Source organism: Phallusia mammillata, chromosome 3 (assembly GCF_965637545.1).
Source record: "Phallusia mammillata chromosome 3, kaPhaMamm4.hap1.1, whole genome shotgun sequence".
Taxonomy (NCBI): Eukaryota; Metazoa; Chordata; class Ascidiacea; order Phlebobranchia; family Ascidiidae; genus Phallusia; species Phallusia mammillata.
In genome coordinates, this window is record NC_137254.1 from 5900066 (window position 1) to 5972154 (window position 72089).

General features: G+C 36.1%; 5 protein-coding genes, 1 long non-coding RNA gene and 2 pseudogenes across 6 annotated transcripts; 7 read left to right on the top strand and 1 right to left on the bottom strand.

The window, feature by feature from the left end:
* The first annotated feature begins 2942 nt into the window (after window positions 1–2942).
* On the top strand, window positions 2943–3790 carry LOC145217371 (uncharacterized). The gene has a single exon (XM_080084635.1). It carries the CDS (start codon window positions 3006–3008, stop codon window positions 3699–3701), a length of 696 nt encoding a protein of 231 aa, XP_079940761.1. The 5' UTR covers window positions 2943–3005; the 3' UTR covers window positions 3702–3790.
* Window positions 3791–8866: 5076 nt separating this feature from the next.
* LOC145219321 (uncharacterized) lies at window positions 8867–18878 on the top strand. Its single transcript, XM_080086698.1, has 4 exons — window positions 8867–9741; window positions 13338–13853; window positions 17533–17740; window positions 18090–18878. Exons 1-4 carry the CDS (start codon window positions 9051–9053, stop codon window positions 18850–18852), a joined length of 2178 nt encoding a protein of 725 aa, XP_079942824.1. The 5' UTR covers window positions 8867–9050; the 3' UTR covers window positions 18853–18878.
* Window positions 18879–23259: 4381 nt separating this feature from the next.
* On the top strand, window positions 23260–24804 carry LOC145217375 (uncharacterized). The gene is made up of 2 exons (XM_080084639.1): window positions 23260–23409; window positions 23796–24804. The coding sequence occupies exon 2, from the start codon at window positions 24046–24048 to the stop codon at window positions 24658–24660; it is 615 nt and encodes a 204-aa protein (XP_079940765.1). The 5' UTR covers window positions 23260–23409; window positions 23796–24045; the 3' UTR covers window positions 24661–24804.
* A 7272-nt stretch (window positions 24805–32076) lies between these two features.
* Window positions 32077–34102, bottom strand: LOC145217345 (uncharacterized; annotated as a pseudogene).
* Window positions 34103–34727: 625 nt separating this feature from the next.
* On the top strand, window positions 34728–35782 carry LOC145219322 (uncharacterized). The gene is made up of 4 exons (XR_013857910.1): window positions 34728–34999; window positions 35327–35374; window positions 35450–35533; window positions 35663–35782. It is a non-coding gene; the product is annotated as an uncharacterized LOC145219322 (long non-coding RNA).
* An 85-nt stretch (window positions 35783–35867) lies between these two features.
* Window positions 35868–37904, top strand: LOC145219323 (uncharacterized). The gene is made up of 8 exons (XM_080086700.1): window positions 35868–35965; window positions 36152–36216; window positions 36277–36336; window positions 36417–36470; window positions 36649–36818; window positions 37142–37301; window positions 37539–37645; window positions 37790–37904. Exons 1-8 carry the CDS (start codon window positions 35868–35870, stop codon window positions 37859–37861), a joined length of 786 nt encoding a protein of 261 aa, XP_079942826.1. The 3' UTR covers window positions 37862–37904.
* A 734-nt stretch (window positions 37905–38638) lies between these two features.
* Window positions 38639–43759, top strand: LOC145219324 (uncharacterized). The gene is made up of 4 exons (XM_080086701.1): window positions 38639–38921; window positions 41629–41678; window positions 41954–42071; window positions 42204–43759. The coding sequence occupies exons 1-4, from the start codon at window positions 38639–38641 to the stop codon at window positions 43145–43147; spliced, it is 1395 nt and encodes a 464-aa protein (XP_079942827.1). The 3' UTR covers window positions 43148–43759.
* A 5444-nt stretch (window positions 43760–49203) lies between these two features.
* On the top strand, window positions 49204–56441 carry LOC145219325 (uncharacterized; annotated as a pseudogene).
* The last annotated feature ends 15648 nt before the right edge of the window (window positions 56442–72089 follow it).

The following is a 72089-nucleotide window of genomic DNA, read 5'->3' on the forward strand; positions in this document are numbered from 1 at the left end:
TATTAGATTGAATTGCGATAAAAGACACAACTCCTGGCCCGGATTTATTTCGTGAATTGGAAAGGTGTCTGAACGCGCCAATTTGGATTGGCAAAAGCTCGTATCAGTTGTCACAGACGGGGCACCTGCCATGCGATCTGAAAGAATAGGTTTGGTTGGGCTTCTCCGAAACAAGATACTGGAAAGGGTGTGTCGATTCACACCGTGCACTGTATCATTCATCAAGAGGCCCTGTGTGGTAAAGCGTTAGAAATGCACGATGTTATGGGGTTAGTTGTGAAAACTGTGAATTTTATCCGATCACGGGGCCTTAATCATAGGCAGTTCAAATCATTCCTAGAAACCATGGGAAGTGAGTATGGTGAAATACTTTACCCTACAGATGTACGCTGGCTCAGTCGCGGAAATGTGCTGAAACGTTTTTTTCGCCTTGAGGGATGAGATTGGTCTGTTCATGGCTTTAAAAGAAGCTGACATACCGGAGCTAGCTGAACCAAAATTTATTTCAGACCTAGCATTTCTATGTGATTTAACATCACATTTGAACAACTTGAATACATTTTACAAGGTCGTTCAAAGGTGGTCACAATCATGTTTGATGCCATAAAATCGTTTAAGTGCAAATTGTTGTTTTGGGCATATCAGTTAAAGGTCGGGAACTTCGTCCATTTTCCAACTCTGCCATCTCTTAATTAACGTTTAGAATAGCGCCATGAAGCAATATGCAGATAAAAACATGACACTGCATGGGGAATTTGACCGTCGATTTCAAGACTTTTTGGCGTTGGAAAAAGAATTCACGCTCTTTTCTACTCCAATGTCTGTGAATGTTCATTCGGTTTCAGACGAATTTCAGATGGAGTTGGTAGATCTGCAGTGCGACACCTTGTTAAAAGAAAAGTACCCTGAAGTGAATTTTCCCGATTTTTAAAAGTACGTGCCAGAAGAAAGATTTCCGAAGTTACTCTCGCACTCACGCCGTATTCTTGCGATGTTTGGCAGCACGTATGTTTGCGAGCAGTTTTTTTTTCCACAATGAAAATAAATAAATCAGCCCTCCGCACACGATTGACAGATGAACATTTGCATGCCGTTTTAAGAATAGCGAATCAACGAACAATAAGACCCAACATTGACTCTCTCGTCGCTGCAAAACATCGTCAAACATCCAGGGCAACCAAATGAATTTGCTTTTCATTTTGTGTATTGTTCCAGTTTATATTTCATTAAATACAACGAAGTTGCGTTGTTATTTTGGGTACTATTTTACTTAGGTAATAAGTACGTTAATGCTGTGACCCGCGGCTCCTTGTTTATTTGAAAAGTGACTCAGGACAGGTTTTGAGTTGGAGACCCCTGCTGTACGCATAATTATAATTATTTAATGAATTGCCAATATATTTCAATTTAATAAATGTTGATTAATTGTGCTTTGTTGTTGGTTAAATGATTTACAAAAATTAAACATTGGTGTTTTAATGAAAAATACTAAGACATATTGGCCATCATACACTATATACAAGCTTTAATTTAAGTGATTTGAGGGCTTTTTGGATTGATTGGTAAATAAATAAGTTTCGTATTGCGAATATTATGAACATTACCAGAATAAACTGTCTGGCAATATCGAACTCTTGTAAATAATTTCCGGTCTTCTTGCGTTTTTAGGACTTAACAAATGTAGACTGTTGCTTTCTAAAGCCGAAAGCCAAACTCGGTAATAAACCAACAAGCACTAACCTGCAACGTCGACCGCTTATGGTGCGAAAAAGTGACTTTGACACGTGTGTTCGAATTGTATTTGCTTGTTTGTCACATTGGCTACAACGAAAAAAATTGCTTCAGGTTAAAGTCACACGAATATCGCGCATAAATTAATACACGTATAAGTTGTTAGTAAAGCACATGAGAAAGCATTTTGATTTTACCAGCGCCAGTGGACTGTGTCCGTTTAGTGATTTTATAAATGACGCTTGTAATCGTACACGCTGGAAAAGGAAATTGTTGCACAGCTGACTGCCGCATTGCGAAGCCAGTTGAAGTCGGTTAGCTCAACAGACCAGTCGAGAATTAGACTATAGTTAATCGCATGAGCGTTTGGCATGTTTAAAAAGCTTATGTTTGGTTCTGTGAACGTTGTTATGTGCCAACGAGTTTGTTTTGCCTGAGCAGAATAGTCAACCAAACTTTTGATTGTATATTGGGATGCAACATAATTTATTTTATGTTAACGTTTAGACTTCGCAGTATTTTGAAAACTTTGGTCTACACACGGATGAAGGTTTTTCGGCAGGTGTTAACATAAAAACGCTTTCAGCCTGAACGTTTACTAAATTTGTTGTGGATGTGACAGTGGCTTATTTTGTCAAGATCACGTTTTGTTAACGTCGGTGACCCACCATCTCAACAACGTTGCAAGCTTTCTTTAGTTTTGGCTGATTAAAAATTGCAAACTTCATTTAGTGAATAGTTGAGACTGGCGTATTATTGAGTTCTAATCAAACCATTTGGATTTTGCCTCGGTTGGTTTGGCACAGTTTCGGCCCAGTATAAATGAGTGCAATCGGACACGCTGGAAAAGGAAATTGTTGCACTGCTGACTGCCACATTGCGAAGCAAGTTGATACAGGTTAGCTTATAACTTCACTTGAGAATTATGCTTTGAACATAGTTAATCGCAATAATGTTTGTTGTGTTTATTCGAATCTCATTACACCAGAGTAGTATTGTGCAGTATATTTTACTTTAGCACACATGTTGTTGGAAATTTGTAGTATGACGTGAATATAGGTTTGCTTCTACGTTCCGGTACGTAGTAAGTTTGTTCAATTAAATTTATATCAAACAATTTTAAACATAATATTCCTTTGTTTTAAACTTAGGAACAGTACTTAAAGCATCTACAACAATAGTAAATTACTAACATCTTGCTTCAGGTCATAACATAATACTCATGATTCAGATAAAACATTTTGTTATAATACCTGGACAACTAATTTGACGAGATGGAATCTCAGGATTTTAACTTCGAGCAAAATGATGTTTTTGATCAGAGGTTTATTGAACGTGAAAATGTAAAACGACATAAGCTGAAACCCAGCATTGAAAAACTTTATCGATGTGATGTTTGTGAAAAAACTTTTGTCCACAGTGGTAATTTGAAAAGACATATGTTAACTCACACTGGGGAAATACCGCATCGATGTAATGTTTGTGAAAAAACTTTTTTTCAAAGCCGAAATTTAAAAAGACATATGTTGACTCACACTGAAGAGAAACCACATCGATGTGATGTTTGTGAAAAAAGATTCAGTCATAGTTCAAATTTGAAAAGACACATGTTAACTCATACTAAAAGGAAGCCACATCGGTGTGTTATTTGTGACAAGAGATTTAATGACATTTCTAATTTGAAAACACACATGCTAATCCACACTAAAGAGAAACCTCATCGATGTGATGTTTGTGAAAAAAGATTCAATCATAGTTCAAATTTGAAAAGACACATGTTAACTCATACTAAAAGGAAGCCACATCGATGTGACATTTGTGATAAGAGATTTAATGACATTTCTGATTTGAACACACACATGTTGATTCACACTAAAAACAAGCCACATCGATGCGATGTATGTGATAAAACATTTACCCGGTATGGAAATTTGAAAAGACACATGTTGATTCACACTGTAAAGCAGTGATTCGCAAACCATGTGCCGCGAAAGTAAAAAAATAAAAAAAGCAGATGTAAAAATGTAAGAAAAAAAAAAAAAAAAAACAGTGAGCAGATGAAAACAGCTGATTGGGACAACAAAAAGGATTTATTTAGTTGATTAGCATACTCATTATGAAACATCGTGGTCCGTTATTTTTCAACAGATTAGCTAATTCAGTAGAAAACTTTGTATTTAAAGTTCTTCTTAACTTTAAACAGAACAAAGTAAAATTGGAAAAGCGTGTTTTTAAACTAGTCGGATCTAAGTGTGAATTATCGTGTGTTTCTGATGATGTATGGTCAAAACAGTAAATTTTAAATAATGTTTTTTGTAATTAACCAACTAGAAAAACAAAGAAGAACGCAACATTGTGAACTAATGTTTAGAAGAATATGACACAATGAGCTCCAAAGTTGGCACTGTGCAAGCTTTTGGTGAGATGTTTTCCTTGAACAAAATATTTAAACTTTTTGTTTTACACATTAGCCTGATATTGATGCGCTGCATCACTTAGGCTAAATTGTCAAAAAGGACCCACATCGAATCAAACTTTCTGTTTGTTTCCTGTTTTACTATAGATCGTGCAGTCTGGTTGAAGGTTGAAATTACGTTTATTTGGCAGAAATTGTTACCCAATCAAGTGACAAACAATCAGAAGAATCTTTGAAAAATCAAAACGTGTGGCATGTGAATATTATCTTGATGTGTGTTTTTGTAATCACGGCTGTTTTGGGACTAGATTTTGGAATACTATATTTTACAAAGGACCAGGTGGTTAATATTTGTTAAGAAAAAAAAACGTCAACTTATTTTTAATTTATTGTTTCAGAGTTTAAGTGAAGAAATTTATCAGAGTGAGTTTACACAGAAGAGTGACCGAAAAACTTCTCCATCAGTACCAGACATGGGGCCATTCGTATTCGTCATTCGTATTGGCACCTTCGTGCTGTATTCGAATGATTTTGGCTTTCGTTCGATAGTCCATGAATACAATTCGAATAGTTGAAGTTAACTTTTGAACCAACAATTCATGAATACAAAAACTTGAGTAAATTTATTCGAATACAATTCGAATTGTTGTAGGTTTTTGCCAACCTAAGGATTTGCAAATTAGAATACACGATATTTTTTACGAATACAATTCGAATTGTTGTCGGCCTTCGGCAAGGTAACAATTCGTAAAATCGAATACATGACTACATTTGTACGAATACCATTCGAATTGTTGTCAGCCTGTGGCTACGTAACAATTCGCAAAATCGAATACATGACTACATTTTTACGAATACAATTCGAATTGTTGTCAGTCTTTGGCAACGTAAGATACGTAAAATCGAATATATGACTACATTTTTACGAATACAATTCGAATTGTCGATTACCTCCAGACTAGAAGTAGTCGAGAATATTTTGCTACATTTTTGCCAAATAGATTCGAATACAATTCAAATTGGCAGTGAATGTGACCCGATTTGACAAGTTTTTGTTTATGTTACGAAACAATGACATATAGAAGTTAATTGTGACGTTACATCAATGGAATTGTGTTACAAAGCTTGCAACATTGGGTTGTTCTCAGCACATGACAGGTGTAGCGTGTTCATGAAGCAAACATTTCATGTAAATTTGGTGAAATTTTTATAACGGAGACTTAAATCAGTCAAGCTAATGTGGCAAAAAAGCTCGTTGGTTTACATTTTTACCAATGAAATTGCAATTCATAAACCCTTGTTACTTTTTGATCGAATACCTTTTAAGTTTCGGGGCATTTTATTTCTTTTGTTTTCCGCAACTTATTTCTTTTATTTTCCGCAACAAATTGAATGTCTCAAAAAGTACGAAGTAAAATGTCTCAAAAAGTACGAAGTAAAATGTCTCAAAAAGTACGAAGTATTCATGAATACGAATACACGCTTGGGGTTTATTCGAATAGTATTCGAATTACACGTTGTTGTTTTTTGGTCAACTATTCATGAATACTAATACTTGACACGCTTTATTCGAATTGCTGCCACCTTAACATTACGAAACAATTCGTGAATACGAATACCTGACTCGCATTATTCGAATACAATTCGAATTGCCAAACTTTAAAAAGTGCTTAGAATTCATGAATGTGAATACATGCCTTGGTTTATTTGAATAGTATTCGAATTACTTGTCGTTGTAGTTTGGTCAACAATTCATGAATACAAATACTTGATTCGTTTTATTCGAATACCATTCGAATTGCTGTCACTCAAAAATTGCCAAAGTATTCATGAATTCGAATACAGTCATGCATGTATTCGTAAAGTATTCGAATACAGAACGCGTGTATTCGACCCCATGTCTGATCAGTACTATTGCTTAAAATTACTTGTTTTGAAACACTGACTCAGGCAAATTGCGGATTCAACAACATTGGTACAAAAGAGCTCACAAATAAATTAACATCTTATCTATACTTGCTAATATTTAGATGTCTCAGACAACTCAAATGTTTTACCAAAACATTATGCACCATTTGTATCAAAGAATGCTTACTCAGTTACAGTTCAGGCAATATGCTTTAATACAGCTTTGACTTACTTACACATCTGTTTGTTTCGCGTGTCTATGCTAGCGCAAAGCAAGTAATAAGTAACAAATTGCCAACTAGAAAAGTATTTACTCGTTCGTTACATTGACTACAGCGAGATATATTGCTTCAGATGAAAGTTGCATGTGTTCCCGCATTACAAAAGCAGATAAATATTGAGCACTTGACAAACCTTGGCAACGTTGCCAGCGCTAATGAAAATCTGTCTTGGAGTTAGTTTGACCAATTTCATACCAATATGAATGACGCTTGTAATCGGACACAAAAATTGTTGCACAGCTGACTGTATTATTCCAAACCAAGATGGTGCCAGCAGATGTATATATTTTGATTTGCAGATTGTTGATTGCATTAATGTTTATACTGTTTGCAAGCCGGTGCATTGTTTAGAAAGCATTATAATGCCCCCAAGAAACTGTATGTTAAGCCTTAACGGTTAAGGTTTGCAAAATTGTTTAAATATAGTGAAATTTGAGTGTTGGGATTGAATATGAAAAAGTTGTTTTACATGTTATGTTAACCTAATGCGTCATACTTCGGTGTTTGTTACATCGGGGAAAGTAATGTGTAGTGTGAATAAACTGTTGCTGCCAGGAATATCAACAAATTTTCAGCTCTTCCAGCAGTTTTGATTGTAATATGCCGACGTTTCGATGTCTCATACGAGACAGCCCTTCATCACGGTAATGACATAGATTGAGAACACAAAGTTGCCATATAGCAACAAGGGGGTTGAAACACACACAAACGCGGTGGTTTAAAAGCACAGTACACCAATGGTCGAGTGATAACACATAGCTTAATGGTGCGAAAGCGACCGATGAGTTATCGGCATTAGAACGTACGGTTTAACGTTCATCGTGTTGGTGTGAAAACGTTTGTTCCGCGACTCTAGCAAACCTCGCTTGTGGAAGTCGGTTTCCCTCGCTAACACCATACACGCGTCCTGTATTCGAATACTTTACGAATACCTGCATGGCCCTATCCGAATGCAGGAATACTTTAGTAATTTTTGAGTAACAGCAATTCGAATGATATTTGAATAAAACAAGTCAAGTGTTTGTTTGACATGTAATTCGAATACTATTCGCATAAATCCAAGCATGTATTCGTATTCATGAATACTTACGCACTTTTCAAAATGTATCAATTCGAGTTGTATTCGAATAATGCCAGTCAAGTATTTGTATTCACGAATTGTTTCGTAATGTTTAAGTGGCAGCAATTCCAATAAAGCATGTCAAGTATTTGTATTGTCGAATAGTTGACCAAAAAACCACAACGTGTATTTCGAATAAACTCCAAGTGTGTATTCGTATTCATGAATACTTATGTACCTTTTAAAATGTATCAATTCGAATTAACAGTTTAGTTATTTGTGTTCACGAATTGTTTATTTGTTGTCAAAAACAAACAATTCGAATGTACCGATTCGGGTATCTGTAGTTGCTCTTAGAACTTAGAAGGTATCGAACAAAAAGTAGCATTTGGGTTTATTCATTGCTAACTTATCGGTAAAAATGTAAACCAACGAGTTTTGTTTTGCCACATTAGCTTGAATGATTTAAATCTCCGTTATGTAAATTTCCCCAAATTTACTGATATGTTTGCCTCACCTGTCATGTGTTGAGAACAAAGCTAATCTTGCCAGCTTTGTAACACAATTGCATGTATGTAACGTCACAATCTAAGCTTTATGTGTCATTGTTTCGCAACATAAACAAAAACTTGTCTAATCAGGTCACATTCACTGCCAAATCGAATTGAATTTGAATATATTTGGCAAAAATATGTTGCAACATATTCTCAACTACTCCCAGTCTGGAGGTAATCGGCAATTTGAAATGTATTCATAAAAATGTAGGCGACGCATTACATCCGTTAACTTAAGAATGTATGGCCAAGTGACAAAAGAACGCTGTTTGGACTAAATCTTTTTCCGTGCAACTTTGGTTTTTCGGTCAATCATAATTCAGTTCGGGTGGCCGTTTAACCGCAGGGTGCCCTTCGTAATTCCATTTTACTCTCCATAACATGCTAACTATCCATAACTACACCATCAAACTTTCTGCTGCCAAGGTGTTAGCGAGGGAAACTGATTATCGCAATCGAGGTTTCCTGGAGTCCTGGAACATACATTCTCACACCAACAACGGACGGTCTAATGCCGATAACTTATCGGTCGCTTTTGCACCATTGAGCTATGTGTTATCACTCGACCATTGGTGCACTGTGCTTTTTAACCACCGCGTATGTGTGTGTTTCAACCCCTTTTTGCTATATGACAACTTTGTGTTCTCAATCTATGTCATTGCCCAAGAATATTTTATTCCTGGATACAGAAATTTCAAAACCCTTGGAAGGTACACTTTTGTTAAGCGTGCATCACAAACCAACTAGTATTACAAGGTACCTACAGTTCAAAATTAACATAAAAACTGATGTTCCAATGCCGATTAGCTATCAGTCGCATTTGCAGCACTTAACTACGGTTTTTATCAACGTATTATCGTCGTTTTCGCGCCAGTGTCTTTTTCGTGTTCACTCTCTTGCGGTTATAAAAACCACTGGTTGGATAGCCGACATTACCCTAAAGGAGACGCCCAGTATAAGGCGTCAAAACGTCGAATCACTTGTTTACATTTTTTTACAGGAAAGCAAAGCCTATCTTGTTTCAGATCATAACATATATATCGTAAAACAGCTTATCCATTTTTTTGTTTATATTACCTGAATAACTAATTTGAAGAAATATGTCATTAACGGATTTGGGCGTGGATCAAGCTGATATTTGTGATCAAAGATTTTTGGAAGGTGGAAATAGAAAACGACATATGCTGATCAACAGCATTGAGAAACTTCAGCGATGTGATGTTTGTGAAAAAATTTTTGCCCAGAGTTCGATTTTAAAAAGACACATGTTGACTCACACCAAAGAAAAACCGTATCAGTGTACTGTTTGTAGAAAGACATTTGGTCGGCTTGCAATATTGAAACAACACATGGTGACACACACCAATAAGAAACCTCATCGATGTGACGTTTGTGAAAAAAGGTTTGCTCGTAAAGATGTTTTGAAAAAACCCATGTTGGTTCACATAGATGAGAAGCCTTATCGATGTGATGTTTGTGATACACGATTTACACAGAGTGGAAATTTGAAAAGACACTTGTTGACTCACACTAACGAAAAACCTTATCGATGTGATGTTTGTGAAAAGAGATTCAGGAATAATTCAAATTTGAAAACACACATGTTGACCCACACTAAAGAGAGACCATATCGATGTGATACTTGTGGTAAAAAAATCACTCAACGTGGAAATTTGAAAACACACATGTTGATTCACACTAAAAAGAAACCTCATCGATGCGATGTTTGTTACAAAACATTTACCCACTCTGGAAATTTGAAAAGACACATGTTGACTCACCAGAAAATGTAACTTTACCGGTGTGATGTTCATTAAAATGTTTACTTGGGCTATAACATTGCCTGTTTGTACGGATTTTGTTTCCTAACAGTTTGAAGAAACATGTATCTCACAGAGCAACAATAATAAAGGTGACCCTATGTACAGTTAACGTTGTTCACCAAACCATTCAAATCTTGCATAAATTATGTGGGAAATTTGGCAGCTGTCAATGGAATATCCGATTGCTTTAAATTAGGAATGCCTTTACAATATTACAAAAAAATTTCTCGTTTGGTGCTGTTTTGTATTTTCAGTGGTGGTATTTCAAAATGACTTTTTACTGGGATTGAACAACAATAAACACGTTGTACATAATGTACATTACTTTCAAAATTTGTAACACGTTGGATCAGCAGGCCGCAATCTTTAAAATTATATATATATATATACTCTTATATGACATATACGCTTTATATGTATACTCTTATATGACATATACGCTTACATGACACGATTAAGTAATTATTAAAATATTATAGGCGTTGAGTGTTTAACAGTTTAAACCAATTAACTCTAGTTTGACATTGGGTAAAAGAAAATTCTGGGATGAACAGTGAGAAGCTTTTAGGACATAGTCTTCAATGAAGTAAGTTCTTGTCGCTTCATACGCCTTCGGTTTATGGCAATTTAAAGAATCGGTATGAGGTGTTGACTACTTTCTGTTCAATTCTGAGCGTTTTTGTTGGTTTTGATGGTACCTGCCCAAGCTCGTAAAAAAACATTAAAATAATAAAATTATTATGTGAAATTAGTAATGGTCTGGACTATAGTACTGTAACGTAGTCAGACACGTACATAAATATTGAACAACATAACCTTTTACAAATGGTTATCACTAGTAACTGCTTGGGTTTGTATAATTAAGGACTGAAAGATATAAGTGTGTGCAATAAAAAAAAAACTGTTTAAACATGATGCTAAATTTTTTCCTCATGTTCGTTTTCGCAACAATATAAGTTTGATTAAATTAATATCTGATCGACAAAACGCATTGACACTATGCTTGGTGGTCTATCCTTACCTTGTTACCCCTTTATTTTGCACTGCGATTGTCGGCGAGCACCTTAGTTTTCTAAATGAAATGCTCGACGTCATTTTTAGCTCACATAACCGTTTATGGCTATACATCATCAAATCTGTATTGTTATATAATTTTAAACCAAAATAGCTTTACATTAATCTAAATTAAATAAATAATATTTTGTTAGTAAACATGATTTTGTATGTTGGTAATCATACAAAATTATACTGGATGTTAATGATCAGATTGGTGGAATGTTTATCATACATTCATGCTTCTATAGCAAATAGTCCCCAGTGCTGAGTAACATGCTGGAACACTGGCCGATTACACGCAGTTTACCTAATTGTCAAACACAACATGTAATTTAACCATAACAGTGTCACAAATAATTACATTTAAGGAAAATAGAGCATCATCATTTACTTTTGCCATCGAACCATGAACCACAGGTTCAAGCTACTTGACGCAGAAAAAGCACGGCCTGCGAACTCTCGCTTATTTTTGCGCGTTTTAAGCGACCGAAATCTGTTAAGCGCCAAAAAAGGCAGGAAAAATAAAGCAAACAATCGTTTTGTAGGTCTGAGTGCAACGCTTGTGCCCTTGAGGTCCCTTGCTTCATACTTCGGGCTTAATTACATCGGGGAAAGTAATGTGTAGTAGTAATCAATTGTTGCTCCCAGGCATAATGTATCAACAAATTTTTAAAAGCAGTGATGGTCGAGTGATAACACATAGCTCAACGGTGTAAAAGCCACCGATAAGTTATCGGCACTAGATCGTCCGTTATAACGTTCATCGTGTTGGTGCGAAAGTTTATGTTCCACGACTCCAGGAAACCTCACTTGTGAAAAACGGTTTCCCTCGCTCACACCTTGGCAGCAGGAAAGTTAACGGTGTGATTATGGACAGTAGCATGTTTTGCTAATGCCGATTTTGCTACTCAAACTTTTCCGGGTCGCGTACCACCTGACAACTTTTTGTATGGCTTCGTACCACCTAAAGTCCTAAACCCTGTTTGAATGGATAGACCAAGAAATAGGCCCATTTTCTAAACCTGGCTCGCTTATTTAGCAGTTTAAAAGAATGTCCAAAACACAACTTTGGCCCAAACCAGGGCTGATCGATTGGGCCAGTTTAGTTGCAATTTTAGATTGGAATTAAATTAGGTATCGCAGAAAGTACTCGCGTACCACTTGAAAAGTTCTGGCGTACCACAGTTTGAGAACCACTGCTTTAGGCGCTCGTTCAGTGATCTGTCCGGCACTTTGGTATACAAAGGCTTTGGTTTAATGCGTGGTGGGACATCAACTGTACGTACATGGATGTGCTGCTGTGTAAATTTGTTTTCGAAGCAAATTTTCGAAACAAATTTGCCAAAAAAATCTGCCAAACAAAAATTTGTTTCCCTAAACTCGAAACGAATTTTTGCTCAGAAAATTTTGCTTTCGCTCGATGTCGATAAAGAGCTCAAAAATGGGAAATTTTGTGAAAATAATTTTTGAAACAAATTTGTTTCCACTTCGTAGAAAATTTGTTACTTACCAAGTCTTCTGGCAAATTGTCGGCATATTACAATAAAAACTGCTGGAAGAGCTAAAAATGTGTAAAACAATTGTGTATATCCCAACAACTTATTTCAGTGAATATAGTGTTGCTACCAGCACCAGGCATATTGCAAACACATTTCTTTGAACATCCGGCTTCACCAAGATAATGTCAGCTATCCAATGCAGTCTTTAGTAGTGATGTACCGAATGGGCTAAATTTTGATTCGGCCGAAACCGAATATTCGGCGGTTTTGCCGAATAAATTCGGCCGAATCAACCGAATCATTAATGACGTCACGCGAAATCGTACGCTACGCGTTTGACGTGAAAAAATGTTTATCTATCAGGCAGCCAGTGCAAAATAGTTGTGTTTCGTCCTTAAAGACACGTTTAACGCTTTAAATTTGTGTTCGTAAAAGATTCGGTTTCGGCCGAATCGCAACAAATTATTGGGCCGAAACCGAATCTTCGCAAAAATGATCGAATTCGGCAAACCGAATATTCGGTACACATCTAGTCTTTAGCACCCCGAGTGTAAACACCAGAAAGACGTTGGCGCAAAAACGTAGACAAAAACCTTTGTTCACCAGTTCCAAGCGAGCTAATTGACTTTGAAACATCCGTTTTTATGTTAATCTACGATTTTGACCCACGTTTTTGTCTTAGTTTTCGGGCCAGTGTCTTCCTCATGTTCACTTCCGGGGTGTTATAACAGCGACTGTGTTGGGTAGCTGACATTACCCTGATGTAGACAGCGCGTGTATGACGTTGAAACGTCGGATGACTTGTTTACATTTGTCAGATGAACAAAAATATCTATCTTGTTTCAGCTAATAACACATAAGTCGTAAAACAGGATAAACATTTTTTATTTATAAAACCTGAATAACTGATTTGAAGGGAGATGACATCAACAGATTTCGGCGTGGATCAAGCTGATATTTGTGATCAAAAGTTTTTGGAAGGTGGAAAAGTAAAACGACATCTGCTGAAACACAGCATTAAGAAATTTAAGCGATGTGATGTTTGTAAAAAAAACTTTTACCCACAGTGGAACTTTGAAAAGACACATGTTGATTCACACTAAAGAGAGACCATATCGATGTGATATTTGTGAAAAGGGGTTTTCTCAGATGGGAGTGTTAAAATCACACATGTTGACTCATACTAAAGAGAAACCTCATCGATGTAATGTTTGTGATAAAAGATTTACCCAAACTGGAAATTTAAAAACCTACATGTTGATTCACACTAAAGAGAGACCATATCGATGTGATACTTGTGATAAAAAATTTACCCAACGTGGAAGTTTGAAAACACACATGTTGACTCACACCAAAGAGAAACCTCATCGATGTGATGTTTGTGAAAAAGGGTTTGCTCGTATGGGATGTTTAAAAAGACACATGTTGACCCACACTAAAGAGAAACCTCATCGATGTGATGTTTGTGGAAAGAGTTTCAGTGACATTTCAATTTTGAAAAGACACATGTTGACTCATAACAAAAGCTAACTTTACTTATGTGAAGGTTAGCTGAAATTGCTTTTTTTGTGTGGACTTTGTTTCCAAACAGTTTTTAAAAAACATGTACGACACAAGTAACAATAAAAACGTTGATTCTATGTACATTTAACGTTGTTCACCAAACCATTCAAATCTACTGTAGTTTAAGTTCGGCGCCTGTCGATGGGATATTCGACTCCTTTACATTAGTAATTTCTTCAAACTATTACAAAAAAAACATTTTGATCTAATAACGCTATGTTTTACTTGATAAACTCGGCCAATAACGACGAAATATTACCTTGTTTATTTTTACCGACACAAATAAAACTCGGGTTTGTTTACACATGGGGGTAAGCTTCAGCATTGTGTATGTTTTCTTTTAATATTGATTTGAATTTCAATTGGGCGAAAAAGTGATATTTTACTTGTATTGAACAACAATAAACACGTTGATGTACGTTGCCCTTGGTTTAAAATTTGTAACACGTTGAGTCAGCAGGTCGCAGTCATTTAAAGTATTATATATATATATATGTTAAATTTTATATCGTTTGATAATGATTCAGTGGTTATGAAAATATTGAAAGTGTTGAGCATTTAATAGTTTAACCAAATCAACTCAATAAAATTTTTAACCAAATCAAGTTATTTACTGAACTTGGTAAACTTTTTAAACAGACAAACCTGTGAAGTACTGTAAATATGTTCCACTCTACTTAAAAACATTAAGATCAAACTGAAACACATTAGTAACTAAAAGTTTTGTAATGAGCAGTGAGAAACTTTTGGGACATATTCCTTTGTTTTGTCCAATGAACAATTGCTTACTCCGTTGCAGTTTGCAATAGGCAACATGCTTTAATTTGACTTACTCAGCAATAAGCAGCAACAGGCAATATAGAAAGGTGTTCGTTACGTTGGCTGCAGCGAGATATATTGCTTCAGATGAAAGTTGCAGGTGTTTGCTTATTACATATGCAGGTGAATATTGAACACTTGACAAACCTTGGGAATTTTGCCAGCGCTAATGAAAATCTGCTCTTGCGGTTAGTTTTGCCAATTTCATACCAATATGAATGACACTTGAAATCGGACACGATGGAAAAGAGAATTGTTGCACAGCTGACTGTAATATTGCGGACCCAGATGGTGCCGGCAGACTTATACATTTTGATTTGCAGATTGTTGATTGCATTAATATTGATTCTGTTTGCAAGCCGGTGCATTGTTCAGAAAACATTACAATGCCCCAAAGAATCTGTATGTTACGTTTGCAAACTTGTTTAAACATAGTAAAATTTGAGAGTTGAGATTGAAGAAATTTGTTGCTTACATGTTATGTTGACCGAATGCTTCATTATTCGGTCTTCATTACATGGGGGAAGTAATGTGTAGTATGAATAAACTGCTGCTGCCAGGCATAGTGCATCAACTAACATTTAGCTCTTCCACAATTTTTTGTTATATGCCAACGTTTCTATGTCCCATACGAGACACCTTCATCAGGGTAATGACATAAATTGAGAACATAAAGTTATTATAAAGCAATAAGTGTGGTAAAACACACACATAACGCACCAATGGTCGAGTAATAACACATAACTCAATGGTGCAAAAGCGATGGTTAATTTATGGGCATTAGAACGACGGTTTGAGCGTTCATCATGTTGGTGTGAAAATGTATGTTTCACGAATTTACGAAACCTCGCTTGTGAAATTCGGATTCCCTCGCTAACACCTTGGCAGTAGAAACGTTAATGGTGTGATTATGCACAGTAGCATGTTGTGCTAAGGCCACATCCCCTTTATGTTCTATTCGGCGCGTGTTTAAAGACCTCGCCGCTAAATCTCATTGCACTCTCCACAGGATATTGCGTACACCACGCCCCTTGTCGCGTTTGTATCTATGGTGCCTTTGCGCTGCGACAGCATCTGACGTAGGGTGGACTGGTTTAATCCCTACCTAGAGCCCCAAATCGGTCAACATGACTGATAATCCAGTTCGGGTAGCAAGTGACAAATGCACGCTCTTTGGACTGAATCTTTTTCCGTGCAACGTTGGTTTTTCGGTCACTGATAATCCAGTTCGGGTAGCCGTTTAACCGCAGGGCCTCGTGTACCCTTTGTAATTCAGTTTTACAGTCCATAATTACACCATTAACTTTTCTGCTGCTAAAGTGTTTGATTTTCACAAGCGAGGTTTCCTGGAGTCGTGGAACATACATTCTCACACCAACACGATAAACGTTAAAACGGACGTTTTAATGGCGATAACTTATCGGTTGCTTTTGCACCATTGAGCAAGGTGTTCACACGACCATTGATGCGCACTGCGTTTTTTTTCACCACCACGCATTTTGTGTTTGTTTTACCGCCCCTGTTGGTATATGACAACTTTTAGTTGATAACACTGGGCAACAAAAAAATATTTTTTTACTGGTGTCTGTAATGTTTTAACTGATTTTGACTAATTCTAGTGCCCTGATTTCAAAAATGCAATTGGTTTATCTGTATCACGTCTAGTTTTCCTGTTATGGTACATCCATGTTTGAAAAACAATCTATCTTATGTAGGCTATACACTATAGTGAAACTGGTTTTGAGTATTTTATTTGGAATTAACGTTGTTGCAAGAACATAATTTCGAATTTAATTTTAAATGTAACAGGTGGACACTCCTGACAAACAAAATTCAACACACAAAAAACAAAAAAATGTTTAAAATTTGTATGTTATCAGGTATAGGTCTACACATGTACTTTGGTAACTTTCGGAACTGACTGGCAGCAATATCGTCCCGTTTAATTGACCAACAGCAGTTAGCCAGAACCACATTATTCCCTCTTCCCGGACACGTTTTGTTTTACTGATATCCTGTTGGAACCTTTCAGCTTAATTTTTATCATTTATATCCCCTACGTTTTAAAGGAAGTGTAGCTTTATACTCATTTTCGTACCGAATTTTTCAGACCGCTTAATAACTTAGTTATGTACTCTTTCTAATAATTTCAGTCCCTCTCTACTGTTTTTGTTCTTTACTGCAATATTCCAGTCAACATTGGGTAAGTGGAGCCCATTGCTTGTCCTAAACCCCTAAAGCCACATCGAAGTGTGCAAGATGTGCACATTTGATACAGATCTTTTTTTTTCTTTTTAGTCGTGTTGTATGGGTATTCACCAGTAATGTAACATAAAACATCTTGGTAATTCATGCAACACCTTATATAAGACCTAGCCACTATTAATTTTAGTTTTACCACCTTGCTTTACTAGTCTGAAAATCACTCCATAAAACACGTATAGTTTAAAGTTACCATTTTTAGACAGAGCATAAGCATAGAACGCATATTCATGCTATGAAACTGACTGGACTGTAGGAAATTAATGTGTATAATGTCACCAAAAATTGTGTTGGCCAGTGTAATTTATGTCATTGCCCTGATGAAGGTGTCTCGTATGGGTCATCGGAACGACGGCATACTATTTGAAAAACTATTGAAGGAGCTAAAAAAATAATGTGTAGTATGTTTCACCTTAGCACGCATGTTGTTGGAAATTTTTATAATGATGAAAATATGGTTATGCTTCTACGTTCCGGAACGTAACAAATTTGATAAACTAAATTTGTGTCAAAGATTTCAACGAATTCCATTTTGCTACGTCTTTTTGGTGTTTCTTCAGGCGCCGGTTCAATGACCTGTCCGGCCGGCACTTTGATATACAAAGGCTTTGGTTTACCGGGTGATGGGTCATCAACTGTAGGTACCTGGATGTGCTGGTTTGTTTACAGACAAAAACAAGAATATTTTATTCCTGGATACAGAAATTCGACACCCCTGGATGGTACATTTTGTTTGGGCGTGCATCACACACCAACCAGTATTACAAGGTACCTGTAGTTCGAAATGAATATAAAAGCAAGAGAGTGAACACGAAAAAGACACTGCCGTGAATATGACGATAATACGTTGATAAACTACGATTTTTATCAACGTATTATCGTCATATTCACGGCAGTGTCTTTTTCGTGTTCACTCTCTTGCTGTTACAAGAACCCCTGGTTTGCTAGCTGACGTTTACCCTAAGGTAGACGCCCAGTATAAGACGTCGAAACGTCGAATGACCAGTTAACATTTTTTTAGAGGAAAGAAAAAGCCAATATTGTTTCAGCTCATAACATATTAATCGTAAATCAGCATAACTATTTTTTACTTATACACTGAAAAACTAATTTAAAGAGAAATGACATCAACGGATTTGGACTTGGATCAAAGTGATATTTGTAATCAAAGGTTTTTGGAAGAGGGAAATAGAAAACGACATATGATGAAACACAGCATTGAGAAACTTAAGCGATGTGATGTTTGTGAAAAAACTTTTATTCAGGGTTGGATTTTGAAAAGACACATGTTGACTCACACCAAAGAAAAGCCTCATCAGTGTACTGTTTGTGAAAAGACATTTGGTCGGCTTGGAATATTGAAAGAACACATGGTGACACACACCAATGAGAAACCTCATCGATGTGACGTTTGTGAAAAAAGGTTTGCTCGTGTAGGACGCTTAAAAAGGCACTTGTTGACTCACACTAAAGAGAAACCTTATCGATGTGATGTTTGTGAGAAACGATTTGCTCGTATGGGAATTTTAACAACACACATGTTGATTCACACTAAAGAGAAACCGTATCGATGTTTTGTTTGTGAAAAACGGTTTGCTTGTGGTAGTCATTTGAAAACACACATGTTGATTCACACTAAAGAGAAATCACATCGATATAATGTTTGTGAGAAACGGTTTGCTCAAGGTATAGATTTCAAAAGACATATGTTGACTCACACTAAAGAAAAACCTCATCAATGTGATGTTTGTGAGAAACGGTTTGCTCGTTGGAGTGCTTTGAAAAGACACATATTGATTCACACTAAAGAGAAACCTCATCGATGTGATGTTTGCGAAATAAGATTTAATGTCATTTCAAGTTTAAAAAGCACTTATTGAATCACAATAAACAGTAACTTTACCGATCTGATGTTCGTAAAAATATTTGCTTTGGCTGAAAAACCACCTATTTGTACAGCTTTGGTTGCCTAACAATGTAAAAAAATCATGTACCACACAGAGTCACAATGTAAACGCTGATGTTTTCCACATACATGATCATCTGTGTGAAAGCAATTAAATATTTAATTTCATTCTTGCTACTATCAGGCTTACCAAACTTTGAGCTAGTTGAAAACTGCAATTTGAGTAGTTTTATCTTACTTGCTTTAATAAGAGTTCATCGGTAAACCATATGACATGTTTTGTGGTGTATTCTATCGACCGGTGAAATGTTGTACGGTTAAAACAAAAATAAATTTACTGCATGCCGTGATTTGTGTTTTCATGCAACTCATGCAAACACACAACGTGATCAATCTACAGTGTATTAATTTTGAAAACATACTACTTGATTACATCAGGAATCGAAATCATGAACCATACTTTTATAATTTGAGACGTTTGGCCCAGTACGGCACCACAATCAAAACTTTGTAGGTTTGTGCGCGTTTTACGTATAGTGTAACCGCATCCACTATTTCCTGGCTGAATACAAGCAAAGTGCATCATTTGCAAAAAAGAGCTCACAAATAAATTTAAATCTTATCTACACTTGCTAATATCCAGATGCCTGAGATAACTTCAATGTATCACAAAAAACGTATGTACTTTTTTAATCAAACAATGTTCACTCACTTGTTTTTTTTTAAAAAAAACTTTACTTACTTTCCTCACTTATTTTGCAATAAGCCACAACAGGCAAACTTGAAAGGTGTTTACTTGTTTGTTACATTGGCTACAGCGAGACATATTGCTTCATATTCAAGTTGCAGGTGTTTTGCGTATTACACATGCAGATCTACATTAAATTACTGGACAAACTTTGGGATTTTCCCAGCGCTATTGGAGGTCTGTCCTACCAGTTGGTTTTGCCAGTTTCGAAACAATAGAAATGACAACGCGCCAAAGAGTTCTTTTCGGCTAAGCAAATGAGATGAAGTTAATATTATTATAAAATAACTTCGTCTCTTAATTCAAAGCTCTAATTAGTACATAAAACGTCATTGGTGAACTTGCGTAAAAGCTCATTATAATAACGTCATACACATTAACGTTTATACTTGAAATTAAGTGACGTTACATATGCTAGCTTTGACAGGTACTTCAGACTTGACGGGATAACTAGAAACGCTACAGTGTAGTGGGATGCAAAAAAACTAATTTTATGTTAACGTTCGCAGCATTACGAACATTTCGATCTACACGCGGAATTAATGGATTTAACGGCACGTGTTAACATAAAAACACTTTCCGCCTAAGACGAAACGAAAACCGCAAACGAAATTGACATGAATGTGATATATTTTTATTTTCCAAATAATGTTTTGTGATAGTTTATAATCGTATCAACAGCGTTGTAAGCTTTTTTTTGGTTTTAGCTGATAGCAAGTTGCATACTTTATTTTTAACTAATTTGTCGTTCACGTGGTGTAATGCTAAACAAAATACTAGTTGTTTTATTAAGAACTTGTATTTTTGCCAATGTTTCGCTCACCAGAACGGTCACTGTAGATAAATGAGTGTGTAAAATCACGCCGCGTAGTTGAAACCTAAATTGGAATTCAAAGCACAGGCTAAGTATACGCTGCTAAACGTTGATTGATTGACTGCATGCCCTGAGTCAAACTAGTCAATAGCTTACTGTAACACAAACTCGTACAAACGCCGGAGATCGCACCTACACAACTAATTTCTGTCTACATTATTTTGTGTACGCGCAACAACTGGTCATAGTAAGCCAGATTAAAACGTCAGCTAAGAATTTTCACTTGCAGATATAAGGCCGATGCCAGGTTTAGAAAACATTATAATGCGCCGCAAAGGTCTCTTATATCTGCGAATTTGTTCAAACAAAGTATAATTGAATCCCTGTCGTGGGATTCCATCGCATGTTAGATTTTTCTGGTCTGCTCCTTGTGCAAATTTAAGCGAGATTGGCAGATATTGCAATTAATGTGTAACAGTATTTCGTTTGATTATGTTTCTTGATGGTAATATTGCCTAAAATTCAATTGTTTCAAAGTTTGCCCTAATTTCTATGTGGAAAATTTCTGAATTTCTTTTCCTTTATGCTGAACAATGTCGCATAATCAGTGTTATAAAATATGTTATAGCTTCAAGCAGTTTTTCTTTGCGTTGTAAATATACTTAAGATTCGTGGTTTCGCTCGTAAGAACATATCCTAGAAGCCACACTTTTCAACACTTAAATTTTAAATAAACACTAACAACCCTTAAGTTTTGTGCATCAATAAAAGGCAAATGAACCCCGGCTGAGGATTCTCTGGTACTCCGATTTGTATACTTCTCTTCAGCAGTTTGGTAATGACGAGTAAATGACTTTTTCGTAGCACACCAAACAAAAACGTTTGAAAATTAATTTTGCATCATATAAAAACGAATAAATATAATCAAGTAGTTAACTTTTGGAGAAAACAACGTGTAAACTACTTGTTGGCTTGCATCACGCAATATGAGGTATTAACTAACACTTTGTGCAATTTTGTTTCCCGATTCAGAAAAACGCTTCGTTCCACTGTTGTGTACAACCACATGCAAAGTATTCACACGCGTCACTATAGCTGAATGAGTGTGTAACATCACGGATAGTTGACACCTAAATTGTCATTCAAAAAGCAGTCAAAGCATACGCTGCCAAACGTTCTATTGAAAAAACGCTACATGCACCATTCGTCCCTGACTGCATGCCCTGAGTCAAACTACTTAATTGCTTCCTGTAATACAAAAAACGTGCAAACGTCGTAGATCGCAGCTGCACAACCGATTACTGTTTGAGTTACTTCGTGTATGCGAAGCAACTAGAAACAGTAGCACAGTTGAGGGATTTTCAGTAGCGAGGTGAAGCAAGAGGAAAGATTAACTGGTTTGTTAGGACGATTCTTTATTGTTTGTAGTACACAGGTTTAATATTTGACCAGCGGTTTGCTGAGGTTAATTTGAGTGTGTAATATAACTGCAGTTGTAAATAAACGAAAGTTAGTATTACGTGTAATATTTTCCACAAAAGGTAATAAAATTGGCGCAAAAGTGCTTTCACCTGTGTGTTAGTACCTGACCAATTGAATTGATTTTTCACATATCTTAACTTACAGGTTAAACCGTTTTGACTAATCAGTTACCGGTCCCCAGGCCCAGTTTATGATCATTGTAAATGGCGCTTGTAATTGGACATGCTGGAAAAGGAAATTGTTGCACAGCTGACTGCCGCACTGCGCAGCCACTCGATCAGCTCAACACGTATGAGACGCAATGCGGTTAAGTTAAGTAAAGTTAAGTTAACATTCCAGTAAGCACACGCATAGTTATTACTTCATTCTTCCGCAAACGACATTTGTGACCGAAAGCGTGTGAATTGAGATTCCAGTGAACACGATATTACCTACTGCACAATAAAAAGGATAATTTGGAATGTATAGAGTGTAATTAGCAGTCTGTTACGTTTTGGTGTTGGCATTGCAAACAAATAGTCAGGAAGTTTTAAACAGCAACTTGTTTGTCAGTTGATATTAAGTATTACGTCAGCGTTTTGGGTCACATTAGATCAAACAAACAATTGTGTCGCAGTAAGTAAAAAAGTTTCGATGGTATATTAAAATAGAAATAAAAAAGACTTGTCATGTGTGATGGAAATATTTGGTTGTTTGTCACATTGGCTACAGCGAGTTGCTTTAGGTTAAAGTCATATGGATAGCGCGCAGAATTGAACACACGTTTTTTTAAAGCACTGAAAAAAAGCATTTTGATTTTACCAGCGCCAGTGGGCTGTATCCGATTAGTGGTTTCTCACAGTTCGGATCATTATAAATGACGCTTGCAATCGGACACGCTGGAAAAGGAAATTGTTGCACAGCTGGCTGCCGCATTGCGAAGCCAGTTGAAGTCGGTTAGTCACTTTAGTCGAGAATTAGACTATAGTTAATCGCAAGCGTTTGTCCATTTTGAAAGGCTTACTTTTAGTTCTGTAAACGTTGTAAAGTGCCGACGAGTTTGTTTTGGCCAAGCAGGTCCAGATAAGTTTCGATTGTTTATTGGTATACAATACAATTTATTTGATGTTAGCATTCAAACTTGGCAGCATTATAAGCACTTTGGCCTACACGGTATAGGAATGTTTTTTTCTGCATGTGTTAACAAAAAAAACGCTTTTACCCTAACCATTTACTAAATTTGATGTGAATGTGACAATTGCTTAATTTGACCAGATCATGTTTTGTGAAAGTTGGTGTCGCACAATCTCGACAATATTACAAGCTTTCTATAGTTTTAGCTTATTGGAAAGTTCACACTTCATTTTGTGACTATTTGAGTTCTAGTCACTCAAAACATTTTGATTTTGACTCTGTTGGTTTGGCCCAGTTTGTGACCAATATAAGTGAGGCGTAATCGGACACGCTGGAAAAGGAAATTGTTGCACTGCTGACTGCAACATCGCTACGTAAGTTGATACTAGCTAGTTTGAAATTCACTTGTGAATTATGCTTTGTAGATAGTTAATCGCATTAGTGTTTGTTCTGTTCATTTGAATCTCATTAGATCAAGGCAGTTTTGTGCAGTATATTTTACCTTGGCACACATGTTGTTGAAAATTTGTAGTATGACGTGAATATAGGTTTGCTTCCACATTCTGATACGTAGTAAGTTTGTTTAACTAAATTTGTTTCCAATAATTTCAAACGTAACATTCCGTTGTTTCAGTTTAATTTACAACAAAGCATCTAAAACAATAATTAAAACCCTAACATCATGTTTCAGCTCATAACAAAGCACTCGTAAGTCAAATAAAACATTTTTCTACAATATCTGAACAACTAAATTGATTAGATGATATCTGACGATTTTGACTTCGAGCCAAGTGATGATTTTGATCAGAGGTTTATTGAACGTGGAAATGTAAAACGACATATATTGACACCCAGCATCAAGAACCTTCATCGATGTAATGTTTGCGAAAAAACTTTCGTCCGAAGTGAAAATTTGAAAAGACATATGTTGACTCACACTAAGGAGAAACCCTATCGATGTGTTGTTTGTGAAAAAAACTTTTGTCCAAAGTGGAAATTTGAACAGACACATGTTGATTCACACCAAGGATAAACCTCATCAATGCGATGTTTGTGAAAAACGATTTAGCCTGAGGTCAAGTTTAAAAACCCACATGTTGTTTCACACCAATGAGAAACCTCATCAATGTGTTGTTTGTGAAACAAAATTTCGCCAGGGTGCACATTTGAAAACACACATGTTGATTCACTCCAATGAGAAACCACATCGATGTGATGTTTGTGAGAAAAAGTTTCGCCAAGGCGGAGAATTAAGACAACACATGTTGATTCACACCAAAGAGAAACCCTACCAATGTAATGTTTGCGAGAAAAAATTTCGCTACGGTGGATATTTGAAAACACACATGTTAATTCACACCCAAAAAAAAACCTATCAATGTAATGTTTGTGAGAAAAAATTTCGCTTCGGTGGATGCTTGAAAACACACATGTTGATTCACACTAAAGAGAAACCCCATCAATGTGATGTTTGTGAGAAAGGGTTTCGCCAAGCCGGAACATTGAAAAAACACATGTTGATCCACACTAAAAATAAACCTCATCGATGTGTTGTTTGTGAGAAAAGATTTTGCCGTGGTGAACACATGTTGATTCACAATAAAGATAAAAGTTCATTGCTGTGACTTGTGTACAAAGATTCGTGCATTACGATGACGCATACAGTACAAACATTCCATCGTTGTATGTTCGTAAAAAAATGTGTTGTAGTGTTGAACCTCTGAATTTACATTTAGGACATTTGTGTGCATTTCAGTCAAGAATAAAACTTTGCAGATATTTAATCGCGTTTGTCCTGTTTAGAAGGCTTTGGTTTTGCAAACGTTACAATGTTCCAACTAGTTTGATTTGGTTAAGCAGTAGGGTTGGCCCGATACCAATATTTTGAACCGATACCGATACCCGATATTTTACCCCAAAAGTACTGCGATCCGATACCGATACTTTGCAAACAAGCAACAACATTTTTAAACTGATGTATTTGTAATGTGTTTTCCCATCACAGTTAATATAACAACATACTGAGTCTAACACATTAACTGCTTTTTTACCATCACAGTTAATTTAACAACGCACACAGTATAATAAATCACTTAAACAAAACCCTTCACCATTTAAGTCTTAACACCAAGAAACAACACTAAACTACTGGCACTAAACATTTTTTTACAGTAATCAGAAATTGAAATGAGTAATCAGTTATCATTTCACACATTGTGCTTGATGACAATAAGTTTGTTTACGTTTTCTGGTGACAAACGGTTTCTTAAAGGAGACACAATATTACCAGCAACAGAAAATAATCGCTCACAAGCAACACTACTGGATGGCAGGCCTAAAAACATTTTAATGCAGGAAAATTTGCTTTGTTAAGCTTCCAATTTAGTCGTTATTAAATCGCTGTAGCGAATTAGGTCATATTATTTCATTAAATCCAAAACGAACGCGTTTTTTTAAATGTAGTCCTATAAATATTTCATCACAGCCGATGATTGTTGTTTTTTTGCCTCCTTTCATTTTCAATTTTACACAAGATAAAGTCTCAAAAAAAGTATCGGTACTTGTACCGATACCGCTAAAGTATCGGACGAGTACCGATACTGCTCGAAGCATCGGGTATCGGCGCCGATACAGTACTATCGGGCCATCCCTATTAAGCAGTCTAAGTTCCATTTGTTTATTGGAATTCAATACAGATGATTTTATGTTAACGTTCAGACAAACACGTTTGTCGCAGCATTACAAACACTTTGGTCTACACACGGAATGAATAATTTGTTTCGGCATGTGTTAACAAAAAAAAAACGCTTTTAGCCTGGCCGGTTACTAAACTTGACGTGAATGTGACGGTCGTTTATTTTGTCCAAGTAACGTTTTGTTACCCACCACTCAACAAGATTACAAGCTTTCTTCAGTATTGGTTTATTAAAAGTTGTATGATATTTCTAGTTACTAGTTTTTGTCAGGTAAGTGTGACAGTATATTGAGTTCTCAAACACAAACGATTCCCAATCTTCCTTGTTCAGTGGAATCTGTCCAAAAGTTGGCTTGGTACAGTGTTGGACTAATATAAGTAACGCTTGTAATCGGACATGCTGAAAAAGGAAATTGTTGCGCAGCTGAGTGCCACATCGCCGGTTTAGACTTATGATTAGCAGATTTTAATAAACAAAGTCGGTTAAAAAAATTCAACAATAGCAAAGATAGAAGGTACATCGTTTCGACTAACGTCAACTTGGCAAGAATTAGCTTGATTTGTTTAACAAGACGCCTTGTTATTTTCGTTGCATGTCGTGACGTACCTTGTTGTAGCTGTTCTTTAATCAGCTTTGTAACATTTTTTTAATCTTCGAAAGAACTTTAATATCTTCAAAACCAAAATGCATATAAGTCGTTCAAATATTAGATCACATCATCGTCGCCAATAAACTGTGTTTTGTTTCTTTGTATTGTTCGTTCGAATAGTAAAATAGATTGAATAACGAATAAATGAAACAAGCATTTATAGCTTGAATAATTGCCAATTTACATTTACATAGCATACATGAAAAGTCATCACTACAGACAAAACAGCAATGGAGGGGTTATGCGGTGAAGTCGAATATGCAACCATGTGTAAAACGGGTTTGTTTCGTTTCGTGCTGAAGTTTTACATCTACATTTGCTTTGTTGTAATAATTGGAGATTGGGACAGTTTGACTTAAACCTTGTACGAAACGACTCCAGTTGATTACGCTTATTCTAAGAGAGACTTGAATTCCACAATGATGTTTTTCTTCCGTGCAATCCCATTGAAATCCATGCACAGTTTACAATAATACAACGAAAAAATGAGCGGATTTTTTTTTTTTTTTCAAAGCTACTGTCCTGTGATAAATGAAATGCAGGGGCGGCTCGTGCTAGGGTGCTGCGGAGCTGCAGCACCCCCCAAATATTTTTACTTAATATTCCTACCACAACATTACAGATAACTTTCATGATACCTATTTTTTTATTCTTAAGTATAATTTCCGCCTTGATCGACATTTTTTTCTTAAAAAAAAAAATGGCATTAATATGTTATCTATGGTGGAACTGCAGCTCCAGTTTCATGACGAATCGTGACGTTTGATGACGTTTGGCACTTCTGCGCATCCGCACTTGGAAAAGCTACATGCCGGGCAAAATAGGCGACAGGTTGCTGCGGCTCGCGCAGCTCCACCAATCACGTAGCCTGTGAACTGGCCCGTAGTTCAGTGTTGTCTGTTCCGTGTTCACTGTGCTACAAAACCAAACCCGTTTGCCATATTCTTAAGTTCGACAGTGAGTGCAGTTAAATAATTATATTTCCATCTTTTAATTTATTTGTTTGAAGGTTAGTCGTGTTTTGTTGTAATTGGACTTCAGTTTTTGCAGTGATCATTGAATTAAAAAGTGTATCTACCACCTTGAAAAAGAAAAAATGTTATCTAACACTTTGAAAAGTCACGATTACCCTTTATAATAAAAACCTGAATAAAAAGTTCAGAAAACTGGGATAAAACATCTGCTATTCCAAATATGTCATGCAGGAATGAGCAACCACAAGAACTACTCAGTTTTAATTTTGAATGCTATCAAAGAAGCTTTGTGACTGTAAAGTTAAATGCCTTACTGAAATTCAGGCAATATTAAATGCAGAACAAACAATTCCACAAGCAACAGTAAATTTTTTAATACCTTAGTGATGACCATTTCAAGTTTTGGTTTCTTAACACACCATGTGGACAGTATTTGCAACCAAGTGCAATCTTGTGTATTGATATAATGGACATGTACTGTTTCTCTAAACAGTAGCTGCTAAATTGCTTCACGCGAAATGTTTCTCAAGAATGAACATTCTGCAGGGGAGATACTAGTGACCACCAAGCACATCCTATTGTTGACAAAGAAAAGCTAGTTACTGAAATGAAAATGTTTCTGCAGATCTGATGTTCATGATTACTTTGAAAATAATCTAGATCAGTGGTTCTCAACCGGGGAGGAATTCCTCCCTAGGGAGGAATTTTATGAGTTCAGGGGAGGAATTTAATAAAAAACTGTAAAAAAAATTACATTGGAAATGTTACAGAATATTTTTGAAAATACATTAGGGATGTCCATTATAATTTGGATCCGGTTCACATTTGGAACCGGTTGTAAAGGATTCCAAAATGGACATCCCTAATTATAAGGTCTATGAATACACTGTTGCTGCCAGGCATAACGTATCAACAAAATTTTCAGCTCTTCCGGCAGTTTTTTATTCTACACAAGTAACTTGTGTTTGCAATGTATGTCATTACCCTGATGAAGGTGTTTCGTATGGGACATCGAAACGTTGGCACAGTAGAATAAAAAACTGCCGGAAGAGCTGAAAATTTTGTTTATAAGGTCTATTTTAAATTGCTATAATTTTTTTGTGTTATATTTGTTTTCGTCTGATGGGGAGGAATGAATAGCTCGAAAATGGGCAAAGGGAGGAATGTAACAAAAAAGGTTGGGAACCACTGATCTAGATGATGTTTTGACAAGTGAGATTACTAGGATGAAAAATCCTTTTTGCTGTTTCCATGAGACTCTGATAAGGATGCAAACTTTTCTTAGGAACACCATTATTTCCAAAAGACTTGTACTTGCAGTGCTAGCACTAAATAGAAAAACAGTTTCCTAGTTGTCATTTGGAATCAAGGAAGAAGCTGTCAATTATCATGCCCAAACTATAACTTTATGATTCATTTTGGTTGTAGAAAGGAAGCACAAGGTTTAATCATATGGTTTAAATTTAAGTGAGAGTGTTGTAAATTTTAAAGCTGGAAGGAGTTTTGCACTTTAAAGAAGGAATTATCAGCTATTTGCCAGCAAATAAAGCAGCAAGTATAGCAATTAAGAAACTGAAAGACAATTAACAGTCAGTACACAAAAATTTAAAGAAAATATGTTTACATAAACAAGTTCTGATGCAAATGTAATGTGGTTGTTAAATTTGTCAGTTATAATACCAATAAAAAGCTGTATGGCTAGTTTTTTTTGTGGCAATAATCTGTGAAGTGTCATAGAATATGTTGAAACCGCTGACTGTGACTAAAGTTACTTAAATGAAACATGACAATTTTTTTAATGTTGTCTAACTGAAATACTTCGACCTTTTTCGACTCATTTATAACTATATGTTTCTATTACTTTTTATTCTTGTTTTTTTTTTCTATATTCTTATTGTGTTTTACCGTATTTACAACCACTTCGTTTCGAGTCTGTGTCACGTGTGTTTTTGTGCCACATTTTTACTGCATGTGAGTTTGGCCGTCGCTGTGCAAGTAAACAAAATACACAAATGATACCGTCTGCTGTTTACACTCGTGTTCATTATTGCGTAACAAAAATTACGTCACAATGGAGTTTCTAATTAAGATTTGTACTTGTTTTCCTACACAAAACAATGGCTAGAAATGTAGCTTTTCTATATTTTGCCAACTTATATATGTTCAATAAAGGCTAAAATTTGGAGCAGCACCCCCACAAATTTTAGGCACGAGCCGCCACTGATGAAATGTAAATATTTTAAGTTGTTTTAATTTGATACCTTTGTGGGAACGTTGATTATTTCATTCTCTAGTCATGCTTTGTTGCTGATTAACGGATTAATACAACTTAAACAACGACGTGTTAATAAAAATGCACAGACGTGTGGGCCATGATACATAGCATACATTCCTGGGAGCTATAATTTAAGTAATTTGACTTCTTTAAAACAATTAGCAAATAAATATGTTTTGTTTGATGAATATACGTTGATTGGATGAATTGCCTGCAAAAATCGAATGCTTGTAAATGATTTCGTGTCTTCGCACACTTTTAGGGCTTAACAAGTGTTTAATGTAACTTTCTATAGCCGGAAGCAAAACTCGGTATTAAACCAACAAGCACTACATTGTGACGTCGACCGCTTGTAGTTAGCGAAAAGCGACTTTTTCATGTTTGTTCGAAAGGTATTTTGTCACATTGCCTACAGCGAGATTTGTTGCTTCAAGTTACAGTCACACGAATATCGCGTATAAATGAATATACACTTATATGTTCATATTAATGCACTGGAGAAAGCATTTGACTTTACAAACGCCAGTGGAGACTGTGTCCGATTAGTTCATTTATAAATGACGCTTGTAATCGGACACGCTCGAAAAGGAAATTGTTGCACAGCTGACTGCCGCATTGCGAAGCCAGTTGAACTCGGTTAGCTCAACACTTCAGTCGAGAATTAGACTATAGTTAATCGCATAAGCGATTGTTCTGTTAAAAGACTTAAGTTTGGTTATGTAAGCGTTGCAAAGTGCCAACGAGTTTGTTTTGACAAAGCAAGTCAAGAAATGTCAACCGAAATTTCGATTGTTTATTGGTATACAATACAATTTTTTTATGTTAACATTCAGACTTATAGCAGTATTATAAATACTATGGTCTACATACAGAATGGACGTTTTTTCGGCATGTGTTTACATAAAAACGCTTTTAGTCTGACCATTTACTAAATTTATTATGGAAATGACAGTGGCTTAACTCCTCCAGATCACGTCTTGTAAACATTGGTGACCCACCATCTCAACAACATTACTAGCTTTTCTTATGTGTTAACTTATTGGAGAATGCATATTTTATTTTGCTACTGGTTGTGTCTGACATATTATTGAGTTCTAGTCAAACCATTTTGATTTTGCCTCAGTTGGTTTGGCCCAGTTTCGGACTAATATAAGTGAGGTGACGCTGGAAAAGGAAATTGTTGCACAGCTGCGAAGTTAACTGATGCTTGTTAGCTTGAAACTTCACTTGAAAAATATACTTTGCAGATAGTTAATCGCATTAATGTTTGTTTTGTTTATTTGATCTATTACCCCAGGGTGGTATTGTGCAGTATATTTTACCTTAGTAAACATGTTATGGGAAATTTGTAGCATGGCGTGAATAAACCTTTGCTTCTACGTTCTGGTACGTAAATGTTTGTGTAACTAATAACTAAAGTGTGTTAAAAACAATTTTAAACACAATATTTCGTTGTTTCCAACTGGCGATTAACCCAGGTAACACAAAACGTTATGGCAACTTTCACAACGTTGTTTACAGGTTGTCATATGGTTTGTAAGCGTTTTTTTTGTCAAAGTAAATGTTGCGTTATGGTTGCATGGTATAACGTTAGCATTGAACGTAACTCAAACGGTATTGTTACGGTTTAGCAACACGACTTTGAAAAAACGTTTTTCTGTGGTTGTTATGTAACGTGTCGGTAACGTCATCGCTCATCGTAACGTCATAAACGTTCTTGCAACTTTTATTGACGACCTAATAGAAACGTTTTGTATTGACGTTTTTAAGTTGTATCATTTATTTGTTTCAAAAACGTTTTTTCAGTTACGTATCAAACCGTACGTTTCTGTAACATAACTAAATAACAAGATAAAAACGTTTTGCATTGACGTTTTTAAGTAGTAGCATTTATCTGTTTTCAAAACGTTTTTTCAGTTACGTATCAAATCGTACGTTTCTGTAACATAACTAAATAACAAGATAAAAACGTTTTGCATTGACGTTTTTAAGTAGTAGCATTTATCTGTTTTCAAAACGTTTTTTCAGTTACGTATCAAATCGTACGTTTCTGTAACATAACTAAATAACAAGATAAAAACGTTTTGCATTGACGTTTTTAAGTAGTAGCATTTATTTGTTTTAAAAACGTTTTTTCAGTTACGTATCAAACCGTACGTTTCTGTAACATAACTAAATAACAAGATAAAAACGTTTTGCATTGACGTTTTTAAGTAGTAGCATTTATCTGTTTTCAAAACGTTTTTTCAGTTACGTATCAAACCGTACGTTTCTGTAACATAACTAAATAACAAGATAAAAACGTTTTGCATTGACGTTTGTAAGTAGTATCATTTTTTTGTTTTAAAAACGTTTTTTCAGTTACGTATCAAACCGTACGTTTCTGTAACATAACTAAATTACAAGATAAAAACGTTTTGCATTGACGTTTTTAAGTAGTAGCATTTATCTGTTTTCAAAACGTTTTGTTAGTTACGTATCAAACCGTACGTTTTTGTAACGTAACTAAATAACGAGATAAAAACGTTTCGTATTTACGTTTGCGCTTTTGTATGTTTTATGACATAAATCGTAACTTATATAAAACAATAATGTTTATTGGTTTGTTATTCCCATGAGTAATAAAATACACAATTAAGATAATTTGGCGCATGAACAGGGGATAGCTACAAAAATCATGAACCAGTGAAAAAGCTAACATTAAAAGCAAACAAAGTAAAATTAGTTCAAGGCAATGCTTGCTCACAGTACACACTGCAATAACATTTTGGTCCTCTTCACAGCTATATAAAGGTTGCATAAAAAGATAAATTATAAATCAAACAAAATGCATAATAGTCATGAAAACACTTTTTTTACTACCTTTTACAAATATTGCTTGTGTAAACATCATGTCTGACTTAATGATTTTCATTTTGGAATAATTTGAATTCACAGAATAGACACCAATTAATGTTGAGTCGCAAGGGTCATCAAACAAACCTTTTGGATTTTGATAAATGCGACACAGGTAGTCTTGTTTGGCACTATTACTAAGATTTTTATTGTTTACTTTGTCAATCACTTGGACACACATTACATCAGATGTTCCACAGTTTATAACATAGGAATTGTTGGGTTCTTTAGTTAAAATATCAGGTTTATTGTCCGACTTTGAAAAGACCATTTTCTGTTCAATCATGCGCTTCACAACCTGAACAATTGGTTGTTTTCCAGACCTCACCATTTTCTTTAACTGTTGCATGAAATTTTCAAATTTAAATCCACTGCAAAAATCAAGACTTTCAAAGTGTCTTGCTTGTGCTGACAAATGCAATAAACTATGAACATTGTAAACCAGAAACTCATTTCCATAAAGATCACCAATCTGTTCCACAAACTGTGTTAACAGCGTATGGGCAAAATTTGCTGTTGACTGGGTCAATGATGGGGAAACTAATATACAAATGCCAATATTGAGCAAAAGGAAATGCTTGTAGAGAGGATTAGGTAGTTTTTTCCAAAGAACAATTTTTCCTGTGTATAAAAGAAACTGTCGCAACTCAGTTGCTTTCCAGTGATCTATTTCCTTTAATGAACGTGGTTTTCTTGCAAACAGTGAAGGTATACAAAATCTTAACTGTAATAATTTGCCGGACACCAGTTCAACTTGTTGTGCACTGAGTCTAACATGTTTGGCACCACGAATCCAAGAAAGAAGTAGTTTTTTCATGACCCCTAGACAAACCTGATGCATATAATCAATTGGAAATTGCCTAACCATGTCCATTTTCAATTCACAAAAAGGTGATATAGTATGATGGTGTTCTTTATTAGCTTGGCATCTAAATGTCTCGTCAGTTCTTAAATTTAAATTTTTGATTTCAGGATATGTAACTCTACCAAGCCAAGTTCCACTTTGAGAACAGTGATCACATCCATAATATCCAGAAAATAACTTTGTAGCTTTAATCATTGCACGAGCTGGAGCATCACAAACAATGCTGTGCAAATTACATGTTATGGTTTCATCATTAACTATGACTCCATTTTCCAAGACATATTTGAGCTCTTTGATAAAATCAGACAAAAAAAAGTTAAAACAACAGGGAAAACAGGTTCAAAATTTACAATTGAACCGAGGACTGGCCAAAAACAGGACTTGGAACTTTTGAAAAGTGGCAGTCCATCAACATTAAAAGAAAGTGCAATAGCAAAATCAGGTCTGTCGAGTGGACTTAACAGCTTTAGAATCTGTTTCTGCAAACCAAAATAATAATATTGCATTCCAGACTTACAAATTGTTTCAACTTCTCTAGGTGTAGAAAGGAGGTTTCGGCAAGTCGTAGGGAGTTCTTCAACATTAAGATTTGGACCATAGATTTTCATTAGTTTTAAAATATGGTCAACAGCATTGTGTCGGACTTGAAACTTATTTACCCATTCAGCCATTTGGTCTCGAAAGGTTTCTTGGGATTGTGTTTCATCATCAGAATAAAGCCATTGACGATTTGCTCCACACAATTTGTTGATGGTGATTTTCGCATCAGATTTATTTTGCTGTCAGATGGTTGATCAGTAAACACATTATCTGACTGATGATGATGATTGTTTTCCACTACACTTGATTTGTAATTGGGGTTAGGCAGGAGTATTTCATCACTGCTTGTGTCAGAACTTTCACATAACAATTCATCGTAAGCGGTCTGTTGACGCTTGAGTTTTGCACGCTTGTTCTGCATCCATAATCTTTTGTACACTTTTCGTTTATCATTCATTTTGGAAAAAAATACAGAAACTATATAAAGTAGTTGTAAGCAAGAATACAGAGAGCACCCAACAACTTTCTTTTGCTGAAACAAGGCTAGCGACAGACTTATCCGCCTTCGAACGTATCAGCACAGATAGTATGTGTATTATTGCGTACTAATTCAAGTACTTAATTCAAGTTATCTATGGTACTACTGTACTTGAGCCTTGCAGTCACTGTAGCGTGACTAAGAGCCTTGCAGTCACTGTAGCGCAGCGACGTGACGTCACACAAAAATATTTTCAATAAGGTTGCTGAAATAAAACCGGACAGACATTGAAGAATCAAGCAGTTTATTTTTAATTATTTTTATGTGACTACCCAAACATGCCTGTGCAAAAATATACCTACTAAAAGCATAGGTAACAGTCTCATAGTGGTCCGTTACAACAGACAACACGATTTAAAATTTAAATCGGATCAAGAAGTATTGTAAAACGAATTATTGTCAGCAAACTAAAGTAGTGTGCCTAATAATCGTTAACCTTTTGAATTGCCAACCCTAAAAAAAATTTTTGGGGAAAACCACGTTTTGTAAATGATCACGTGACCAATTCGTCCTCTTTCAACAACGTCTTGTGGTAAGTGCGGGTGTGTAGTAATTTTAATCTTTTTAAATCGTCTGTTTATCTCAATTTATTTTGGAAATAACATGCGCAACTTTTTGTAGAACAATTTGAGATATGTTTTTGTAAGAATTACTGTATTTTTGGTAAATATCTTTTGCCTAGGCCTTTTAGAAATGAAAGTATGTGTTTGTAAAATATATAATGGTGTACATTGAAAGAAAGTGATGTAAGTTTGTTCAATGATTAGTAATTTATTTTTCTATGACCTACTGTACCTGGTGAAAATACCTTATTACAGTGCCATACACACACATGTTATATTACCTGTTTCTAATGTAGTACCAACTACCAAGCAGAATGACAAATTCTAAAGGAGATCAGGAACAGGTAACATGTAGTTAAATGGTATTATTTTATAAATGACAGAAAGACTTAATCAGGCAACAAATTGTTTTATTGTAGATGTCTTTTGCTGTTGTGGAGTTTCTAAATGAAAAAACCTGTGATATCATCCATTATTCATGGATTATTAAAAACGATACAAATGTATGTAGAACAAGTTGGTTTATCATTAAATTTTTGTACTGATTCACAAGTCTTGAGTGTAGCAATTGTGAACAAAGACATTGTGCAACTGTTATCAACTTTTGACATTGATTTTTTCTTTACCTGTAGCAACTTCAATGCTATTGGCCCAATCAAGGTGCCCGCTCACGTGCACGTAAAGGAGAACTTCCAAACAAACAAGCATGGAGTCTCCATGATATCAGAATATTTTCCTATTCTGGAATGTAGTTGCCAATATGTTTCATCCATTGTGACAATTGGCTATTTTTAATATGTTCTTAAAATTCAAGGTGATTTTGAAAAGGCAGTTAAGATGTGCAAGTTGGCTGAAGATACCTCAAATTTGGAAAGTTCTGACAATGCTGATGAAGTTCCACGATCACGGAAGAGACCAAACTGTTCGTGTAAATCGTAAGCTTAGTTGTTTATTTCTCCAAAATTTATCGCTCGCTATCTTTTTGCCACTGTCACCTTCTTGTGTAAGGGGTGGCTGACAGTATGACCACGTGGTCTTTCGCTGCCCCGCACGCATAATCTTTGTGTACATTCTACCTTCGTCGATTTAAGTGCAAATAAACTAAACTTAAACTTAAACAGGTTTATTTGTGAAGAAAGTTCCATACCACAAAAAAGGCCAAATATTTGTGATGCCACAGATAAAGGTGACTGATTGTAATTCAAAATATGTTTACATATTTTATATTTAAAGTGTTCTGTTGCAGACCATAATGATAAGGAATTAGTCGGCAGCCAGAACCTGTCCGATTCATTTGAATGCTCAAGTGTGTTAAAGAATGTTTCACACCTACTGTAAAAATGCTTAAATGTTGTGGTAGCGTATTTTAAGCAATATGCCATTTAGGGGTCACAATTGAAGAAATGGATGCTGACAGAGCTGTTGAAAAAAGAATTGAAGGTACTAATACTTGCACTATATTTTAGGTGTCGGGACTGCTTATTTTTTCCTGCAATTATGGCATGATAGCAATTTGGTTTAGCCCTAAAGCTCCAATAACATGGAAACATGAAATATTTTATGTTGAAACTGTAATCAGTACTACTCAATGACACTATTGTTTCGTGTATACTTGCAGAAAAAGTTGATACAGTGTTAGCTCAACAAAAAATCATAATAGACATGTTGAGAGTCGAGCACAACAACGACGAGGAGAGTGATGTTTTGTTTGAACATCAAATGAACACCCAGGAAGATTTCAATCATTTTGAAACTAAGCTTGAAGACAAACAATTCCGCAAAGCATCAGTATGTAGAAAATGTTTTGTAAACATATGCATAAAATTTACATATGTTTGTTAGGAAGTCCAGGTGTAAGGTTGATTCCACTAAATAGTGTCATTATACTGTAATGCTGTACCACTAAAATACACTCTGGTGACAATTATTTTGATCACTGTTTCAAACTTGTAGTTTTTTTTTAATCCACTTGAGATTTGTAATTTAAAATCACTGCACACAATATCATAGAAAAAAAAACTGTTTTCAAAAAATAGTGTTAACTTTAGATTGTCAAGTCTGTTTAGCGTCTTTAGTGTCCGGATGTTACCATTTCATTTGTGCATTTTAAGATTGGAAGTCTGCAACGATTACGAGGTCACACAGCAGGAGACACAGTGCGAAGAATTCTAAAAACTTTGGGGACCTACTCCCTCTGGTCAGAATATAGCTTAAAAGGCAGAAAGGGAAAGAAGCCCTTTTTGACTACTAGAACCTGCAAGTTGGTGGCAAGTAAGTTGTATGGATTTTAACTTGCTTTGTTTTTCGTTTGCCTTAGAACAGTAAGGGAGGGGTGGATGACAAGGTGACCTCAGGGTCTTTCGCCATTGAGCGTAAATAAACTGAAACTTGAAATTTGCTTATGACAGAAAAGTGCTGAAAAAAACTGTTTTTCTCTTTAAGATTTTTGTATTCTGAAAGTTGCAGTCCTACAAACATAGGTGTAAATGTGTCCATATTGTTTTTAAGGGGCCTGTATGAAGATACATTGCCACACCACAATGAAGGAAGTGCAGCATGAGATGTCGGAAGCACTGAAACATGCACCCAATAGGCCAGGAGGTTCCAAATTCAAGGTAATCAATGTTATCACATGCTATGCAATGTTTTATTATCGTTGGTTTCCGGTCTGTTCATTTTTGTTTCATTCTTATGTGGTAGTGTACAGGGTCTAACGAACTAGATATATGTATTTATTTGAATATGATTTTTTTCCACAGTCACGTCGATCTGCCTTCCACAACAGCTCAACAGATGACACCCTTATCCTATCTGACTCATCTGACGAGTAAAACAGCGAATTTCATTACTAAAATAAATATGTGTTGCAAATTGGTTATGTGTGAACGTTTTTGGGACATTAAGAGCCGATTAGGGACTACCAACAACGTTGCAGCCAGGTCGGAAGCAAACGTTTCTGGTGCATCTCAAACAAATGTTCGTAGATTTCGTTGTTGTCTGTGGTCATTTTTACGTCAGCAGGGTTGTCAAGTCTAACGTTATCGTTACACAGGCAATATCAGGTTTGCGTGGAATGTTTTAGAAAACGTAAAATCTAACGTCTTTGTTTAACGTTAGTGTTACATGAAAAACATTACGTTTGCGTGGAACGTTTAAAAACGTAAAATCAAATGTCTTTGTTTAACGTTAGCGTTACATGAAAAATATTACGTTTGCGTGGAACGTTTTGAAAACGTAAAATCTAACGTCTTTGTTTAACGTTAGCGTTACATGAAAAGTATTACGTTTGCGTGGAACGTTTTAAAAACGTAAAATCAAATGTCTTTGTTTAACGTTAGTGTTACATGAAAAATATTACGTTTGCGTGGAACGTTTTAAAAACGCGTTTGGGAGTCCACACATTTACGTTTGAGCGACGTTTTCCGATTGCGTTTTTGGAACATTGGTGGTTCCAGAATATAACGTTATTGAAACGTAATATTGTTTGCTGGGAACAAAGCATTTAAAACAATAGATAAATTAGTAACACCTCTTTTCAGCTCATAACATTGTATATGTAAGTCAGATAAAACATTTCTTTATAATATTTGAACAACTAAATTGACGAGATGAAATCTCAGGATTTTGACTTCGAGCAAAGTGATGTTTATGATCAGAGGTTTATTAAACGTGAAAATGATACACGACAAATGCTGAAACCCATCATTAAGAAACTTAATCGATGTGATGTTTGCGAAAAAATGTTTCGTCTTGGTGGAAATTTGAAAAGACACATGTGGACCCACACTAAAGAGAAACTTCATCGATGTGATGTCTGTGAAAAGAATTTCAGTGCCATTTCAAATTTGAAAAGACACATGTTGATTCATACCAACGAGAAACCTCACCAATGTAATACTTGTGATAAAAGATTTGCCTGAAAGTTTGAAAATGCACATGGTGACCCACACTAAAGATAGCCCTCATCGATGTGATGTTTGTGAAAAAGGGTTTGCTCGTATAGGAGATTTAAAAAAAAACATGTTGACTCGCACTCAATATAAACCACATCGATGTGTTGTTTGCGGAAAAATATTCACACAGAGTCACAATGTCATTCTTGCTAATATCAGGCTTGCTAAAATTTGAGCTAGTTGAAAACTACAATTTGAGCAGTTTTATCTTACTTGGTTTGATCAGAGTTCCTTGGTAACCCAAAGGTTATGTCTACCGGTGAAATGTTGCATGGTTTAAACAACAATAGATTTACTGTATGCCGTAATTTTGAATTTTCAAGCAACTCATACAAACACACAGCGTGTTCAAACAACGGTGTATTGATTTTGAAAACATACTACTTGCCTACATAAAGAATCGAAATCATATATACACTATACTTTTGAGAAGAAAATAACTTGAAACGTTTGGCCGAGTTCGGCACTACAATAAAAACTTTTGTAAGTTTGGGCGCGCTCTACGCATAGTGTAAAGGGGCCTGAAGCCCCACACCCACCTATTTCCTCGCTCAATACAAGCAAAATGCATCAGTTGTGAAAAAGCCTGAAATAAATTCAAATCTTATCTATACTTTCCAATATTCAGAAGTCTCAGACAGCTCCAATACACCACAAAAACGTTTGCAGCTTTTCTCAAACAATCATTATTTAGTTGCAGTTTAATACAGCTTTGACGTACTTACACATCTGTTAGTTGCGCTTGTCTGTGCCAGCACAAAGCAAGCAATAAGTGACGAAAGGCCAACTAAAAAAGTGTATACTCGTTCGTGACATTGACTACAGCGAGATATATTGCTTCAGATGAAAGTTTCAGGTGAATATGTTGCAGGTGAAATTTCTTAACTAACCTTGGGAATTTTACCAGCGCTGATGAAAACCTGTCCTTGCAGTTAGTTTGGCCAATTTTATACCAATACGAATGACGCTTGTAATCGGACACGCTGACAACAAAAATTGTTGCACAGCTGACTGTAATATTGCGAACCCAGATGGTGTCGGCAGACTTATACATTTTGATTTGCCGATTGTTGATGGCATTCATGTTTATTCTGTTTGCAAGCCTGTGCATTGTTCAGAAAACATTAAAATTCCGCAAAGAATCTTTATGTTAGAGTGTTGAGATTGAATATAAATTAGTTGCTTTACATGTTATGTTAACCTAATGCTTCATAATTTAGTCTTTATTACATCGGGTAAAGTAATGTCTAGTAGGTGTTACGTGCAGTGTTGCTTGTGTTCACAAACAGACCATTTCTTGCCGTTGGCGCGCTTGGATTCGTGCAAAAAGGGTGCGTGTAATCAGCGCGCCTTGTTTATGTGGCAGTTCTGTTGCGCTTTACACTGCGTGCGCCTTGCTTGGAGTTAAGTTGTGTGATGCGAATTCTGCAGTTGTGCGGAATCTGTATGTAGACGCTGTCATATCATTAACGTATTACTTTTTATTGATTCTATTTAAATAAAGGATTGAACGTCAATGGTCACATTTGTAAGGAAAGACACGTTAGGTAATTGCATCTTTGGATTCAAATTTGGATTCATGTAATGTGTGATAAAGAATAAAAGAATACAAAACGGATGTAAATTTCCATAGATCTAGCTGTCGTAGGTGGACCAATACAAGTTTGGAGGCTATAGTAGGAATAAACTGTTGCTACCAGGCATAATGTATCAAGACATTTTTAGCACTTCCAGCAGTTTTATTATAATATGCTGACGTTACGATGTCTCATACGAGACACCTTCATCAGGGTCATGACACAAAATAAGAACACAAAGTTTTGAAAGCAACAAGGGTGGTAAAACACACACAATACGCGGTGGTAAAAAAACGTAGAGCGCACCAATGATCAAGTGATAACACCTAGCTTAATGGTGCAAAGGCTACGGATATTTTTTCGTCCGTTTTGACGTTTATCGTGTTGGAGTGAGAATGTATGTTCAACAATTGCTAATGCCGATTTTCTGGCACCTTCTTTGGCCACATCCCTTTCATGATCTTTTCGGCGCGTATTCAAAGACCTCCCCGTTCAGTCGACGTAAATCTTATTGCACTCTCCACATGGTATTGCGTACACCACGCCCCTTGTCGCGTTTGTATCTGTGGTGCCTTTGGGGCGCGACAGCATCTCCCGTAGGGTTGACTTGTTTAATCCCTATCAAGACCCCAATATCGACAAACATGCGACGGATTATATCCGTTAACTTAGGAAGGTAAGGCAAAGTGACAAAAGCACGCTCTTTGGACCGAATATTTTTCCGTGCAACCTTGCTTTTTCGGTAACTGATAATCCAGTTCGGGTAGCCGTTTAACCGTAGGGCCTCGTGTACCCTTCGTAATTCAGTTTTACTGTCCATAATTACACCATTAACTTTTCTGCTGCCAAGGTGTTAACGAGGGAAACTGATTTTCACAAGCGAGGTTTCGTGGAGTCGTGGAACATTCTCAGACCAACACAATCAACGTTAAAACGGACGTTCTAATGCCGATAACTTATCGGTCGCTTTTGCACAATTGAGCTAGTGTTATCACTCGACCTCTGCGTTTTTTGCCACCGCATTTTGTGTTTGTTTTAGCGCCCTTGTTGATATACAACAACTTTTAGTTGATAATTTATGTCATTGCCCTGATGAAGGTGACTCGTATGGTACATCGGTACGTCGGCATACTATTATAAAAACTACTGGATAAGCTAAAAATTTGTTACTGTGCAGTATGTTTTACCTTAGTACGCATGTTGTTGGAAATTTTTAGTATGATGTAAATACATTTATGCTTATACGTTCCGAAAGGTGACAAAATTGTGTCAAAGATTTCAACGAAAGCCAATTTGCTACGTCTTTTTGGTGTTCCTTCAGGCGCCCGTTCTTTGATTTGTCCGGTTCTCTGATGAAAAGGCTTTGGTTTAACGGGTGGTGGGACAACTGTAGGTGCCTGGATGTGCTGGTTTGTTTCTAGACAAAAACGAGAATATTTTATTCCTGTATACAGAAATTTCGACACCCCTGGATGTCACAGCGCGCATCACAAACCAACCAGTATTACAAGGTACCTACAGTTCAAGACATATTTACATTTGCCAAATCAACAAAAAAAATTTATGTTGTTTCAGCACATAACATATTCATCGCAAATCAGTTCAACCATTTACTGTATAATATCCTGAATAACTAATTTTAGGAAAGATGACATCAAAGGATTTTGGCTGTGATCAAAGGTTTTTTGAAGGTGGAAATGTAAAACGACCTATGCTGAAACACAGCATTGAAAAACTATGTCGATGTGATATTTGTAAAAAAACATTTGCCCAAAGTTGGATTTTAAAAAGACACATGTTGACTCACACCAAAGAGAAACCTCATCGATGTGATGTTTGTGAAAAAACATTCGCCCAAAGTTGGATTTTGAAACAACACATGTTGACACACACCAAAGAAAAATCTTATCAGTGTACTGTTTGTGGAAAGACATTCACTCTGCTTGGAGTATTAAAAAAACATATGGTGACACACGCCAATGAAAAACCTCATCGATGTGACGTTTGTGAAAAAGAGTTTGCTCGTAAAGGTGATTTGAAAGAGCACATGCTGACTCATACCAATGAAAAACCTCACCGATGTGGTGTTTGTGAAAAACGATTCGCTCGTGGTGGAGATTTGAAAAAACACATGTTGGTTCGCACAGATGAGAAACCTTATCGATGTGATCTTTGTGATACACGATTTACACAGAGTGGAAATTTGAAAAGACACTTGTCGACTCACACTAAAGAGAAACCTTATCGATGTTTTGTTTGTAAGAAACGGTTTGCCCGTGGTAGTGATTTGAAGACACACATGCTGATTCACACTGAAGAGAAATCTCATCGATGTGATGTTTGTGAGAAACGGTTTTCTCGTGGTATAGATTTGAAAAGACATATGTTGACTCACACTAAAGAAAAACCTTATCAATGTGATGTTTGTAAGAAACGGTTTGCTCGTGGTAGTACTTTGAAATCACACATATTGATTCACACTAAAGAGAACCACCACTTGGTACTTTCCAGTGGCGGCTCGTGCCTAACATTTCTGGGGGTACTGCTCCAATTTTTAGACTTTATTGAACGAATTGGCAATATATAGAAAAGCCTTATTTCTAGTTTTCTAGTCATTGTTTTGAGTAGAAAAACAAGTAATACAAATCTTAATTAGCAACTCCATTGAGACGTAATGGTTGTTACGCAATAATGTAAACGAGTGTAATCAGCAGACGGTATCATTGGGTAATTTTGTTTACTTGCACAGCGACGGGCCAAACTCAATAACATGCAGGAATAATGTGGCACAAAAACACACGTGACACAGACTCGAAACAAAGCGGTTGTAAATACGGTAAAACACAACAACAATATATAGAAAAAATATTATTAAATGAGTCGAAAAATATCGAAGTATTTCAGTTGGACAACATTTAAGTAAAACTGGTTATAACAACGTCTACTAACTAACACACTTGCTATTCAGTCATTAATATGGTCATGTATCATATAAGTACCTTATAGCCACAGTCAGCATTTTCAACATATTCTATGACACGTCACAGATTATAATTGCCACACAAAAAATAGTCATAAAGTTTTTTATTTGTATCATAACTGACAAATTCAACAACCACATTACATTTGTGTTAGAACTTGTTTATTCAACATATTTTCTTAATTTTTGTGTACAACTATTAATTGTTTGTAAAAATTGAAAAATTAAAATAAAATTGTTTCTTAACTGCTAAACTTGATGCTTTATTTGGTGGCAAATAGCTTATAATTCATTTTTTTGAGTACAAAACTCTTCAAGCTTTGAAAATTACAACACTCACACTTAAATCGTATTATTAAACCTTGTGCTTTCTATTTTACAACCTAAATGAATCATAAAGCTATAGTTTAAGCAAAATAATTGATAACTTCTTCCTTGATTTCCAAGTGACAACCAAGAAACTGTTTTTTTCTATGCGATCACTGCAAGTGCAAGTCTTTCTGGAAATAATGGTGTTCCTTAGAAAAGTTTGCATCGTTTTTAGTGTTGACAAGAACCGTTTTGCCTTTGAGAGACTAATGAAAATTGCTGGCTAACTGGCTTTTCCTTTAAAAGTTTCAGTAACTTTTCTAACAACAGGATATGCTTGGTGGTCAGTACTATCTCCTCTGTAGAATGTATATTCTTAAGAAACATTTCCTGTGAAGCAATTTAGCAGCTACTGTTTACAAAAACACAACATGTCCATTATATCAATATACAAGATTCCACTTGGTTGCAAATACTGTCCACATGGTGTGTTAAGAAACCAAAACTTGAAATTGTCATCACTAATGTATTTCAAAATTCCTGTTGCTTGTGCAATTGTTTGTTCTGCATTTAGTATTGCCTGAATTTCAGTGAAGCATTTAACTTCACAGTCACAAAGCTATTGTTTCTTTGTTAGCATTCAAAACTAAAACTGAGTAGTTCTTGTGGTTGCTTATTCCTGCATGACATATTTGAGACAGCAGATGTTTTATTCCAGTTTTCTTAACTTTTTATTTAGGTTTTTATTATAAAGGTTAATCGTGACTTTTCAAAGTGTTAGATGACCTTTTTCTTTTTCAAGGTGGTAGATACACTTTCTAATTCAATAATAACTGCAAAAACTGAAGCCCACTTACAGTCATCTTAAAAATTCACGACTAACCTTCAAACAAATAAATTAAATGATGGCAAAATAACTATTTAACTGTACTCACTGTCGAACTTAAAATATAGCAAACGGGTTTGGTTTTGGAGCACAATATAGACCCGGAACAGACAACACAACTACAGCGGCCGGTTCACACGCTACGTGATTGGTGGAGCTGCACGAGCCGCAGCACCCTGTCGCCTATTTCGACCGGCATGTAGTTTTTCCAAGTGCGCATGCGCACAAGTGCCAAACGTCACGATTCGTCATGAAACCATAGTATACTAACATGGTAGTCCAGCTATTGTTACCGTCACGCTTGATTAACTCTGCACGCTTGTCTGATGCTTGCATTGAGTTGGGTGCTTTAGGAGCAGGAAAATGACAAAACTGAGCGTGCGTGGTCGGTTTTATGCATCTATCATGTGTAATATTACTATGTTTGGTTGGAATTGTGCTGTTGGGGAGAATTTACTGAGTTTTTTTAAAGAACTCCGCCCTTGCTGTTGCCATTATTTTAACTTTTAGATCAGAATTCCTCATACCAGCGATTTTTTTACAGGTATACTATGACATGACAGCTGGTGGTGTTGGATGGATTCTCGCGGCCACAATTAACACAAAGTTATTTAAGTTTAGAAGAAAGTTATAGTAATTTGTGGTTTGTTACGTCGTCAAACAACAACGATAATGTTATAGGTAAATTATTTTCAACATTTTACGTCAGGGGTGGGCAACCTGCGGCCCTTGAGTAAAGGTTGTGCGGCCCGCAGAGACGATTGAATTTGAAATGTACTGACAAACGAGTTCAAATATTATATATTTTTGAGCAGATTAATGCGCCGATGCAATTTTTTTGCGATCAGGCGTTTTGTGGCTAAAATCAAATGCGAATTTTACTTGTAGTTAGGTATATTTGGTAAGCAACGAATATTTTGGTAAGTAAAATCATCTTGTGTTGTACACAGGTGCGGCCCGCGATCTATATTTGGCTATTGTATTTGGCCCCACATCAATAAAAAGGTTGCCCAACCCTGTTTTACGTGCTTCTTGAATTCCAGATGACCAAAATCGGATGAACACAAACATTTGGAACACTATCAGACAAATATTGAAGAAAAGTGACTTAATTTAACCCATGTTTACAATGGTGAAATCAATTTCACAGAAAAGACGTTATGTTACGTCATGTTTCAATCCAAACACCACTAGAGATCAGCAAAGAGCAGAGTTGTTTGCAATATCAAACAGAAAATGGATTGTACCATTTTATTAAGGAAAATTGCAAATGTATAATTCTTGGTATCAAGTAAAACCTAAGAATGGTAAGAAATACTTAATACATTTTTTTACAAATATAAGATTATATACTCTCAGCATTAACTATTGCCTTTAAAGTCGCCTTTAAAGAAATGTTAGTTATGAAATCAAAAAAAGCTTTATCGCTAATTCTGCTGTGGCAATAATTTGTCAATTGTAAAAAATGTGTTGAAATTTCCAGCTGTGGCCATACTTTTTTAACTAAGACACGACCATATTAATGAATCAAAAGAATATGTTAGTCAGTAATAATTGTTACAAGCGTTTTTTGTTAAATGTTGTCCAAGCCAACAGGTCCGGCCTTCGACTCTAATTTTATTGTTTTTGTTTTTTATTGTTGTTGTTTTACCGTATTTACAACCGCTGCGTTTCGAGCCTGTGACACGTGTTTTTTTGCAACATTATCACTTTGTGTTGAGTTTGATCCGTCGCCTTGCAAGTAAACAAAATGCACAAATGATACCCTATATTGTTTACACTGGTCTACTCGCTTGTCATTACGTACAGGTTATGCTGGGTACCTTGCAAATGTTTTAGCAACAATTGATAAGATCAGACATATCTCAGGCATATGTGAATAATGACCATGTGACCTACGAATCAATTGAATTAAATGAAGAACAACTCCGACAAGCTCAAACTATTCCAAAGGAAACGGGTAGGTATTTTGTTTGAACAAATATGTGGTGTTTTTGTGAAATATGCTGCATTTAAATCTATGTGAAGTGATAATCAGAAGTGCACAACCTATTCGCCATGACGTGTCCCGGTTGTTTATTGTTACGTTGTGTGTTTGCTTTGTCCGTTAATTTGTTTACACATAATAAGCGTACAATAATGCTGGCGTGCATGACTACTGGGGCGATATAATATATATATTTCGTTACCAGCCAAGGCTAAATATCTAGCAAAAGAGTGTTAATCCATTTACATTTAAAAATCTTTTTACATTCCGCTTATAAGCGCCTTAAAATCCGATATAGATGTGTCTTGTTTATACGAATGTTACATGTTTAGGGTAAAGACATAATGTTACGTCATATTCCAAATCAAACACCACTGAAGGCCAGCAGAGAGAAGAGTTTTTTGCAATATCAAACAGAAAACGGATTTATGTCAATTAATGGAGGAAATGTGCACAACATTTTTAATTATCATTATCCACTTGAACCTGCAAACAGTAAGACAAATATGATCTTTATTCGTTAGTTTGAAAAACAAATCAACAAAGTATAAACATGGCCACCAAGGTCAGTGCTTGTTTTTGGTTTTACATCAAAAAAAAAAAACGGTTTAGCATCAATCCAATACGCGACAGTCTGTGAAGAGATGTAACACTAACTATTTCATATCTCGGGCCAATATCTTGTCACCATCTTCACTGAAACCGTACAGGTCGAAACAGTGTGCACTATCTCCTTCTTACTAACCTTATTCCAATTTTTCTAAATACAGACGAATCCGGTTAATTGCATACCGGTTAATCGCATAATCCGTTTAATTGCATCACAATTAAAAATCCCAAACCGTCGCCCATCGTTTGTGAAGAAAATCGTCCGGTTAATCGCATAAACCGGATATTCGCATCGTTTTTCAACGAAATATGCGATTAACCGGATTGATGATCTCTATGTGAAAGTCGAACAGACCGAGTTTTTCGAATAAAAAGCGACGACATGATAGTAAAATCCTCCGGAGGTAATGTACGCGAAAAAGACGTAGATGCATGTTTGCATTCTACACCAAATAACGCAACTAGTTTCAACCGCTGTACGATAACAAGGTGTCGTTATCTCAAAGCCGTGCACATTGATCTTTTTTGTTGGCTTATCTAATCGCCAATAGTGATATAACAGGCGTTTAAAATTTAAATGAAGAGTTGAACGTGTCAAAATTACGAAACTGGTGTTCCGGCAAAGACGTTGATTTTAATTTCTTACTAACTGCGAACTGCACCAAATTTGAAATGTCAAACTGTATTGAAATTTAAACAATGTTAAATGTAAAACAAATGTTTAAAAATGTTTTCTGTTATATTGTTCATGACCCGCCAAAACGTAATGGTAGTAAAAAATGTTGGATCGCAAGCAATCACACTATGTTGTTTAGATTCACGTAATTGGTAACGTGCCAATGATTGCCAAATTATACGTCTTCTATTCGTGACCTTGCGCAACTTATCAGGAAGAGCACCGATTAAGAAAGGCATTTATTCCTCTCGTACTTGTTGGTGCTTTAAATTTTTGAAGCAACGATCACACGTTGATCACGTGACAGTCACGCTAGTCTTGCAGCTGCAGTTTTGCTGGGTAAGCTAGAAAGTAGCGCCACAATCTGAGTCTTTAAAGTTTTGCCAAAATCAATTATTCTTTTTGTCAATCGTTTAACGGGTTATAACAGAAACTGATGATGCAGCTCTCCTTATCGCCCTTGCGCTGTAAAATTTGCCAAAGTTGTAAGTTTGACTAGGTTTCGGTCGTGTACTTTCGGGTTTGGGCTTGCTTACAGATATGCACCTAGCACTTTGCCGCTTAACGCGTTGGTTTGAACTAGAAAACGAAATAGGTCAGAAACAACAGGCCATTTACGTGTATATTAAGCGAGAGGCCTGGCACATTTATAAGAGAAACTACCCAAAACAAGACTAAACCGTCATAAACCGTCTTCGTAGGGAAGTACCCAAATTTAAATGTTGGATCCCCTTGGCTACGATGCGATGTAACATATCTTTTCAAATAAACCTGGCTGCAAGAGAAAGCACAAATCAAGCGATCTGTGTCGTGTGCGCCAATGAAGAGTGTGTGTGTGTGTGTTTCTACTGCTTCTTCAACACGCTTAGGCGAATGCACCACAGCCACGACAGTTAGGAAGCATGACGTCATGCATTGCACTGAGAGCAATAAATCTAGTTTTGACTTAAAAGTACTTTTTTCAATTTTCGGCAACAAAAGAGAGAAAATACTGCTCCGTTGCCATAGTTGAGCGTCACTGCAACTTTGTTTTAGCTGGGGAAGTGAAAATAAGCGCTATTGTTAACGGCGTGTACTGTTTACTTAGCAACCGGATTATCGCATAATCCGGTTAATCGCATCAAATACCCGTGGCAAATCGATGATGCGATTAACCGGATTCGTCTGTACCAGTTTTTTATCCCGATGTGACGACGATGTTGGATCGACTGGAGGCAAAATCCACAGAAATCCCAAATTTAATCACCGATTTATATTTTAACGTCTATGGTGCTGATGTTGATCGTTCTTATCTGCTGCGTGATAGCAATTTGTTTGTACATTATGCACTACAGGTAAGCATTGAATTGCCATGTGTTTGTGCATTTGTGACAAAAATGTTGGTACAGATTAAAAGCAGCACACGGCAGGACTGTTACCCTTACAGATCTAGACCAAATTGTTCAAGTGTCTATTTTTATGACGGGGAGGATAATAGGTTGGTAAAAGATATGATGCTTTTTGTTGAACCCATCTTTTTAAATTATATTTTTTGGGGGGGTTCTGAACAATACAGATATGATCTTGCCAATATAATGCGATCCAGCCGAAAAATGCATCCCTTCCTTTGCTTTGTTTGCTGTGGGAAATTTTGATCACTGCTTCGACTTTTTTTCCTTAGGGGTAAATACATAATGCGTTCGTACAATGTCGATTCAAATGTTTTCTTTATCCTTAACTTCTTGGGTTAATGCTTCTCGACGCGAAAATGATTCTAAAGTCGTATACAAGGGAAATCACACTCTCGACAATTTATTTTTACATTTTGAAGCTGGACGTAGATATGGGTCAACAATGAATGCCAGCTTATGTGATGTTTTGTTTTTCGTCATTAATACTGAGGTAAGTGCGGTTTGTCCTGAGTAATTTTACTTTAGTTCTTTATCGACTTCTGTAATATGTTGTATTACGAAGTTGGCTGACCAGCTGTTTGTGAACAAAATATTCAATCACGTATAATTTGTATCACACACTAAAACGGAAACACTCAGAAGATTCATTGACAGCCTCTGACTTCAGCTGCTTTACAGAAACTCGATCGAAACATCATTTCCTAAAAAGTCTCAGTGTACGAACAAGATTTTCCATAACTATCACACTTTTATTTTAATTCGAAGGAGTCATTCGAAAACCCTATTATAAAATTGTACAACTACGCATACAGTACTAGCTATGATTTTAGATGGAGAATTGATGAAGCTGTATCCAACACACTTTTTGGTTACACACTAATTGCAAGGTACACTGTTGTCAAGTAATGTGAAATTATTGATTTAATTATCCGCTTTCATTGGATGTTCGACTCAATAAGAAAAATAGAGCTTTAATACCAGAAACAGAGGTCAACGCTTTTACCTACAAAATATTGGAAATTATTTCGGATACAACCTTTTGTGAGTAAAAAATTTACCAACAACCGATAAAATTTGTTTTGTTAGGAACATATTCAGTACAATTATACCATTTTTACATATGTGGCTCGTTGCTAAAAAATATTCAACTATTAATTTGTCATTTAAGGTCCAAATTGTCTCTATGATGATGACGTCCTTTCAGTTTTCAGTGCTTATATCAGATCGTAATACTTGACTTTCTGAAATCGATTTCACTCCGTAGAGAAAATGGTGTTTTCATTTCTGAAGCAGAGATCAATGCAGTTACCAACAAAATACTGAAAATTATTTCAGAAACTGACTATTGTAAGCAAATAATTCATTACAGTAACGTGTTACTTCTTTTTTTCGATTTTGATAACGTCTTGTTTCAGGTCCGGATTGTTTTTATGATGATGACGTGCTTTCAGTACCAGTTCAATTTTCTATCGGAAACGAGTCAGTGGTTAACTCGATGCTGCCACCAAGTGTAACACCGCTACCGACCGGTTTTGTTCAGTTTCGTGCTTATGGAAGAACTGGGAGCGTCTACGCAATGTGTCCTGCTGTTAAGTAAGTATAGGACTACTGTATGTTCAACAGTATTAGCGATCCATACGTCCTAATCGTACTACATTGAAACAAACATAATTTAGGCTATTGATACACCTGCAGACCACATTCAATTAGTCGTTTGGAGCATTGACTCTTAACCTGCGAGTGACCACCCCCACAGGGTTTTGTATAGTCCAGGGGTGGAGAACCTGTGGCCTGAAGGCTGCATTCGGCCTTTTGGGGCAAGAGGTGCGGCTTCCGATGTCAAAATACGTTCAAAGACCTTGTACGCTGTTCGAGTCGGGGAGAAATGTGTGGAAATACCTTTTTTTATTCACCTTTGTTTTATAATCCTACATTACTTTTCGTGAGACTGTCTAGTCTAGGACTAATGGCTTTACAGCCGTATTTGTGTAAGAGTTTAAGCATTTTTTATGCACAATGTGCTATTTTTGGCTTGTTTGTGATGTAACAAACCCCCCTTAGATCATTAATATGCGTAAACGACCTAATTTGTCTTTAAAAATATCCCTAATGTTGTAGTGGAAGTGTACATACTGTGGGAAATTTACTTAGGTTTAACATGGCATACAGGTTGGACCGTGCTATTCGAAGAAATTAAAAAAAAATACCGTTGTGTTAATCGAAATGTCTAGGGACACTTTTCTAGGCCAGGGAAACAGTGCACAAGTGTCTATATGAAACGTTGGGTTGCCTTTATAAACCAAAAGGTTCCCCACCCTGGTGTAGTCTATTATATTTCACCATTTAGCTTCGTGACGTCATTTACTTGTGACCTCATAGGTAATCATTTTAGTTTTTCAAAAGTAGGGTGAAAAAAGAGGGAAAATTCGTCTGATATAAGCACAGTTTTTTTAGAAATCAAACACCAACCGGTTTAATTTGTTTAGAGTGAACGATTGGAGAAGCGAGTTTGTATGTATTGGAGGAATGAACAATCCAGACTATCCCTACTTGGACGACTGCAATGATTTTACCCGTAATTTCACGTAGTTACGTTTTTATTATACATATTTTTTTATAATTTTCTTTGTTTAGACTGGAAAGGATTACATGGAACTACGTTAAACGAAACGACTCCAGTTGATTATGCTCATTCTCAGAGAGATTTGGGTTCAACAATTATGATATTTTATCGATAAATACGATTTAAATGACAATTTTGAAGATAGATTTTTTAAATTATTCAAATACTCCATTGTACCAAAGGACTGTGTTTAATAATGTTGAATTATGAAAATCGTATTTAGTTAATGCATATTGGTATCGCATAAACTGGTAAAATGCCTTCACATGTCTTCCAATTACATTCTAATTTGCGTTAATCTCAAAACACCAACACTAAAGTATTACAATCTTCACATTGATGTCATGCTGTAACTCTTTGCCTGTTTCTTAAGTAGTATCCACACCCATCAACGAAACTCGTGTTGCAATATATATTCTACGACATTATGTCAAGACACTTTCTACAGTTTAAAGTTTATTGTATGTGATCTCCAATCTGTAAATAAAGTATAACTAATCAGATTGTTTGAATTCTTTCCTGTAAAAGTTGCCGGAAGACAATTTTAATAGGGCACGAACAAATATAGGTCTGTACAGCGTTTAGTAATTGCAAGTCTGTAAGAAAGTAAACAGCCATTAATTATTTTGCCACACAAAATCAGTGTTCAATGACACATATATTTCTGAACATAAGTTATTTTTGCTACAACAAAAATAAAATCGTAGAAGAATTCAAGCCCGATTGACGACGGCTGAGTTTCGTATACGTTGGTAACCAATGTATTTAGGAATTTTAACTTTGCAGAACAGTTATAGCAATCAACCCACGGTAAATGTTAACAAAATTTTTGCTGAACAATTTTTCCTCACAAAACTTTTCGCTTATCCCAGCGTACAATAAGTATTTAAAGGAGTTGGATATGTCTAGACATCGCGTCGTATTCTATCAACGCAAGTGCATGACAACAAAACACGAATAAGAGAGTCATTTCAGTACCTTCATTTCGCTTGTAGAACCTTATAGGGTTCAATCAAACACTCTTTGATACCTCTGTTTATTGTTAAGGCCTATATTTTACTTTAACTGAATGTGGTTGGAGTGTTGGTTAGTGAGCTATTATTATTAATATTATAAACAGCATGATTCATAAATATGAGAGAGTGCTGAACGAGCAGCGCATACGCAATATGACCGGTGGTCAAGACAATGCACCTGATACGTTTCGAATGTTTATGAAATAAGTGACGGAACGTTTCTGTTTGTAAAGCCTTTGTTACAACTGAAAATTCCATGCTTAAACAACACTGTTTTGATATAAGTCTTTTCGATTTTTATCTGGGTTATAGTCTGTATCGTTACGGCATACCAAAAATGTATTACTGAAACGCACTGTCTAACACGGATTAAAAAGATTTAAAAAGTTTAATTTAAATGCAAATTAACATCGTATGCGGCTAAGCTATTTCCATATTAAATCACATTTACTGAGTTCTGCCTTGAATCATCAAATGGAAGACGTAGAATGTCAATTCATAACGATAAGGATTCGTAATTGTTTATCGGGACCAAACTTGAATGCAAATTAACTTCATACGAGTTCACAATATTTCCACACTAAATCACCTGTACTGAGTTCTGTCTTGAATCATCAAATGGATTTACATACTGTTGCAGACGTAGAATGTAAATCCGAAGTATTAGGATTCGTAATTGCTTATTATGACAAAACTTCTTGCTAAAGCTGTCAACATTGCGTCCCGACGTACATCCATTTATAAAGGGGACAATCAATCGTCGAAACCATGTGCATCCAAAAAGTATAGTTTTGCCCCACTTAACCATTCAAAATCCAATGTGCAGTAGTAAGTATTTACAGGTTATTTGTTCGATAATAACCATGTAGTTTCTGTAAATTAACGCAAGTAGTGACGTTGATTTATGACAAGTAGATAGCTTGAGTTTTATCCTTTATTAAATGAAATTATTTTGTGAAAATAAAAGTAAGATTGAAAACATGTACTGATGATGACAACAGAGATTGTCGAAACGTCTACACGATGTATTCTATATACACCACTACCTTGGCAGTAATGTTTATGATTAAAAAGTAAGTTTATTGAAAAGAAGTTACACATTTTAATGATTTTAAGCTTTGCACAACAGTCCTGTATATGACAACTATTCACAGTCAAAAAATGCTAAAATAAAGTAGATGTCGTATATTGTCTGAATAATGATTGCAAAAGTATAATAAGTTCATAAAATGAACGTTTTTTGTTTGTTTATTTCATTTCTGTCTTCGGCATAACAGAAGAAAAACACGTAATAGCTGCGCTACTATCGGAGTTGTTTACCAAACGGTTACGCATTAATACCACCGTACAGTATTGTCATACGCGTTCAAGCTGCGTATTTCCGCTTTGAATCAAATTCATTGTGTCAAGGGATTGGTAACTGAAAGCATCAACAGTGTATGTTCCCATGTATATAAAATAAACCGCGTGAAACATAAAGCGTTACAGCAACAAGATAGCGTTTTAAAACTGACAACAATGTTCTATATGAAATACTTAGCACCATGGAAGTTTGGTATTTTTTCACAAACCGTTAAATTGTTACGTAATTCAAGTGTAGAAAATGAGCGCAGAAAAGAATAGGTATTTTGTAACTAAAAGTTTATGAAGAACCTTTTATGGTTTTAAGTAATTAACATCATTGCAAAAATACTTGCTGAAAATACTTATTTTTAATAGGCAATAAAAAACGGTACAATTTGACCCACCTGACCTTTTTATTACAGAGACGTGACTAATCATGCATTGATTTTAAAGCGTCGTTGCGTACTAACTTTGCGTTGCTTTCTAGCGGCTGCTCTGAATGAAATAAATTATACCAAACATCACAATCGGGTTCAGTTCAAATAGATTATTGTCGTAATGAGATGGTTCCTGAACTTGCAGGTTTTTGTACGTAGACTGTTACCATGTCTAATTCCAAAGTGAATGATAATGTTAGCCCAAACGTCTCAACTGGGAATCCAGGAAAAAAAACAATGCAGCCAAGTGTTTTAAAGCAACCAGGTTAAATTGTTTTTCAAAATAGATTTTTGTCGCACAAAATTTTTACCTACTTTGCATGTGAAGGTTTGGTTTCAACATATTTTGCAGATGACTCAGTTCTTAACCACACGTAGAGCTTGTCTATTTAGTAACGACTGACCAAAACCTTTATCCCTTTGCTTCAGTGTAATTTAATGCTAGAATTCACATCAGAAATTAATTTAATAGTACCTCAATTAAAACTGCTATAGACAGCCTGCTTTGCAAAACATAACGTTTTAACTTTTTGCAGCAATTGCCGACTTGGTGATTGTTTTTTAATGTGTACTTATCAATCTAAACTTTATGACAAAATCTTCTTTTTAGACATTTAATAATGCTTTTTTTATTTCATAGGTATCGTTGCAACTCAATGAAATGCTAGAACACATGAAATGTCTTCAAAACAGCAAAGCATTTTACGTGTGAACATGATCTTAATGTGTGCGATTGAAATCCTGACTTTTTTGGGACTAGTTTTCGGGATACTCAATTACAAACAACAGGTTGGCAATTGAAACTTTCCGACAATCGGTTAAATAAAAATACTTAATGACTGCATCGCTTTGTCATTTCAGATCGTTTTTCAAGAATCTATGCAAGCATTTTCGAAAATGAAAGTTGTAGAGAAACCTGAAATATGTAATAATTGATTTGAAATAGATTGATAGGAATATTTCGACATTATAACTTAGTACTTTATTTTTTATTCACATGTTTTCTTTTCGTGGTTTTACTCTGTAGGATCACATGCATTGGGTCAAGCAAACCTCAACGCAACAAAACCACCACTTGGTATTTTCCCCAGCCCTGCCCGTTCATGTGTTGAACTGAGAGACGTCGGGCTTGAAGATGGTATCTACGTCATAAAACCGTCATTCACTCCATTTGAGGTATTTCATAAATTTCTTTTTTAAGTGTGAAGGGAGCCGCAAAAAAAACGAAACCTTGAGAAAGTCACTAAAGAAGATGACTTTGAAAGCTAAAATAGCAATGTTTGGTGGTTTTTTGAGGTCTGGAGCGAGCCGCAAAATAAGTAGTTGGGAGCCGCACGCGGCCCTGAAAACCAAGTTTGAGAACCACTAGTTTAGAGTGAACGATTGGCGAAGTGAATTTGTGTGTATTGGAGGAATGAAGAATCCACATTCTCCCTACTTGGATGACTGCAATGATTTTACAAGTATATTATCAGTATGTTCTGCTTAAAATTTATGTGTTTAAAAATTTTCAATGTAGATTGGAACGGGTAGCCAAAGACTTCGTTTAACGAAACAACTCCAGTTGATTATGCTCATTTTCAGAGAGATTTGGATTCAACAATTATGATATTTTATCGATAAATAAGATTTTAATCGATTTTTGTTAATCGACACACAAGGACAAGTATTGTTTTTGTCTGTATTAACAATTTCCCACTATTTGGATCATTTCAAATGCGTTTAATAATCCTCTATCATTTAATTCTTACTAAATTTTTTTTACATTTACATTATTTATTATACTGTTTAAGTAACTACATTATTTATTATACTGTTTTGCTGTAACTACTTGCTTTATTATTGATTATTTACCTTAATCGCAATGTAATATAAAGTGCTGCGAAGTTTCTGCCTAGAAACAAAACACATGGTAGATGGTATTGCAGAGAAAAGATGCACTTTTTTTGCTATATTCTCCATCACAGTATAAAAGCTTCGAGCAAATTTATCTATCACAGTCATTTTAATTTGTAAATAAAATTTACCAATATGAAAGCTCAAATTTTCTTTGCGTAAAACTTGCAAAAAGCTACTTTCTTATGCAGTTTGAGGAAATGTCAGTCTGTGCAATAATTAACAATTGTAATTTTAAAAACTAGATAAATGTCAACACGTTAGTGTCCGTAAATCAATTTTTATTGCCATGTTACATCAGCTTGCAATGAAATGTGTTAGTATTATCAAAAACACATAAGAGAAGCAAAAAAATGGTCTCATATTCGGTGACAACCCGAGCATTTTAGGTTCGGTGAATCACTATAGGTGGTCACGCAATTTTGTTGAGTGAATGGTTTACTAAAATCTTGCAAAAAATCCAAACCTTTAAATAAATCTGAATAATTGAATAGATAGTTGGTTACAATCACACAATCTGAACCCTCATAGTGCCATCCAGGGAGTTGTCCCTGGTGCTTCTTTGCAGTTTGCTTGTGTTCATTTTTTTAGTTTTCTGTTTGACCTCAAAAACCACACCCTAGCTGTGTTCATGGGGTTTAATCACAGAAGAGTTAAAAAATCTCTCATATTTTTGTATGAGCATTGGTCAGGCGCCATTGAAATTTCGCCTACAAAACGTTTCTGTGGGGCTACTCTTCGACTAAATATAAGCACGTACTTCGTTTCCTAATTTTTAATCCGGCAATGATGTCTATTACTACGTCAGGAATCAGGTTACTGTCAGTAAAAGTCATGGGCGAGCCTGTTGCAGTCCACCCTGACCATTATTTGTTGTTTCGCTTGGTGAATGAAAACATAGCCACGCAAGAGCACCAAAACAATCGACAAGACGGAAATAACTGCGTGAGAGTTATCCAGCGCAAACAGTAAAACAAAAGGGAAGTAAGACAAAACACAACGCAAAATAGTAAATTGGTGTGACTGAATAGGTACACCGTAAATACGCCTCAGGTTATTGAATTGTGTAAAATGTTTTCATAAACATACGACAGAAACCAAAGATGATGCGGACGTCAAGTTCCTTATTTTCGAACTTATTGTATTGTCGTTATGACGCGGATATATTTACTCTCGTGCCGTATCACTTTGTATTTTCTTTTAATAATTTTTGTCTGCGGGTAACAAATGACATCACAGTGCAAGCGAACGTTGACCCAAGAAGGAATTCTCTGTGCACCCAACCGGGAAATTCCCAGTTCGTGCTTCAGTGCATTGCTTCTAATGAAATATCAGTTACGAAGTATTGATTCCAGTATAAAGTTCACCGTAAAGTTCACAACAACAAACAGAAAAAAATAGTTTTATTTGCACCAGTTTAATTTTAATGGTATATTTGTGTTTGTTTTTATGAGCACAGCTGCTCTAATTGCCCGTTGTATGTTGCGTTGTCAATTACTTGGGATAAATTATCTTTTATGTTGCAAAGACATTTTAGTTTGCAACTACACTGCGCCACACCAAGCATTGTTCCACAGCAAACTGGTTGGGTAGCACTTTTATCATGAAACACCTACTCTGTACCATGATTTGCTTTTACATCCATATCAATAACAGCAGCCCACTATGTTAAAGCGCCAATAATACAAGTCTATTTAATCACTACGCTTTACATCAACATTGGAAAATTGATAGAAGCGCACTCTTTGTATCCAGTTAACTTAAGACATGCGTGATTTTTTTTAAAGTTTATTTTTAGTTGCAACAACATCTTAATACCGATTTTTAATTTTATTTTCGTTGTAACGCGGATATATTTACCCAAGAGCCATGACACTTTGTATTTCCTGTTCATTATTTTTGTCTGCGGTAAACAAATGACATCACAGTCCAAGCGAACGTTGACCCTGAATGGAATTCTTTGTGCGCCCAACAGGGTAATTCCCAGTTCGTGCTTCAGTGCATAGGATGTTGTAGTGTGTTCTTCTTTCCCGCACTTGAAACTATCGGTTAGGGTTTCTATCGGTGGATTCTTTTCCTGTCGAACCCACCCTCTTTCCTAACATGGATGGTTAGTTTATAGGGCACCCTCGACTGGTCCCGCCATCGTTTCTCCCCAGTCGTGTTATAGGCAGTGTGCGAAACTCTCTTGTGAGCTCTTGTCACATAACGCGATATAATACGGTGTAGCTGCAGCGCGTTTAGCTATTATCCACCAATTGTGTCCGCCACTTTTTGTTCCATAAGGTTTTGACATTGCGCAGCTAGTTTCGGCTTGTGATTGTTGCAGTCCAATTGTGTTGCTATGTTGTTTTTCACCAAGCGAAATAAACTTCACTTAACTCATCTCTATCAATGACAGCAGTCCACTTTGTTTAAAGCGCCTTGTAAACACATCTAATAATACGCTGTATATCAGTATTGGAAAATCGGATTAACCTAAAACATATTTTTGCAATGAGAAAAAACATTTATCGCCGTTATCAACCCGTTTTTACCTGCCCATTGCGCTTGTTTCTCGCCGTTTTTGCTGCTTTTACTGGTTTTACGCGCTCCTTAGTTTTGCTTTCATACATTTGAGAATTACACACGTTACTGTCGAAACGTCATGTTTTATACAAATATACTGGCTTGTTTGTTTCCTGTTAGAAAACCTTTATTAGTACCAAGACCGATTTGTAATTTTCTGTTACTTGTAACGCGAACATTAAGTTTTTGTATAACCTTTAATTAATATGTTCTTCTGTGGTAAACAAATGACATCACTGTCTAAGCCAGCGGTTTCCAAACTGGGGTCCGCGGTCCTTTAGGGGTCCGTGAGGCAATTTTGGGGGGACCGCGAAGCGGTTGAAGTAATTCTATAATCTTATTTGGCGTCAGTTTGTACCACTAAATCAATTTAAATCAAAGTAGAATTGTTAATCGACTGCTAAACAAATGGCCTTTATTAAATGACAACTATTAAAAATGCAATTGTTCGCGCACAATTGTAATGTTTTTGTCCTGTTTGTGATGTCACATGCTGTCTTTGGATGATTGTTATGCGCAATTTTGCATAACTAGCTAAAATCCTGCAATCAACTTTCGTTTTTATAAAATACACATTTAGGCTTAAGGACAGCGAGCCCTCGAAATTTTGAAAAAAAATATGAAAAAGCTTGGGAACCACTGGTCTAAGCGAACGTTGGCCCAGGAAGGAATTCTCTGGGCAACAAACGGGGTACCTTTTTTCGCCAACATCATTCAACTAATCAGAATGTAACAATACACAGGAAACTCCTGTTATTTGCAGCAGTTTAACTTTTATAAGATATTTGTGTTTATTGAGTACAGTCGCTCAAATTGTTCGTTATATGTTGCGTTGTTAAGTTAGCTGCGGATAAATCATTTTGATATTTTTAAAGAATTTTTGGTTTACAATTATACTGCGCCACACCAAGCATTGTTTCCCACCAAACCGGTTGTGAAGCACTTCTATTATGAATCTTTACACCTACTCTGTACCATAATTTGCTTTTACATCTCTATTAATGGCAGCAGCCCACTTTGTTAATGCGCCTTATAAACACGTCTATTACTACGCTTTAACAAAATTGGAAAATCGTCAGAAGCGCACTCTTTGCATTCAATTCACCTAAGACATATGTAATTTTTACAGCCCAAAAAAAATGTTTATTTTTAGTTGTAGCAACATCTTAAAACCAATGTTTATTTTCGTTTCCTTGTAATGCGGATATATTTAGTATTTACTCCAGTACCATAACAGTGTTTGTGTGTTATTTATTTTATTAATTTTTCGTCTTCGGTAAACAAATGACATCACAAGCGCACGTTGACCCAGGAAAGAATTCTTTGTACACTCAACGGGGTAAGGGTAATTCCCAGTTCGTGCTTCCGTGCATTGCTTCTCAAATAATATCTATCAGAAAATAAGATTAGAAGGGGTTATTGAACATTCGACGTCAACTAAAAAAGGTAACACTACACACGAAATACAGAAACACTTTGTTATTTGCACCATAATTTGCTTTTATACCCTTATCAAAGAAAGTAGCCCACTTTGTTAATGCGCCTTTTAAAACGTCTATTACTACGCTTTGCATCAACATTGGAAAATCGACAGAAGCGCACTATCTGCATCCAATTAACCGGAAGCATATGTGATTTTGACGACTAGATAAATATGCTGTTTAATTTTTGTTGAAGCAATACCTCAAAAATGATTTTTGGCTTATTTTTCTTGTACGCGGATATATTTTCTCCAGTGCCATACCAGTTTTTTTTTTGTCTGCGGTAAACAAATGACATCACAGTCTAAGCGAACGTTGACCCGGAAGGAATTCTCTGGACATCCAACGGGGTAATTCCTAGGAAGGGGATTATATGGATTCTAGTATATTTATAATCAGCGTGCAGACACGAAATTTGTTCAGATAAGAAATATTACTGGCGTCTGAACGTGAGAAATTCAAACAGCCATTTTTTAACCAACTGAAAAACTGATCGAGCAGAGAAGTGTTCTTAATGCCGCACTGAGCAGGGTAACCCATACCCTACCTAACTTTTCAAATGCCATGCGTTGCTTTTTCCTTGTGATTTGTAATGTGGTGAACTGTTTGTTTGATGCGAATAGTGACTTGCAGTGTGGTGTGCGTTAGCGATTAGTAAGGTACAGTTGTTTCGCTTGGTGCTGATTACCTAACGAAGTATTTATACAAGTATAAATAAACAAAAGGTAACGTTTAGGCCAATTTCCTTTTTATTTTCGAGCTAAAGCAATTCAAATCACTTTTCTGTGTATTTTCCACTGCAGCTAAGGTATACAAATCATAAGCATGCTGCTGTTGCTATTGTTTCTATCGATTTATGTCCGATGCACGGAAGGTGAATGTCCGGGCGAGGATCTCACTTTCGCTGCTCGACCTTATCCAAGTAAGTTTAACGGGTTTAAATCAATGTTATAGTTAACGACACATCGTTGTAGCAAATTAAATTTCTAAAGGTTTTTCAACATTTCAATTTTTGACTTTTGTGTAAAACTTATTTTTGCAATTTTCTCCACAAAACCAGAAAATCTCCTGGCGTGCGAGAAACCGTACCACAGTCCCAACTGCACCTGCCCTTCTTCAATGTTCGAATGTGCTTGTCACAAGTTTGGTCGATGTGGGAACAAACCAGGATGTATTGAGATGTCTCATGTTAATGACAAGTTCAACCAATGTGGAGATTGGAGTGACGAGTTAAGTAACATTTGTCTTAAAGACAGGTTTCAGTGTGATTGCATCAACACTACTTGTAAAGGTGTTCTCGGGTGCGTCGAGAAGTGGAAAATATGTAATAGAAGGATAGATTGTTTGGATGGGAGTGACGAAGTAAATTGCACTAGTTGTCCAGCCGATAAGTTTAAATGTGATTGTTACAAAACAAACAACTGCAAAAATGACAATGATGGTTGCATCCACAAAGTCAGGTTATGTGATGAAGATAATGACTGCGGCGATTGGAGTGATGAAGTTAATTGCACATGTCCAGCTCATAAGTTTGAATGTAATTGTTTTAAAACAAACAACTGCGCAATTTACTATCATGGTTGCATCGACAAAGACAAGCAATGTAATGGATTTGATAACTGTGGCGATGGGAGCGATGAATTTAATTGCACTACTTGTCCAGCTCATAAGTTTGAATGTGATTGTTACAATAAAAGCAACTGCGCAACTGGCTATGGTTGCATTAACATAGACGAGCAATGTAATGGATATGATGACTGTGGCGATTGGAGTGATGAAGTTAATTGCACTTGTCCGGCTGATAAGTTTGAATGCGATTGCTACAAAATAAAGAACTGCACAACTGACAATAGTGGTTTCATCTACAAATACTCGCAATGTGACGGAAGGAATGACTGTGGAGATTGGAGTGATGAAATTAATTGCACTTGTCCAGCTGATATGTTTGAATGCGATTGTTACAAAACAAAGAACTGCACAACTGAATATAGTTGCATCAGCAAAAACTGGCAATGTGATGAAGAAAATGACTGTGGAGATTGGAGTGATGAAATTAATTGCTCTTGTCCAGCTGATGAGTTTGAATGTGATTGTTACAAAACAAGGAACTGCCCAGCGGTATATAGCTGTATCAACGAAGACGAGCAATGTAATGGATATGATGACTGTGGCGATGGAAGTGATGAGGTTAATTGCACTTGTCCAGCTCATAAGTTTCAATGTACATGCGTTGGCACGAAACAATGCGATATCGGTAAAGATGGAAGTTGTATTGACAGATCTTTATTATGTGATGGAAATCGTGACTGTTTTGATGGTAGTGATGAGACACATTACACATGTAATTGCTCTGGAGTTTCCGGAAGATGTCCGTGTGATCCTGGCAACAAACATTGTCCATCTACTGGCAGATGCATACCTATGGGCTGGTTGGGTGACACTATTAATGATTGCTATGATTGGAGTGACGAGCAATGTTCAGTTTCCAACTTCCATTGTCAATCTTGCACAATGTTTGCTATAACTTGTAAGAGTGAACAACTTGCCAGGTATCTTATACATTCCACAGTTCCAGCAGAGTGCAACACAGTAATCCAACCATTGTGTGCTGATAACATTAACAGTTGTAAAAGCAAAAATGTTATTTGTATCTCTTCCAACTGCACAAATACAGAAAGATTCTGTCAAAATATTTTTATTTGTGAAAACCAAGAAATAATTTCTGGAAATCATTTTTGTGACTCAGTTAGTAGTTGTAGTGACAAAAGCGACGAAATCAAGTCAGGATTTGGATTTAAATGCCCTGGATCATCGAGAAGTGGTGTTTGTGTTTTGCCTCAAACCAACGTTTACGATTCAGTGGCTCAATGTTCTGATAAATCTGATCTTTGTTTTGAAAGTGGAGAATTTAGATGTTTTCAGTGCTTGGATAAAAAGTTGATCATATCACCGAAGCAAGTTTGTGACGGTATAGTGGATTGCTTCGATATGTCAGATGAGTGTTTATGTTTGAATCAAAGTTTGTGCGATAGTATAAAGGGTGCTTGTCCATCAAATCAGATGCATTGCCAAAATGAATCTGTCTGTTCGGATCACAGTGGAAAGTTGTGTAACCCAAGCGTGGAATGTGTTGATCAAATAAACATGAAATACTGTTCTTCTCCATTAAAAAATAATTTGGAACGAAGTCAGTGTCCACCAGAAATCGTTGAAGGCCTCGGGCTTGACGAAATATTTAGATGTGCAAAAATAGACAATCAAGTATTAAGAAGAGAATTTCAGACTTGGCTAGTTTTCGGATATGAAGCCAAAGTTTTGTTGAACTCAATATGTGATGGAAAAGTTGAGGACAACCTGTGGTTATATGGCGAAGTGAATTGTCCCAATATGTTTTATTGTTTCTCAAAAGGAGAGATCAACATAAAAAGCACTCAGGTGTGTGACGGAAAAGCCGATTGCGACGATGGCTCAGACGAATTGACAGCACTTTGTAACAAAACTCGTTTTTATTGCAAAAGCAAAGACGTAATTTCCATTGATAAAGAAATTGTTTGTGACGGAATTATCGACTGCGACAATGAATCTGATGAAATCCGATGTCAATGTGAACATATAAGGTTTTATTGCACAAACAAACAACCTTTGTCGGTTGAATTGAAACTGGTGCAGAATGGAATTCTGGATTGTTCTGACGGAAGTGATGAATGCGTGAACTTGGCTGGGGACGCATTTGCAGACGTCAACGAAATGATTGCCAATCCAATATATCGGGCAATTTTCTGGATATCAGCTGTGTTAGCCTTTGGGGGAAATTTGTTTGTGTTTGTTGCAACTGCTCACAGCTTATGGAACGTAGACAGAAATCAAAACGTTTTCATTAACACAAGCGTTTTTATTCTAAACCTTTGTTGTTCAGATTTCCTCATGGGAATTTATCTATTTGTAGTTATAGTCCAAGGAACTCAATTTTCTGGCTCGTATTGTTTGTTTGATAAGAAATGGAGATCAAGTAGTTTGTGTTCGGGAATTGGAGCACTTGCAGTTGTTTCTTCTGAAGGATCAGCCCTTACCATGACAGCAATGACCACTTTTCGCCTTGTATCAGCCTTTAAACCATTTGCAATTCGAAATGTAGGTGTGCTTAAAGTTTTACTTGCTGAATTGTTTTGCTGGATTTCAGCTGTTGTTTTGGCAACTCTTCCTTTACTGAAATATACTTCAGGATATTTCACAACTGATGTCTGGTTTCCAAACAACATTTATGGAAATGACTTCGTCTCACGGAAAAACATGTCCCTTCTTGCAGAAAGGATTACTGGTGTGGAACCGGAGAGTTGGAATGATGTGAAACAAACTGTCAAGGAAACATTTCCTCGCAACCCAATGAAAGGAGAGTTTGGATATTATGGAGAAACAAGCGTTTGTATGCCACGTTTCTTTGCCACAACCAGTGAATTTGCTTGGGAATATTCCACCTTCCTCATTACAATCAACTTCTTTATGTTCATCTACATGGTGGTTGCATATGTTTTGATCTACAAACAGAGCAATCGGATGAAAGGATCCAGAAGCAATGATGTCAGTTACAAGATGCAGAAGAGAATTTCAAGATTAATTTTGACCGATTTCTGTTGCTGGATTCCAATTTGTGTTTTGGGATATTTGAGTATTGGAGGAATCAAGATGTCATCAGATGCTTATGTGTTAAGTGCTTGTCTGTTGCTTCCAATCAACAGCGCCCTAAATCCCTTGCTATACTCAAAAGTATTAGAAGACCAACTTGCCAGGGCAAAGAAATGGCTGTTGGAGAAATTATGCTCCGTACGAGCATCTACCAATCACTCATCTGACTTAGTTGTTAAATACAAAGCTGGTGCCGATGAAGAAGGCGACAGAGTGATTGAGATCGTTGAATAAACACAACAAAAATAAACTTTAGCAAATATTCAACAAAAAGTTGTTGCAGTTGATTTATTCAATCATGTTGTACTTCATCTGATTTTTAATATATAATTACGCTTGTGTAAATATATATTACGTTTAAAACCATCACTTTAAGTAAAGTATGTTGTCTAAGTACTTTTGATTGGGTTATGTTTTAAACTAAGTTTGGGCTGCCATACGTCAGGATTGTCAAGGAATTTAGTGTTTAAATCTGCGTCAGGGAGAAATGTTAAAATGTACTCAAAAGTCAGGTTTAAGAAAAAATATAAATATGCTATGAAATTAATGTACCAACGGAGAAAAATTCTAGTAGTTAGCTACAACCGCGTCTATACCATGAAACTGCAAGAGGTAAACTAGCGGCGCGCAGGTTAACGCACAAGTTTACTGTTTCGTTTTGCAGTATGTGTCCGAGCGTAAAAATTAGAGATGTACCGAATATTCGGTTTGCCGAATTTATTCGGCCGAATCGGCCACTTTGCAAAGATTCGGTTTCGGCCGAATATCCGAATAATCCGAGCGTAACAATACCTGTTTGCTACTAGTTGTCTAACAATACGCGTTAAATACAGAAATTGAAATTGGTCCGAATAGTTTTTAGAGTGTCAAAGGATGGCCACCCGCGATATATATGCTTGTTATTTCAAGGATAGTGAGAGTAGTAAGCTTAGCCTAATAAACTTAACTAAACATAGAACATCAGCCCACGCCGAAATTTAACTGACAAGGATCAGAGTATCGTATCTTACGTATTCTCGTGTCGCTGTCCGTGTGACTACCGAATGTTCTAAATTTATTCCGCAATAGAAGTAATTGGATCGCAAAAAAGTATAACCCAACGGTTTTTAAACTGGGGTCCGCGGTCCTTTAGGGCTCCGTTATGCAATTTTGCCGGGACCGGAATAAGCTAGAAGTAATTCTATATTCTCAGGAACACTATACACGGACTTGAAAAGTAATTTGATCATAAACATTACTGACAGAGTACTGGGGTATATAAAATACATCGTTCAGACGTTTCGACAATCTCTGTGGTCATCATCAGTGCAGGTTGTAGTTTCTATATTCTACGGTAATTTAACGTCAGTTTGTGCAACTAAATAGCCGAAGTTTAAATCAAAGTGAAAATGAGAATCGAACGTCTCAATTGCCAAACAATAGGCTTTATTGCATGCCAACTAACAATAACGCAATTGTTCTTGCACAATGGTAATGTTTTTGTATTGTCTGTAAAGTCAGATTTGAATCATTGTTATGCAGAATTTTACATACCGTAACTAGCCAAAATCCTGCAATCAAATTTCCCTTTTCTGAATAACACATTCCGGCTTAAGGACACAAGCCCTCGAAATAATTGCAAAGAGACCGTTTAGAGAAAATAACGAAAAAGTTTGAGAACCACTGGGTTAACGCAATTAAGATAAATTTTGTCAGGGATTGTGTATTATAAAATATGGCAACAAAGCTGTTACATTGATCACTAGAAAGTTGCCAAGGATTTGAACCACCAATCGGTAACATCACTAAGAATAGGGATAACACTGAACTAACCGAACATTCATTGAAAAAAAAACTGTTGCAAAACACCAAGATTGTGACTCACTACTATTTTTATGTGAAATTGCAGATGTGGAAAAAAACGCAAATGTGATTTACAGTTCTTTGGTGAAAGTAAAGTTAAAGGCCTCGTTTGTATTCTTAAATAAAGTAGATTTTGTGTTTATCATCTACCAGTTGTGAAAGACTATTCAAGTTAAGCTATGTATAATTTGATTTTAGTTTTAAGAATTTCTTTCACTATTTGTTAAACAAACCCACATTTCTCAAATGTTATTCTCTGTCCTGGTGAGTCGTTTGTTTCAAGAATTAAACCTTTCGTTAGGAGAAAACTTCCACACTCACGTTTATAATCCTTCTATCAATCTAATTTTGTGTGTTAAGCAGATTTCTTTCAATTTAATTTAAATAAACATTGTTCAGACAAAAATTGTCAGTAATTAGGTGGACATAAAAAATGATCATTTTACCAGTGTTTCTGAAACAAAAAAATGAAAAAGTTTAGTCCAAACTCAAAGTTATAGCTCAGTTAAATTTACCTTTGATAAATAGGCTATAATTGTGATGTGAATGCCCTAAGTTGGGTTTAAAACAGATACAATTTCTGTTCGAAAAAGTATTTCAAGCCGTAACATATCTTCCCTAACTGTATTTCGCAAAAACGCGTATGTTGACATGCAGTAAGCTCTTATTGCGAGAGCCTTGATACTTAATGCCATGCGGAAGCAAAAACACATGTAATCTTATCTTAGAACAGTAAACGCATTGGCTCGTTATTGCTGACAATTTTAAACAAAAATTAAATTACTGTTTATTGTGGCAGAATAGCGTAACCAACTTAAAATAAAACGGCCGGAGCGTAATTGCAAAAAAAATAATTTGAAACATTTAACATTGCTCCCTTGCACGTGTGTTTGTGCTTAAACAAGAATTTTCCCCCCAAAATGTACATAAAGTTTCGCGTTTGTGCAAATATTTTGGGCTGTTAAAGTAATCACTGGCCCGATTGATCAGTTAAAGTAATCACTGGGTCGATACAGGATCACTTTGTGCGCCTTTAAATCGCTTGTGCACCTTGACATTATTATAGGAACTCTTGTTAATTATAGTTGGGCGGGTTTATAATTGGATGGGTCTTGGAAAACCAAGTAATATAAAAGTGTCCAGTGATTTCACCCTTTTTAAAATGATTGTAATCTATGACGTTATGGAACCAACAAAATTGTCATGAATACAACCACATGTTAAGAATCTCTGACCTATTCTTCACATCGGAAGTACGCGTACCACAGTTCGAAAACCATTTAGGCAAAAACGAAGTGTAGAGGCGAATTTTAAGTTATTTTAAACTCTCGAAACAAGAAACAATTTTTTTTTAGTTTAACTGTTGTAATTTGTTTAGATTGAACGATTGGTGAAGCGTAGCTCAGTTGGTAGAGCGCGAGTCCCGGAAAGACTCCTGTCGTGGGTTCGAATCCCACCGCAGGCTAGATTTTTCTAGCCTACGCCTTGCCATATGGTGGTGAATGCTTGGTGACCGGCTGATTCGGTATGACGCCTTTAACGGACCTGGCGTACTATGATTTATACATGAGTGTGCCGTGATCGGTGGTCTGCATCGACGCTTCAGGGTTGATCCCAGTTATGAATTTATGTTCATCCTTTATTAAGTTAAAATAGTTAAATGCTAATTGTTGCAATAAGACTATGAAAACTTCCCACCAAAGTTTTCAGTGAAACGTAAAATAATTAAGGGCGCAATTAGTTTATGATAAGAAATGAGCTGCTGTTAAACCATATTATGCACTATAATGGGTTATGTTACGGGAGCTCACAGAAAAGACAAATTAAGGTGGAACACTACAGTGGAATGTGTCTAGAACCAGGATATGTCCAAAACCAAACCAGCTGTGTCAGGAAAAATGGTGGGGTTCCAAAGGAAAACATACAAAAAAGTCAGTCATGCTGACCAGTTTCAATCCCTGGTCAAAAGAACCAAAACCATCATTTAGTGGTTTGATCTCTCGTGATACTCGAGTCATAACAAAGTTATACCCAAATCAGACAAATAAACAAGTAATGATTTCAGATTGAAAACCAGCAACAAGTTCTAACAAAGGCGCCAATTCTGCCCCAACAGTTTAATTTAAACCAGCTATTAAATCACAATACTTGCAATACATGAAACTGTTAGACTGTATTAAACTGAACACACGCAGCAATTATTTTAAATAAATTTAATATAACAATGGAAGATGTAGTTTGCCACTTGGCGTGCTTGAGTAATCAGCTCACGTTTCATAAGTGAGACAGGTACAAAGGTTGTTGACCTCTGCGTTGAAGGAAGTTGGAACTTGTTTCCGATGACAAGTGGCAGTTTTGCTCAACGACATTCTGACTACAGTTAAAAGTGAAAACTTGTGTTAATATGTGAGCAGAGTAAACGTAGAAAAGTGTTGTATCTTTATGCGTTTTATAAAACAGCGATAACGAATTGAGGCAGTGTTTATAAGAACGACTTAAACTATTTTAACTAATAAAATCGCGTATTGGGATATTTAATTTTCTTTGTCTAAAACTAACAAATTGAACTTTTCTTTCCCGGGCCGAAATTCTTTGACCTTAATCTGACTCCAACATTTTCAACTATGGTGTAGCTTGGGTTCGGTAAGAAAACGTTTCAGAAGAACTAAATTTTCGAAGAACAGTTCTAAAAGTCTTTTTTGTGTTTATTGTTTCTTGGTGCTGGCCAAGATGAAAAGCAACACAACGCAGAAAAGACGCTCCAGGTTTACACGAAAAGTGGATTTTTTGTTTCTAAACAATACAGATGTGATCTTGGCAATTTCATGCGATCAAGCCGAAAAATGCGTCCCTTCTTTGCCTTGTTTGGCTGTCGGAAACTTACATTACTCTTTCGACTCTTTCTTCTTAGCGGTAAATACATAATGCGTTGGTACATTTTTCAATTCAAATGTTTCCTTTATCTTTAATCGTTTAGGCTCGTGTCTCTCGACCCCAAAATGATTCCAAGGTTTTATACAAAGGAAATCACACTCTCAACATTTTCTTTTTACATTATGAAGCTGGATGTAGATATGGGTCACCAATGAATGTGATGTTTTGTTTTACGCCATGACTACTGAGGTAAGTGTGTGGAGTGCCGTTAGGACAGTACACACAATGATTGGAAATGAGACACGTGGACCATTGTCAATACATTGTTAGCATAAATCCTTAAATCGTTTTTTATACACAAGCATGAAAAACAAAACAAAAACCATATTTTACTATCAATCGAAAATACTATTCTATTGAACACACCTACCCCAATCATGTAAAGTGAATGATGTATGTTACAGCGAGAAATGACTTGTTTGTGCGTTCTTCCCCTGTTTCTAGTTCATTTCAATGATCTGACTTCAGTTACTGTGACGTAACAAAGCGCCTGCCATGATTGGTCAAACATCTCCAAACGTAACAATGCGTATGATGTCATTAGTGTTGCAATCTTGCCCTGACCACGTTTTTCTGTTTCTTTCTGTGTTCGGGGCGGACTTTTTAGTAGTTGCAGTTTGGGGTAGATCTAATGTAGTTTTTTGTACATATTTGTGTGCTAACGTTATAGTGTATTATGTGCAGCTATAATTAGGCAAAAGTTATTAAAATACTGAAACGTCTTTATCCGTAAATCCAAGTGCCTGCAATTCAGTCCTGGACTCCTAACAAGTTGGTACGTAACTTGAATGTGTACATTGTGTAAGTCAAGTGTCGTAAAACCTTTTGTGTATGATTTAAGAAGTATTGACTTTCTTAACGTGACCTGTTTCTAAGTGTAAGTTTATCGGTCATATTGAATGTTCGTATTATTGCCGGTTTGTGACACGTTTCTGTTAGTTTAACAGAGAACCAATGCTGTTGTGCAATCGAGGAGGAATTTGTATCCGTCAGGCAGGCAGTGCTGCGTTCGAGACAACTTAGGAAACCCCCTAGTGCGGCGGTCGTTGCAGATCCAGGCTGCACAGATTTTTGAATAAATTACGGCCGGTACAATGTTTATGTGTTTACGTTTTGCAGATATCATAGATGAGATGGGATGTAGTGGGATTGAAACACATGACAAGAGTCGTTACAGTTCTCGCGATATACCAACTGACATGCTAAGTGGTAACCCCACCAAAAGTCGAATCACAATCACCGTTGCCTTCACATACGTCGCGGTGGCTGAATGAGTGTGTAACATCACACATAGTTGACAGCTAAATTGGAATTCAAAAAAGCTGACAAAGCATTGGCTGCCAAACGTTTCTTTGGCAGCCAAACGTCATTAATAAAAAAAAAAACGCTACATGCAGCATTTAATTCGTCCCTGGCTGCATGACCTGAGTCAAACTAGTCAATTGCTTCCTGCAATACAAAAACGTGCAAACGACGAAATTCGCAGCTGCGCAATTGATTACTGTTTAAAATACTTCGTGTAAGCTGGTAGCAGTAGCCCAGTTGCGGGATTTTCACCAGCTAGTATAGAAAAATTTATTGGTTGGTTGTCTTTGCTTACAACACACAGGTTTAAGATTTGACAAGTGGTTTGTTGTGGTTAAGTCGAGCGCGTAAGATGACTGCACATTAACTTTTGATTTGCAGGAAATTTATACTAACATGTCTGTTCCAAACGTTGAGGCACTGAAATACATAAAATAACACATTTGTGCACATATTTTTCCGTGGTGCGTACATTTGTTAAGCCAATTATTGATATATGGCAATAACCATTTTGTGAAGAACATGACGTTGCGAAAGCACCGTGAGTGATTTTTAAACCAAA

Excerpts from the sequence above, each read along its gene's own strand:
- LOC145219321 (XM_080086698.1), top strand. The coding sequence starts at position 9,051 with ATGTCATTAACGGATTTGGGCGTGGATCAAGCTGATATTTGTGATCAA. Across the intron at positions 9,742-13,337 it reads GTTGACTCACCAGAAAATGT|ACACAGCATTAAGAAATTTA; the intron begins AACTTTACCGGT and ends ACATCTGCTGAA. Across the intron at positions 13,854-17,532 it reads CATGTTGACTCATAACAAAA|GCGCCGGTTCAATGACCTGT; the intron begins GCTAACTTTACT and ends GTGTTTCTTCAG.
- LOC145217371 (XM_080084635.1), top strand. The coding sequence starts at position 3,006 with ATGGAATCTCAGGATTTTAACTTCGAGCAAAATGATGTTTTTGATCAG.
- LOC145219324 (XM_080086701.1), top strand. The coding sequence starts at position 38,639 with ATGAAATCTCAGGATTTTGACTTCGAGCAAAGTGATGTTTATGATCAG. Across the intron at positions 38,922-41,628 it reads CAACGAGAAACCTCACCAAT|TTGATAATTTATGTCATTGC; the intron begins GTAATACTTGTG and ends AACAACTTTTAG. Across the intron at positions 42,072-42,203 it reads AAACCAACCAGTATTACAAG|GAAAGATGACATCAAAGGAT; the intron begins GTACCTACAGTT and ends AACTAATTTTAG.
- LOC145217375 (XM_080084639.1), top strand. The coding sequence starts at position 24,046 with ATGTTGATTCACACCAAGGATAAACCTCATCAATGCGATGTTTGTGAA.
- LOC145219323 (XM_080086700.1), top strand. The coding sequence starts at position 35,868 with ATGTGCAAGTTGGCTGAAGATACCTCAAATTTGGAAAGTTCTGACAAT. Across the intron at positions 36,337-36,416 it reads CGATTCATTTGAATGCTCAA|GGGTCACAATTGAAGAAATG; the intron begins GTGTGTTAAAGA and ends TATGCCATTTAG. Across the intron at positions 37,302-37,538 it reads AACCTGCAAGTTGGTGGCAA|GGGCCTGTATGAAGATACAT; the intron begins GTAAGTTGTATG and ends ATTGTTTTTAAG.